General features: G+C 35.8%; 2 protein-coding genes across 2 annotated transcripts; both read right to left on the reverse strand.

Moving 5' to 3' along the window:
- Nucleotides 1–23,264: 23,264 nt before the first annotated feature.
- Nucleotides 23,265–23,743, reverse strand: LOC129742324 (uncharacterized). The gene has a single exon (XM_055734217.1). It carries the CDS (start codon nucleotides 23,741–23,743, stop codon nucleotides 23,321–23,323), a length of 423 nt encoding a protein of 140 aa, XP_055590192.1. The 3' UTR covers nucleotides 23,265–23,320.
- LOC129742282 (sodium-coupled monocarboxylate transporter 1-like) lies at nucleotides 23,265–42,772 on the reverse strand. Its single transcript, XM_055734165.1, has 4 exons — nucleotides 42,192–42,772; nucleotides 25,535–25,902; nucleotides 25,161–25,474; nucleotides 23,265–25,095 (listed from the first exon to the last, which is right to left on the reverse strand). Exons 1-4 carry the CDS (start codon nucleotides 42,195–42,197, stop codon nucleotides 24,314–24,316), a joined length of 1,470 nt encoding a protein of 489 aa, XP_055590140.1. The 5' UTR covers nucleotides 42,198–42,772; the 3' UTR covers nucleotides 23,265–24,313.
- Nucleotides 42,773–71,268: the final 28,496 nt, after the last annotated feature.

A 71,268-nucleotide genomic window follows, 5' to 3' on the forward strand; every position in this document is an offset into this window, starting at 1 on the left:
CAATGCCCGACATCCAGTGCTGGGGTAAAATCACTCATACAGCATATTTAGTACAGTCAATGACGACCGCTTGATTGTTCACACAATGCACCAACTGGAACAATTATCCAATTGTGGTCCCATCTTATCACATCCGGAATCACTACTAGAATATGAAAATAAAAAGCCAACTCTTGAAAGTAGTTATTTGAACAAAATTGCCCGGTGTTGACGCACTTTCGTTTCGTTGACAATGTTAGCCAAGAACTAATCGCTTATCACTGCTTAGAAGCTTCTTATCGGTACCTGCAATAATCGCCAACGGACTTTTTCGTTGAAGTCTCCAAGCGTTAGCAGAAAACGAACCGTACGTTCGCCGACACCCGAAAACTATTGACGCAACGATCCGACTAGGGCGTCTGAACAATCCGTTCTTTACTAGCCTAGGGCAAACCGATGACTGTGGACACCGGAGAAGGTCCACCTAGGATGCCCTATCCACTGCTGTTCCACCACCACTTGGCACTTGGGCTCACCAAAACGAGAAATAAACGGAAACTAATCTATCTGAGACGCTACCACAACAGCCGACAAGAGACCACAAGGTTTGACCCGAACGACGATGTCCGTTGGGTTGGAAGTCGGAATGATTTTTTTTTCTTCTCTCTACTTTTTGAGCTTTTTCAAACAACAAGGCCCCATGCAGTCCCGGACCGATCCAAAACCGACCGACCGACCAGCCAACTCACGAAAGGTACACGGAGGTCTGATTTGCATCCAGCTGACTGAGCAAAAAGCTATCGACGCCTTGGGTTTTAACAATGGTGTACAGTAAAAACAGCAGCAGCAGCGCTCTGGCACCACAAACTAAACGTACATACATATGTTCCTATACACGAGTTCACCTGGCTTAGACTCTAGCCAGCCAGCCAGCCAGCCAGCCAGTGACGACGCATTCTAGTAGGGCGTGGTGAAGTTTTGTGAACCGTTGGGAAGATAGTTGCGCCTCGTTCGAATACGATACAGAAACCTTAGCTTGAACGATCCATACGGTGAATGTGCTTTTTCAGTAACAGTTACTGTTCAAATAGGTGACCCATATTCATTTTATCACAGAGAACAGAGTTCGGCTAGATGTCGTTAAAAACAAACCTAACGAAGATTTGTTTATTTTTGTTAAATATGCACGCTAAGGTAAAAATCACTTTCAAGCATTTATTAACAACTTGTCTGAACGTTTTTGAATGATTATTTGGTATTTAACATCCATCGCACGAACTTATGAAATTAAATTAAATAATAGAAAAGTTTTATTATGTATACAAACGGCAAAGTTTTATATAGTTTACTTAGTAACTTGATCTACAGTTAAAAACCTATCGATCCAACGTTTTAAAGGAATGGCTGTAAAATCTTTATCTTTTGTTTGCATTTTACTGTGCGAGCTTTATGCAACTTGACGAACTTTAATTATCAACAAGAAAAACACAAATTTTCCCCATATATTTTACAGAGGTATTGATAACACAGGTCTACCAAATTAACTTTTCCGAGATGCACATACATAGTTCAAGACCTTGTTATGGCTAATATGGAGGCGTCTTTGGATTTTTCTTCTGTTGGCTCTCGTTTTCCAGATGAAAGTTTTAACTTTGGAAGCAAAATAGAAATTCTTGAAAAAAAAAAATTTTAGACCTAAAATAAATTACCTGAAATCCTTTGAAACTACAACATCTAGGAAAAATAAAGAACCTTAATTGATTAGAGGATAGAAAATTGATTCAAAATTAGAATTGTTTCATAAAAGTGTGTTGGTTTATCAGCTACTAATGATATATTCTCTAGAAACTGATGAATTTTAATTCAGAACACCAGACACTTAAAAATCTGTTTTGAATCGTAGGAAACAAAAATGATAGTTGCTGTGTAAGTTTTAAATAGTATTCAAAAACAACTATTGAATGATTGATTGAATGATTCTATGATTTGAGCTGATAAAAACACTCATTTGAGCTTCAGGATTCAAATCATTCAAACTCTAGCCAACTATTTTCTATAAATGATTCCTACAATAACATTTTATGAGAGTAAAATGTAAAACTAGTTAATAAATTGAAATAAGCGAGAAAATTGGAGAGTGTGAAACGCAAATTTTTATGTAAAAAACAATTTTCAACCACGTGGCGACAAAATTTCAAATCATTATCAGGGATGCCAATTAGATGAAAATTACATATTTCCTTAAAAATCATGTGCCACAATTCGATTTACATTACTTTGGGATTATGAATTCCTCTAAAAAAAATGGTATCTAGTGTAATGATACCAGGTTGGCTGGTTTTATTTACGAGCTTACGCGGATTTTCAAAGAAAAAAAAAAGAAAAGCGAGGTTTAGGGGTGGTCTGGGTTTGGAGGAAAAAAGCTCGGTTTTTACCCGGATATACCCACAATTTTGGCGAAATTTGGTTTTTAATTTGAAAATATTTGAATTCCAATGCGCGGATTTTGCTAAGATTTCTGGTTAAAATGACCGGGTTTGTTCGGCCTGAATACGTTCTGGAAAGGTTAATCATGTGACATTTTGGATTTTATTACTGTCTTAAATATATCCTAAAACCCTCTTTGTTCACATCCATTTTATTTTATTTATTTACATAGTATTTCGTCTCACGACATAACTTGACGAACATAATTCCTAAAATTCACTCGGTCCATGGCAACCGTTCTCCAATTTCTCGGGCACCCCACGTTCGCCAGATCACGCTCCACTTGGTCTAACCATCTTGCTCGTTGCGCCCCCGCTCGTCTTGTTCCTACCGGATTCGTAGCGAACACCTGTTTTGCAGGACAGTCGTCCGGCATTCTCGCAACATGTCCCGCCCAGCGTATCCGGCCAGCTTTCACCACCTTCTGGATACTGGGTTCGCCGTAGAGTCGCGCGAGCTCGTGGTTCATCCTTCGCCTCCACACTCCGTTCTCCTGTACGCCGCCAAAGATGGTTCTTAACACTCGTCGCTCGAATACCCCGAGTGTACGCAGGTCCTCCTCGAGCAATATCCATGTCTCGTGCCCGTAGAGAACAACCGGTCTAATAAGCGTCATATACAGGTACTTCGTGCGAGGGCTAAGTCTTCTCGACCGCAGTTGCTTGTGGAGTCCATAGTAGGCACGACTTCCGCTGATAATTCGCCTCCGGATCTCACGGCTGGTGTCATTTTCTGCGGTCACCAGTGAGCCGAGATAGACAAAGTCTTCGACTATCTCCAGCTCGTCGCCGTCGATCGTGACCTTGTTATTACTGGACAAGCGGGTTCGGTCGGTCTCGGATCCACAGGCCAGCATGTACTTCGTCTTGGACGTATTAATCATCAACCCAATCCTTCCTGCTTCGCGTTTCAGTTTGCGGTAGATCTCCTCCACCGCCGCAGATGATCTGCCGACTATATCAATGTCATCGGCAAAGCAGATAAGTTGACTGGATCTGTTGAAAATCGTGCCCCGCATTTCGCCCACCGCTCGTCGAATAACACCTTCTAGCGCCACGTTGAACATCATGCAGGATAGACCATCACCTTGTCGAAGCCCCCTGCGCGATTCGAATGAACTCGACAATTCACCCGAAATCCGCACACAGCACTGCGTTCCATCCATCGTCGCCTTGATCAGTCTGATTAGCTTCCCGGAAAAGCCGTTCTCGTCCATGATTTTCCATAGCTCGTTACGGTCGATCGTGTCGTATGCGGCTTTGAAGTCGATGAATAGATGATGCGTAGGGACTTGGTGTTCACGGCATTTTTGGAGGATTTGCCGTAATGTGAATATCTGGTCCGTCGTAGACCGTCCCTCCATGAAGCCGGCCTGATGACTTCCCACGAATCTGTTTGCTTGTGGCGTGAGGCGGCGGAGTAGGATTCGGGACAGCACTTTCTAGGCGGCATTGAGGACAGTGATCGCTCGGTAGTTCTCACAGTCCAATTTGTCGCCCTTCTTGTAGATGGGGCATATTACCCCTTCCTTCCACTCCTCCGGTAGCTGTTCTATGTCCCAGATCCGGATTATCAACCGGTGTAGGCAATCGGCCAACCTGTCCGGGCCCATTTTGATGAGTTCAGCTGCGATGCCATCCTTCCCAGCCGACTTGTTTCTATTCAGCTGGCGAATGGCTTCCTTAACTTCACTCGTCGTTGGGAGTGGCTCCTCTTCGTTGTTGGCTACGCCGGCGATGTACCTTCCCCCACCGTCTTGATCTCCTGCATGTGCGCCGTTCAGGTGTTCATCGAAGTGCTGCTTCCACCTTTTGATCACTTCACGATTGTCCGTCAGGATACCCCCGTCCTTATCCCGGCACATTTCGGCTTGCGGCACGAAGCCTTTGCGGGATGCGTTGAGTTTCTGGTAGAACTTTCGTGTTTCTTGGGAACGATGCAGCTGCTCCAGCTCCTCGAGCTCCTCCTCCTCCAGGCGGCGCTTTTTCTCCTGGAAAAGTCGAACTCGCTGCCTCTTCCGCTGTCGGTGATTTTCCACATTTCGACGGGTGCTTCTTTGCACTACTGCCGCCCGCGCGGCATTCTCTTCGTCCATCACCCTCCTACACTCCTCGTCGAACCAGTCGTTCCGTCGAGATCGCTCCACATAACCGATGACTGTTGATGGCTGTTTTGATGGTATCCCAACAGTCCTCGAGAGGGGCTTCGTCAAGCTCGCCCTCTGCCGGCAGCGCTGCTTCGACCGATTGCGCGTAGTCTACCGCGACCTCAGGTTGCTTCAGTCGCGCGATATTTAACCGAGGCGGGCGCCGGTTTCGCGTGTTGTTCACTACGGAGAGTTTTGGGCGCATCTTCACCATCACCAGATAATGGTCCGACTCGATGTTGGCGCCCCGACAGGATCTGACGTCGATGATGTCTGAGAAGTGCCGGCTGTCGATCAAAACGTGGTCGATCTGTGATTGAGTTTGGTACGGTGATCTCCAGGTGTACTTGTGTGGGAGGCGGTGCTGAAAAAAGGTACTACGTACGGCCATTTGTTTGGAGGCGGCAAAATCAATGAGTCTGAGGCCGTTTTCGTTGGTCAGCTGGTGCGCGCTGAACCTTCCAATTGTCGGTTTAAATTCCTCCTCCTGGCCGACCTGAGCATTGAAATCCCCGATGACGATCTTGATATCATGTTTTGGGCGACGGTCGTATTCACGCTCCAGCTGCGCGTAGAATTCGTCTTTGTCGTCACCGGTACTTCCGAGGTGAGGGCTGTGCACGTTGATGATGCTGATGTTGAAGAACCGGCCCTTGATTCTCAACCGGCACATTCGTGAGTTGATCGGCCACCACCCGATCACGCGCTTTTGCATCTTTCCCATCACTATAAAAGCTGTTCCAAGCTCGTGTGTGTTGCCGCAGCTCTGGTAGATGGCACGACCATCTGGATACGTTCGTACCGTGGAGCCCTTCCAGCATACCTCCTGCAGCGCTACGATGTCGAATTTGCGGCTCTTCAATTCGTTGGAGAGCACGTGGGTACTGCCCACAAAATTAAGAGATCGGCAGTTCCATGTTCCAAGTTTCCAATCGCTAGTCCCTTTTCGTCGCGTGGGTCTTTGCCGATTTCCATCCGAAATTTGTTGTTCGTTATTCGTTGCTTATGTTTTTTAGTAGTCACAGGCTCGCAAGGCCCGCAGCTAACCCCACTATCTCGCAGGAGGACCGTCGTGATGTTGCTGTTTTGGGTCCCGAACACCACCAGGACGTTGTTGCACTCCGCACGCCGCCCCTAACATGGAGAACAGAGGCGTGCGAAGCCCCCTAACTCATTCTGCATGCGACCAAAGCATCCACCGGGGTTGGGTACCCGATCTCCGCTAAGGTTGCTCGCACCCCAGCTAGCACCACGGGGAGGTAGAGAATCGGAGTTGCAGACAAGAGGTGATATGACCACTACCCGAAGGTTGGGTGTATGGGGTCTCGAGTTGCACATTGTCTACTTCACTAGCCTTGTTCACATCCAATCGAACTCCAATTCCAATCGAAAATATATATCTCTCTAAAAATTATCTTAATTATGATTTTGGTTGCGTCTTAGGAAGTTGAGCATTAGTTGCAAAAGACTGAAAGCAGTTTTTCAAAAAACAACTGGCACCCCTGTAGGGTATCGCTGCAGTTCGTTTAGTTTTCGTATACTTAGAAATCAGCACCATCTAGTGGCTATATGCTGAGTAAAATTTGAACGAAATACTAACGTTTATGAATTCAAATTCTTGCACACGTTTTCGGCTCATTTTTGTTCTGGGAGAGAACTCTGTTCTCTGTGATTATATTCCATGAAACTAGTGAACCTGTATATAAGAGAAGTGACATATGAAACACAAAATTCCAATCGAGCAAAAGAACTGTCAAAATCGATTCCACTGATCCGAGTATTTTGTCGCAGAGCTTTTACCTTTCTTATTGAAAACTCAACCAAGGAAGGTATTGCGATTGTTGTTATAGTTCAAACAGATAATTTTTTAGCTGGTCATATGAATTTATGATTAGGTCATTATTTTTTAATGCTTTGGTGATTCATGTTTCTAGTCAGAAAGCTAACTGATTATTAACGAAATTCAAGTCATTCATACCGTTTATCGCGATCCTTCGGGCATCGAGTTCAATGTTGTTTTGTTGGATTGAAGGAGCGTTCACTTTAGAGCTTGAACATTGAGCCAGAAAACAGTGCTGGGAATTTTTTTGTCCAATATTTCGGCTATGTTGCCACATATTTCATTCTAAGAGGGATCAGATGTCGCTTCTCTTATATAAAGGTTCACTACATGAAACCTAGCTCTAAACCCATAACCATAAGTTATTCATTAACAGAACCATACTGACGGTTAAATCTAGGGCAGTTGTCGGAAACCTGTGGCTCTTTAAGTTAATTCGTGAAAATTTTGAAAATCTTGAGATTTTCCAAAATAAACAGATGCAACATAAGTTTTACTTCAGGTCAGATAAATATTTTTTCAGGAGAGAAGTAGGCTATGGTTTGTTGGTATCGCACGTGTTTTTTCGTTCCGTCGCGGTGAAAGTTAAATTTTTGAAGTTTATGTAGTTTCTTATTGTGAAATTGTGATTTTTTCTTGAATAAGTGGATAATGCATAGTGATCAATAATTGCATGTTTAATGGATTGTGCCCGACCCGATTCTCCGTTGAGAACCTCGTGACATCGTTGAATGATTCGCTACAAGAGGAAACACGCATGCTACTTCAACAATTGGTGAGTTCGTTCCATTATCCTACTCATTCATTTGTTGTGAACTGGTGTTGCAATCAAGGAATTTCTACCTGACAATTTTCAGCAAACTACAAAATCTGAAAATTCTGAAATACCGCTTATTAAGTTATTAAGAGATTGCAATCAACCGCAATTTGTGGTGAGGGCAGAGCAGTTTGTATTTCTATTTCAACCTACTTTTACAATCAGGAAGTACAATCACTGATAAGATGATATAACACTGCATTTCCATCAACCAAAGGTTCGTGTCTTAACTGCTTAGTAAGTAATTAATACACTGGAAGTGATGGCGCTAGCATTCAAAAATTACTCCACGTGTTCTAATGGCACGTATAAACATATATAGAAATTTCATTATCTACCAAGCATTTTTAGCCGGTTCAATTTTTCTGCGTGCAAAAGTATAAGTTGCTATGGTGCTCAATTTGTGTTATGTCCCGATGGTTGAAATGTGCTAGATTCATTCAGCTTTGAAATTTGAGGAACAAAATTGGAAACGTGCCTTCATATGAAAATCAATTTATCATATTTAAAAAAAACCATTCTAATTAGTAGGATAGTAAAATTTAAAAATAATTTCATAATATAATTGAAATTGAAGTTTAACAGTTTTTGAGAATAAACTTAAGAAAATGAATAAAAATTATAGATTAAAAGACTTTCAAGCAAAAATGATCTTCATCTTCTTGACGCAGTCCTTTAAAAAGGGATTTCTGGTGAACGATTTAGTCTAGGACTCTTATTATAGAATATACTTTTTAGATCATCTGAAATTTCTTCATATTTCCTTTTCGAATATGATTTTCAAAAGACTCTTCTTCAATAAGAATGGAATTGTTTATTTTTTTATTTGTTTATTTGAATTAAAATCATCTGACATAGGTGTCTTAATGATCTACTTAATGAGGCTTATTCTGCGACGCGAGTGACGTGACTCACGAAATTTCACTTCTTCGTCCTGACTCCAGAAAATGCTTCAGCCTAGAAGTTAGTGTATCGATGAGTTCTGAAGACCAATATCAGCTCATCCGAACGAAAATTTCGAGACTAGAGAGGCGATATAAGCCAGCAAAACGATATGAAAATTAGTGAGTCACATCACTCGCGTCGCAGAATAAGCTCCAATATTATTAGCATTACATAATACTTTTCTTAATTTCTTAATTGGTCACTTAAATAAGATTCAATACGGCGTTTAAAAGTTGAAGTAGAAACATTGAAGTCGAAGACAGACTGCGTAGGTACATTATCGCCTGTCGGAACACCTGTTTGTTGATGAGCATCTTATTTTTCAGGTACAATCTGGATTTTCTGTTGATGAGAGAATAAAGAGATTTAGTGTATTTATTACATTTAGATTGCACATCTTCATTGTGATTTTTAACAGTAAGATTCCGATCAAATGCGAGCCCCAAGTACTTCACGTGATCAGAACATTCTAATGAAACCCCATAAGCCATAAAATGATTTTCATTAGGTTTTTAAAAATCAGCTCATGGCTTTTGGGGAAATAAAATAAGTTGAGTTTTTTAAAGCTTTAGGAAAGTTTTCCACATTTTCAAGTAATTCAAAAAGGAATTTAAATTTTGTTCCAATCTACTGCGTAAATTCCAACCTTTGGTTGAGAGCAAAGTATCGTCAGTAAACAACCTTCTACGTTTTCCTTCTGGTACATCAGGAAGGTCAGAAGTAAAATATTGTATAAAATTGGCTCAAGTGTACAGCCCCTGAGGGACACCAGCTGTAATGGGTGAGCATGAGCAAGTCAAATAATTTTGAATCACTTTTGAAAGATATATAGGAAAATAAAAACGAGCTTATTTAGCTACTAATCCTTTGTGCCAAACACTGTCAAAAGCTTTTCCAATATCTAGAAGAGCAAAATCAGTTGAATAACCTTCAGATTTGCCAGCGTTAATCATATTGGTTACACTCAAAAGTTGATGTGTAGTAGAATTTCCATGACGAAAACCAAATTGTTTATCAGGGAAAATAGAATTCCAATTAATGTGGATTTTCATCCTATTCGAAATAACTCTCTCAAATAATTTACTTACAGAAGGAAACAAACTAATTGGTCGATAACTTAAAGGCTCCGTAGCACTTTTTCCAGGTTTCAAAATTGGAATAACTTGAGTATTTTTCCATTTATTGGGGAAAATAATCCAAGTAAAAACATTTATTGAAGATTTTAACCGAAAAATTTGAAGTGCTTTCAAGCAACAAAGTTTTAACATGAATGTAAACAATCCCATCTTCCCCTGGAGCTTTCATATTTTTAATTTTTTTTGAAAATCAACTTAAGTTCATCAATATTTGTCTCGCGCTTGGCAAGCGGTGAGAAAGCTTATTAGTGCCGATCTGGCATAGAATATTATGCCGATAATTCCACTTCCAAGAAGTTCATTGTTGGAGCAGTGTCTGATTTGTGAGTGCACGATCGAATGTGCATGAAATATCAAGTAACGTAAACGTTATTTAGCAATTTTCAGATGTGCTTCTTTTAAAACTGTATTCCTTGAAAATTAAAATTAATTATGCTTTAAAAAATTCCCAAGTAACATTGCAATAAAATTCTAAAATCGACAGGCACTAGGCAGCTGTTACTAATTCCGTTGTCGATCAGCGTGGCGTTAGTGATAAAAGCTAAATGGCTTCAGCATTGTACAGCAACAGCAGCTAGTTGGTATGACAAACAAAAACGGCACAGGTATTGGTACCTAGCTATTTACTTACTAATAACTTGGGCTGCACATTTTTGTTCCATTCGCTGTTCGATTCGATCAATCCGGTAGCCGGTGCCCGATTTGTGTGCGCTTCAATTGTCACGTAGATGCTATCGAACCGAAGCTAAACAATCGGCAAGAAAGCAAACCAGATTCCAAATGCACTAAAGTTGCCCTGACGCTATCGAAAGAAAGCATTCGAAAACTTAGTTCTAAAGTTCAACGTCTAAAAATATTTTTGAACAAAAATTATGTTTCATGTGACCAAATACTTTGACAAACTAGATTCCAGACTAGAATTGTTCAAATTGATCTTAAACGCTAGTCACCTGAACAAGAAAAATCCTTGACATTGGCCTTCCCGGTGGGTAACTAGCCAAAAGTCCTTTCTAATATCTATAACTACAGGCTATTTAGCCCAACGACACCATTAGCAGCTACCGAAAAAGCACACAGTCACGGTTAAAAAAGGTTCATGAATCGAATCGATTACAGCAGCTCGGAACAATCCATCGATCGATCCAAGCTGCGAAATGCGGGTGTAAATATTACCGTGAACCTACCTCAAGGTGAGGCAACACGTGCGACTCCATCTGTCAACACAACGTCACCATATTCGATGGAAGGTTTTTGGAGGCACGTATTTTGATGGCTTTAATAAGTGTAGACTGTGGCCGGCCAAATTTCTTATTTTTGCAGATCGATTCGCACGTTTCGACTTTATTTGGCGCTTCTTCAAGGTTCCAAGGGAAGCAGCATTGTCTATATCATGCGAGCGTATTGTAATTTTATCGTTCGGTCACGTGCAACAAGTGATTGATATTGTTAATTCTTCATTAGCTTCTTCTCCGCTAATCCAATCGATCTATTCAGCCCTGATTCAAATGTCAATTGGATAAGCACCCCAATCGATCTGGCGTTTGACCACGAGATTAGATAAGCCTCAATGGGTTTATTGCTGCAGGTTTAAACCCCAACTTAGCGCCGAGAAATGAACACAACAAACAACCCAATCATAAGTAGGTGAATAGATAGGAAATAGTCGGCCGAAGCCCAACCGATTGGACCCACTCAAATTTTCAGTCGGCCATATCTAATCAACCGGACTGCGTCACTGCTTCCGGACTCCCTAATTGTACCATTCGAACCGGTTGGTAGACGAATGAAAACAAAACAAAACAAAACAAAACAACAATCCAAAACATAGACATCGTGGCCAGGATTGTTTTTTCCAGCTGATAAAGACTATCACTAATCAACTAACATCTAGTCTGAGGGTCGACGGCCAGTTCGATTTTCACTTACCAGAAACAACAACGACGCAACCGGCTTATTTATCATTGGGTACGATTGGCAGATACCAGGCGGCGGCCTGCGGTGATTCATTGACTATTCGCAAACATTCTGACGTGGAATACCATCGGAACAGTTGTCCCATGACAAATAGTGTTCAAATATTATGCAGTTCTGGAAATATCTTTATGAGTTTTGCCTATCGCTAGCGAACTCTGAATAGCTTTTGAAAACATTTTTTGCGAAAACGTAACTATTTTTCAGAAACTCTTTAAAAACAAAAAGAAATTAATCATGATTTATTAACAATTGATAAATAAAAATTCTTCTAAAAATTTTAGATTTATTTTTGCTCACTTTGTAGCTTTCCTGATTTTAAGTTAGCTTTTCCCTTGGAGCAAAATAAAAAAATTTGAATCATCCAATAGGATGAAAATCTTATAAAATTAAAGTCTTTGGATTTAAAATTCATTTTTACTAAAAACAACTTTATCTTGAATTTAGTGGAGGAAGATGTACCATAATGAGCCTCCCTTTTTTCTAAAAAAAAAAGCACACATTTAAAAAAAACAATGTATGTGTCCTAACACTTGTATATTATTTATTGAAGTCTTTCACTATTTGGTCATTGAGTATTAATATTAATAATTGAGTAAGGTTATTTGAGAGTAACACACTTGTTTTAAAAATGATACAAAAACCTCAAAAACTGACCCTAGGTTCAGAACTCTGCGTAAATTTCTCAAAATTTTCTCACCGTTTTGAACCGTTTAAAACCGTTTAAAATGAGGTTAAACTTATTTCGAAGGTTCTGGACACTTGTTATCAAAATCATAACTGTAGGGGAGAATGAGGATACTTGATTCCTGGGGATACTTGATTCCTTAGCTATATCTCGAAACTGGAATGTCTTACAAAGATCAAATGTTCTAGAAAAATGTGCCAAAATGAGCAAAATAACAATGCTTGTAGTTTACAAAATTTTAACAAAATAATTGTTTGAGTAATTGAACTTTGTTTGAAAATTTTCACAAAATGTAACTTGAAGATCTTTTTTCATCACTTTAAAATGTTCCTTACATGGGAAAATTATGAAAAAAATATTTGTTCCAATGTATCAATCGTTCGAGCGTAAAATGAACTTCATAATGCCATATTTTCAAAGCAATGGAAAACTCTCAACTTTTTTCAGAAAAAGTTTTCTAAAATATTGATTATCGGTACAATTGATCCCCTAGATTTGGGTACAATTGATCCCCCTTCGAAACGGCATATTCTTCTTCTGAATTGATCGTTATGATTGCTGATTACGAAATTACTAATATTTATCCAAAAACTAATATTTATCAGAAATTTGTCTGAAGAAAAGAGCAAAAATAATTATTTTTCTCTTAATTATAAAAAATAGCGCCTGTAAGTATGCAATGTTATTCGCGTTGAGACAAAGTTATAGAATTTTCTTCTTATGTCTGCTATAAATTGTGAAATAAGAACAAACATGACCAAAATAGTCAATTAAAATTCTATGTTGGGGTTTTGTTTGATTTTTATACAAGGATTAGGGCTTCCTGAATAAAAGATCAAGTCTCCTTCAATAGGGGATCAAGTCTCCCCTAACTTCAGAAAAATCGCATTTTTTTTACTCCCACGAAAATGCATCTTGTTCATCAACGGGTTCAAGTATCGTTCTAATTTTTGGAGCAAAGAAACTTGAAGTTACAAGCTGTCAGAAAATGTCAAAGACGGCGAGTTGCTAAATTTTTCCAAAAAGATATGGTGAAAAAAAGAAAAGGGGATCAAGTATCCCCACTCTCCCCTACCTATTTCTATTTTCGGATTCTGTATTATGTTCAGGATTCTTTATTTTCAGTTGGAATCATCATCAGAAAATACTAAAGAAAAGCTGTTAAGAAATCCTGGTTCAAATTTGATTTTGCATATTAAATTCTGAATTTGAATATTCGGTTAAGATTCCGAATTTACTTTCTAAATTCAGTTCGTAAATGAGTTTTACAACCAAGATAAAAAAAATATCAAGAAATTATTTTCTTGAGGATACAAGTCGCAGGAAATCGCAAACTATATGGGGTAACGGACTTATTTTGGACCGGGTACATATTTTGGACCACCTTGCAGCTTTTTTCCAATATTTCTTCAAAAAATCAAGTTAATCAAGAAAATTTTGAACTGCTATAGTTAAAGCTACTTCTTGTGATTTTAATCATATCTAACATTTCATTTAAATAAGCTGATAAGGGAGAAAAATTGAAATAAAGTTAATATGTTTCACAGTTGGACCAAATCAAGGCCATTTCAGGAAGACGTTCCATTATTGAAGTCAACTTTCAAGAGGTTTTCTGCATAGCTGTGATGAATTTAACAACTACAAACATATTCACAGCTTTAATAAAACACTTAAAAACTAGTTTGCAAGCTCGAAGAACCAAAAAAACCTGTTTTAATAGCAATAAGACCAATGTCGAAAATAGGTCCTACTTCATTGCTTAGGAACTTATTTTGGACCACCCAACATAACCTGAGTATTAAACTTGCTGATGAATGTCCATGAACGTAATAAAACGTTGATGGGGATAGGAAAAGAATTATGTACACTTTTTCAATCGCTTATTATAAATAACATTTGGAATTTTGGTATTATGTTATTAAATCAACTCGCTAAAGCTCAAACTCGCCAAACCGACGGGGTTCACTTCAATCGACATACAACTAAGCCAATCATGTTTTCAACTTATATTTTGTGTACTATTCTTTAAAGCACGTTAATCTTACAATCTACATTAATAGCAACTGGTTTTTAAGCAGCTGTCAAAAGCTACAGGTTAATAAAGCTTAAAAACATGAAAAAAAAACTGGACATGCTCTAAATTTTTAGTGCGTGTTCCTTAGGTCATTATTTTTTTATGCTTCATGAAAAATTATTGACAGTTTGGTTAAAAAATTACACCCATACAGAGATTTTCGAGAGAAAAAACTTGGTTAGGCAGAAGAGACGAAATATTAACACCGTCTAAAGGAGAGGTTTGGAAAAAACGACAAATATCCAACGAGTTTGATTTTGGTAACAGTTGAAATATCTCAATTAATATTAAAACAATTTTAACAAAAAATAAATTCAACAAAAGCTGAATATGTTTAAAAACTTGGGACAAAAATGTTGAAATGTGTTAAAATAACAAGCGAAAAAGTACTAAAAAAAATGGTGCAAAAATTTACTCCAAAGATTTTTTTTCATGCAACAAAAGCAATTTTAAAGATAAAATTGAATTTTGATGAAAAAAAAAATTGGCTTTAAGAAAGTTAAAAGATAGCATAATTCTCGCACATTTTTAACATTTCAAATCTAATTTTTCTACAGAACTGAAGCCAAACCAAATCCACTGAGGTTTTGGAAGTCAAAATGCATCAATTGATTTCACGGAGTTGATGATGTCAGACTTATCATTGGGTTGCCTGAAGAAGATTTTGTTCTGAAAATTGATCCTAAAGGTAAGCAAACTGGCCTGTATTTAGCACTGCAGAACAAATTTCGTCAAAATTGCAGTGCTGTCAGAATTTTCAAAACATTCGAAGCACAGCATGTAAAGGAGGAGTTTTTCTGTTTATATTTACTCTATTCTTATCGAACAAAAAAAAACTTGACTACGAGAATATAAAAAAAAAACAAAATGAACTGAATTATTCGCATAATTGCGCATCAATCACTGTTGTAAATATAGAAAAATTAAAAAAAAAAAACCTTATTCAATTTAATGGTGGTCCGAAATAGATCCAGAGGGTGGTCCAAAATAGAAACCTGGCGGTCCAAAATACCGACCAGAGTAATGATTGAAGAAACGCGTTTTTAGGCTTAAATCTTGTTACATTGCAACAAACGACGATGTTTCGATATAAAAAGCCTTCTTCTTCGTAATGAACGAATAAATAAGTCAAAAATTGTAACATGTACTTTTTTATTTCAGAAAATAGCATAGCCATGTGGCCCGCGACCAACCCATGTTCTAAGAATTGAACGTTTTTCTTGATCTGCGTCAGGGGTGCCAGGTGGTTTCATCAAAAATCAGGACATCGCGAAGCTAAAAATCAGGATTTTTCAGGACACCTCTTCATGATTCATGAAAATATTAAGGATTTCTGCCTAAATTGCATAAAGATAGGCGCAATACAGGTGCTCTAGACGCCTTGATTTATGCAACAACAGTAAGCAGCTTCTTGGCTGGCCTGTAGTTCATATCGAAAAACACCATTTAAATATCATCGCTGAACCGAAGATTACCATCTGTTGAATGGGTTTATCTACTTCATAACCTATTTATTCGATTTTCTTATAGTTTAGCTACAAATTCGATTATATTTGGGAAGTTTTTATGAAAATCAGGACAAATCAGGACATTTTAGGGACCAATTTAAGAAAATCAGGACAAATCGAGAGTTTTTGAAAAATCAGGACGGTCTCTCGAAAATCAGGACAAATCCTGATAAATCAGGACACCTGGCACCTCTGATCTGCGTATACCATTTAGATAAATGTATCCAGGGCCGGATTAAGCCACCGGGGGCCCGGGGCAATTTTTCTCGGGGGGGCCTATGATTCGATTTTTTTGTCAAATGCTATCCCAGAACCGTGTAAAACCGTGTAAAAGAACTGGAGATGAATTCAGAATACTATCTTCAAATAGTCATGTTGTCTGCGTTGAGGATAGTTCTGGTATCTTGAAATTAAAATTATAAGATTTAAGAGAAAAAAAACTTTAAATCAGGTTAAATTCAGAACCAAAATTCAGTGTCTCAAATCTAAATCATGATTTCAAATCAAGTTTTAAAAAAGAGATTCAAAGTAACCATCAATGCCAAAGCAGAAATTGCACTAAATGTGAATTTCAATATTACATCTTTGAATAATAAAAAAAAACCATTTCATGGGATGTTTATGAATATGATACTCATTTGATAATTTTTTTTATTAAATTGTTACTCTAAATGTGACAAAAATTTCATTCGATGCCCTCAAAGCCAAATGGGTATGAGTGCAAAACTTATCGGATGAAAAAAATTTAGAATAAAGAGTGATTCGGTCAAAATTTGATCAATATCAACTTGACGTTTTTCTTTCAATTTTGCATTTAAAAAACCCCTCATTTTGAAGGTGTCTGTGTGTAGAATGTTGCTCCTATTTTGATTTTGGAATTCACTCTTCAGCTGTCAAAATGCCGTCCAAGGAAAAAGAGCAGCGTATCAATATTTTGCTCGCGCATCGCGAAAATTCGAGGTACTCGCTCACAAAGCTGGCAAAATCGCTAAAAGTTGCCAAATCATCCTTTACAAATGCAATTGAAGTTTTTGGGGAACGTTTGTCGACAGCCAGGAAGTCTGGATCGGGGGGAAATCGAAAACCGGAAGCCGCTGAGACGACAAAGAGAGTGGCCGGTAGTTTCAAGCGAAAACCCTAACCTCTCTCTCCGAGTTGCCGCAAATCAGCTGAGTGTATCGTCTTCAACCGTGCATCGAGCAAAAAAACGAGCCGGACTATCGACTTACAAGAAGGAAGTGACTCCAAATCGCGATGATAAACAAAATACGACGGCCAAAGCGCGATCCCGGAGGCTGTACACGACGATGCTGACGAAGTTTGACTGCGTGGTAATGGACGACGAAACCTACGTCAAAGCCGACTACAGATCTGCAAATATTTTCAAGCACATGAAACTGTCAAAGTTCTCGAAGAAATATCTGGTTTGGCAAGTCATCTGTACCAGTGGCTTGAAAAGCAGCACTTTCATAGCTTCCGTGACTGTCAACCAAGAAATTTACGTGAAAGAGTGTTTGAATAAACGTCTGCTGCCTTTCCTGAAGAAACACGGTTGTTCCGTACTGTTTTGGCCGGATTTGGCATCTTGCCATTACGGTACAAATGCCATGGAGTGGTACGCCGCCAACAACGTGCAGGTGGTTCCCAAGGACAAGAACCCTCCCAATACGCCAGAGCTCCGTCCAATTGAGAAATACTGGGCTATTGTCAAGCGGAACCTAAAGAAGACCAAAAAACTGCTAAGGACGAGCAGCAGTTCAAGGCAAACTGGCTTTCTGCGGCGAAGAAGGTGGACAAGGTGGCTGTACAAAATCTGAAGGCAGGGGTTAAGCGTAAGGCCCGGCAATTCAGATTTGGAAAAGCGCAAGTCTAACTGAATATTTTTTCTGAATTTTATACTAATTAAACTTGAAAAAGAAATTTAATTCGATTTTTTAAATAAACGATTTCACCGATTTACACGCGTTTTCCCTTGACCAAATTTTGACCGTATCATCCTTTAGAGATTAAATATTTAAAACACAGAATCAGTTTTAAATGAAAAAAATCAGATAAGGAATCCAAATGATTTTAGTACCTTAAACAGAGATCTTGAGTTCTCAAAATTCAGTAGCTAAAGGAACAACACAATACTTGAAAATCTGAATGAATTGAATCTGGATAAAGATAAGATTAAATACATAGAAATATTCATGTTAAGAAAATCACTCAATGATATTGGCAACTCAACTATAAGATCGTTTTTATGATAATTTGAGAATGATCATTTGTAAAATAATATACTGAATTCAGGATATTTACTTCAGTAGCTGATAAAATTTTGGGTTAAATAAGTTGAAAATGTTCCAATACGAATTTTAAGTCAAACGCAGAATTTTTTTTTTTTTTGCTTTTTTTAGAGACTTAACGCAGAATTTGTGATGGAAAGTCAATAAAGAAACTCTTTACTGTCGATCGGTCCAATTTAAGAAACTACAGTTTTTTAAGAGTTTATTTTCAAAAATAGGAAGAAAAATCGGTTGAGAATTTATAAACCAACGGAAAATTCAATAAAACCTATTGATTGAAAAGTGAAAATTTATAATAAAATTCTGAAATGTTTATCATAAAGCTTATCTGTTCTCTCTTAGCACTGTGAGCTAACATGTATCGACAAAAAAAGAAAATTGGAGGTGTTTTGCCTCATATTCTTCTTTTTTTCGAATTTGGTTTACAATATTTTTGTCCAGATTTTGAGTTGGAAACTTTGAAATTCAATACCAAAATTTTGATAATCTCAGCAACTTTTTCACTACTTACTCTAGGGGGGCCCCTTAACTTGAAAAAAAAATCTATATAATTTCTATATTTCCTTGAATATATCTGAATCTACACTAACTAAATTCAAAACCAACATCTGAAAATCTCTTTCAATTTATATGAGTTGAAGGTGTATTAAAGTGTATGAAAACTAATTTCGAGAAAACACGCTTTTAAATTGATGTGTTAAGTCATTTTCCATACAAACTTAAGAGTATGCTTATATAATTTTGAAAATCTGAAAAAAAAACTCAATATAATTTGAAACATCGAAATTGTTTGGCATTATTTACTCAAAATCATTGTCAAGCATTAACAAGAAGGTATATTTATAAAAATAATACCAAACCAAATATATCTTGTTCTGAATTTATGTACATCAATAAAAACAAACGAGACACAATTTAAAGTTGGGTTGTAGAATTCAACTGAAACCGGTTTGGTACTGACAAATCTTTCAGAAGAATTTCTTTTCTTCGTTGAAAAAAAAATATTCTTTTGAATGTGAAAAGCTTGTGATTGTTATTTTTTTTTCTAAAATTCTATTCTGCGGTTTTTTTATTTGTCTATATACTTTTTTTGAGGAGAACGGTATACTTGAAAACTTTGGAAAACTGGCGGTCATTTTTTTGATATTTGGAGACCATAAAATTGACTTCATGTCCATTTTAGTCACGCGGTTTGACATTTCTGGGATGAATGAACCGAGGAGGCTTTAATTGCGTGGAAATAATTGACGTGCTTAGATCAGTTGAGAGGGATAATTCATTTCATATTGCGTAATATTTCTAATATTTTTCAAATCGAGCAAAATTTATAAAAAAAAATGCAAGTTATCAAAATGACTTATTAAGATGAATCTAACTATATTTAGGTTGCCAGAATTTTTTTCAGTACGTTATGTATTTTATTTTAAAACCTGGCTAAATCCGGCCATATGATTTTAAAATTGTCGATCAAAAATCTGGGTAATATCCGGGCAAATTAGGTCAATATCCATGAACTACTTAACAAAAATTAAGATAAAAATGAAAAAAAAAAATCCATCAAAACTTATCAGATGATTTTAAACCATATTTTTAGCTTCCACCAAACTCTTCATGATTTTTTCTATAAAACTAGCTTTAAAAATCTCGATTTACAAAAAAAAAATGTTTTCGTTTTTGTTCGATTTGTCAAAAAAAGGTAAATAAATCCGGGTAATTTTTCAATTAAGTCCGGTTGTCCGACTTTTCCAAAATTGTGTATGGGAGAGTGGGAAACTTCTTTATTATAAAAGATAACAAAAAAAATAAAAAAATAGTATGCTTTGCTACATTTTTAAGGCATCATAAGACATTTTTATTAATATTTAATAAATTATTTTTCCCAAATTGTGAATGTTTTAAAAATGCAATATTTTTTGGATTTTGAAAAATGGTGGGGAATCGTGGGCCACCAAATCCAAATTGACCAAACAACATTCAAAGTTTATGAGTTGAACCAAAATTGTAAATTTTAAAATTCATTTCGTTATTTCAAAGTAATTTCAGATGATGTATTTAAAAATTAAGTTGTGTATGATCGAATAGTTTCGAAAACCTGGCTCGCGAACGTTTCGGTTAAATTCCTTATATAGGATGGACAAAATGTTTTTCATAACTCTACATTTAGCATAAGAAAACTTAACAGTTAGGAAAAACTTATTTTAAGTTCTGAATTTGTATAAAAACAAAAAAATATCGATGGTCTAAGATGTGTGGCACACGAAGAAAAAAACGTCTGCATTCCTCACAACAAGCTACATATTTCGTATGATTAAAGAGTGTCTTACTTAAGGTGCTCATCATACCCCTACAATACCTTCCTTTTACCAAACAAATTTTTATAGGTTTCAATATTATATTTTCTAATGGAAAAAACACAAATTTTGATATCTTTATTTTAGCTTTTAGAAATATATAAAAAATAAATGGGCAAATTTTAATCGGGTTTCCGAAATAAGCAATTAATTTCTAACATTTTTATTGAGGTTTTTTTTAATTGCAATTACCTTTATTTGCCTACTTCATTGCTCGCTTACTGGGTAAGCTTAGCGAATAAATTTAAGAAATATATGTATATAACAAGAGAGGTGTCTACATGAAAATCTGCCCACCCACAAATATCAAGACTAGCCGAAGAGTCGAATGAATGCGCCTGAGATGTAGGCAACGAGCAAATCGACGAACTTCAAACCACACATACGAGCTCTACATAGCTAACCCTTTACTCTCTAGAGTAAATAAAATAACTAAAAAATTGAACCCTCAGTAATACTTTTTAAACGGACTCTGTAATTAATAACTATAAGTTTATTTTTCGAGAATTCTCTTACATAAAATAATTATTAAATTACGTACTAAGTATTGTCGATTGCAACAATTGTTTCAGAAAAGTGCAGTATTTGTAACTGCTTGAAAAGGAAAACTTTGTTTTATTTTTTTAGTGCAATTCATAAGCTTGCAAATAAGCCAATCCAATCTGCAATAACTTGTTAGACAGCTAAGTTATGGTCAAAACAAATTTGCATATTTTTTAACGGTTGGACTAAATTGGTGAAAATCATCAGAAAATGATGAACATTTCGCTAAAGTTCTAAAGAAGTCAGTGTTCAAAAATATTTCAACTAAATATCCATAAAGCAAGTTCAACTACATAGCTTCCAAATCAGCTTACCAGATTAACAATACGTTGTTTAATAGCAGAGATATGCGTGAAATAAAAATGTATGTTTTAGAAGGCTGATCCCAATCTTTTGGCCGTTACACCATACTACGGGTTGATCCCAAACTTTTGGGCGATAACTTAAGTAGCTTTTTTGTATATTTTAATTACTACATTGCTAATTTTTGCACAAAATTAAACAAATTTATTTTAATGAGTATTGAGAAAGGATTCGAATGCATCTCGAATTTGGTCCACCCCATCCTGAGATGATCGGGTTTGAATTTTAAGTTCGGTTGTTGAAAAAATGTCTCAACTAGCTAAATTTAAGTAATATAAACTCAATATTAACATTTTTTTCAAATACATACGAAAAACGTTTTGCTCACGATTGCTTGAATGAGATAAAATAAATCCAATATGTAATAAGATGGCTACAATTGCCATGTTTTTGAGCGGGTGATCCCAGACTTTTGGCCGGCAGTGTATATCAAGGTAAAACTATCATTTTCCTCAATCTGATCCATTTCTCCGATTTAGAGTGTGTAATTTTTCATTGGCTTCGAGATTTCCCGGGGATTTTTTAATGTTTCCCGGGAAGGACACTCTAATGGTGATGAAGATGCTTTGAATCTGCGCTTTTGGTGATGTTGACCAGCTTTGGAAGGTTAAACAAAATGTTGGAAGATGGAGTGAGAAAATTATACCCAACCGATAAGTATGTTCTGGATGAAAACATCTCTGTAAACCTGGAATAAGCCAGAAATCTTTACAAGTGTTAGAAAACACCAAGCACAAAACCTCTTTAAGTGAGAGTGTAATAACTTTAAAGTCGTTTTTCTGACTACACCAAGGAAATTAGAGAGAAAAAACACTTATGTTTTAAAGCTTTTTTACCATATCGATAATGGGTTTCCAAAGAAGAATTATCCATTTTTCCATATTGAAACTCTCGAGAAAACTTCGAACTGATGCATCGACTGGATTCTCATAAATCAGTGTCTTTATAACATTTGAGTTATGCTTGTAAGTGTAGCACTCTTGCGTAGAGCGAAATAATGAGCTATCTCATATCGTTCCGCAATTTGTTAAATAAAAAACGATTAAAACTTCATTTCCCAAGTAATAAGCACTAAAATCTAGCACCAATTCAGCTCCAACATCAGCGATAGAGCTTGATTCTGTGTATCATATGAGTTCTGTGAGCCAGGTTTGCTTATGTGCTTTTGCCTAATGCCACTGTATTTAGTGCTTACATGGTGCAAAAAAGCATTAAAACAAGCTTGTGTGACGCCAATTTAATGCTTGGAAAAAAATATTCTGTTATTCTGATTTAGAACTATGTTGCATTTCAAAAGCATTGTGCAAAGCTGATAAAATGCTGGTTGCATTTCAAAAGAGTGGTATAATTCTAATATGATGCAACATAGCACTCGAAGGGCTGTTGTAATGCAAAATTGCACTTGATGTGTTGATAAGGTGTAACTTAGCACTTGAATGCTGATATAAAGCTATAAAAATGCAAAGCTTTAGTATGTACTTATGGTTACTTAGGTTGTTAACTAATGATCGAAAATAAAATGTTTATGAAATAAACCTATATCGAGACTGTCAAAAACTACTCATAAATTTAGAAAAAATTTGAATTTTTTTTTTAATTCCGTGGAAAATTTTCAATTTTTCCGGTGAGGTGCCGATATTCTCGGTTTTTTCCGGTTTCTCGGTGACGCGATGAAATTCCAAAGTTTTTCCAGATGTTCCCGGTTTTCCTGGTTTACTAGCAACCCTGAGAAGAGAGGAATGTTAATCTCAATTTCAAGAATGAGCGCGGTGTTGGTGCCCTTGAAATTGACATACATAACTCACTTCTAACTAAATAACTATTTCGCAGATACTCGTATCATCTGACGGTCTTCAAAAAAAATGTGTTAAATTACGTCTAGATAAAGGAAACCAAACTTATAAAGCAATCGGTTCGTTTGAAGAAAAAATAGAGCAAAAAAGTGGATTTTGCAACTTCGCTAGAACAAATGGTGTCAAATTTTTATACAAACTTGAACTTCTGGCAGGCAACGGAACGTTTAAGCTCCCAAGAAGGGTTGAATATCGGAACATACCCCTGATCTTGGATCACACTAATTACATTTAACGAATTTTTCGGCTTGATGATGAAAGGCAATAACTTAAAATTTCTTAAAAAACAATAACTTTATTAATCGGTAACTTAAATCTACGAGTTGTTCTGTCAGCTTTTGTCGGAAATTTTCCCGGCCACTGTTGCATCGGTCCCTGGGGTGGCCAGCTGTGCCTTGGGCTGTGCTTTGCCCCCCAGATCGAATGATCCCATCCGCTTGCCACCGAACAGTGACCGGGAGCTGAGCCACCGCACCGCCGGGTGCAACATTTTGGTATTGCACGGATCCGCATTGGTCCAGGTGGCCAAACTAAAAACTAAACCTACGGCTACTGTCAATATGGTGCCGAATACTCCGTAGTACATGTAGGAGATGGAGTACATCTGATATAGGAACGAATCTTCTTGCGAGGCTGATAGATTTGTACTTAGTTGTAGGGCGGCTGACGTTGTCGTGTTGGCGATAAAGGAAAGATCCGCAGGACAGCCTTGGACGGAAGTCGACAAGAGTTCACCGCCCGTTGTGACGTACATCCAGGCTTCATTTTGCTCATCTTGCCCAAAAGGAGACGGTGAACTTTTTCGCTCCTAATATTTGTGAGGAGATTTTAAATGAGCATTTCATCATCTGCTGCTGAGAGAGCCAAGAGAAATTTTTTCTCTAACGAATGATCACTCTTCTACTGTCAGAGCACTGTTGGTTTGTGACTCTGAAAATACCTCATCAGCGCTACGTGTGATCAGTGAAATGAATTGCTCAGTGAAGGCAAGGGCATAGTTTTACTATTCTCATCGCTCCTTAGAGAAAAAGAAATGCAAATCGCATATGAAATTTGATCGTTTCACCAAATCACGTGGACAGCTTTAATGTGGGATTGAACCGTCCTCTTTCTATATGAAACTATGGAACATTGGCCCCAGCAAGTGCTGAAATAAACCACAATCGAAGCGTCTCTGTTCGGTCGTTGATTTCTCAGCCAGTAACTGAGAAGCTGATGAACATTTCTCCCTTCGAGAATGAAATTGGGTGACTGCGTTTTTGAAATGCTCTGCAACAAAACGTGGACTGCTTGATCAGTTTCAATGTGAGAAAGCATGTTTCTCTTAGGCGTTTAACAAGCAGATGAGAAAAAGTGAGCAAAAATCAAGAGAATCGAAGAAGCCTGCGTACATCATTCGTCCAATCACGATCCACAGGGTTAATATGTGGGACACAGCCATGCCCAAAGCGGCCCCCTTCCAGTTGGCAAACGGAACAAACATTGCCAGTATGAAGACTCCGAGAAGGGGACCCGAGGTTGCCGATATTACTAACACCGAGGATTCGATAACTCCGGAAAATAATCCTACCAGGAATGCCATTCCCATTATGAGGACGGCGTAGAAAGATCCAACCACTTTTATCACCGTAAGCTGGAAACTGTCGGATGTTTTCCAACCGGGAATCAACGATAGGAAATCTTCCCAGGTCACCGTTGCCAGTGAGTTTATATTCGAGATATTCAGTGTCAGGGCACCGTTGAACAGTGTGCCCACAAACAAGCCCCAGGCTCCGGGTGCACTGGAGAAATAGTCTACAACAAAAAATGGCAGGATTTGATCAATTTTGGAGATCAGCCCCACCTTCAGAGGATCACAATTGTAATACACGGCATAGATTCCCATGCCCACCAGCCAAGGAAGGGAAAAGAGGACTGCCACCAGTGGAATGTTTATCAACATTGTTTTCCGAATTTTGGCCAACGATGGCATGCTTAAGTAACGCTGCACAAAGTTCTGCTGACACCCGAGAAGGCTGAGAGACATAAACAATTCTCCCAACCAAGCCGATGTGGTCGTCACACGGATATGAAGATCTGCCGCAAAGTTGAAGAAATTCATGCGACCTGTGGATAAGCGAATGAAAATTGTTTGAAATTATTACAAGGAACCAATCTGACCACCAACTCACCATTTTCAACTCCTATTTCGATGACCCGCTTGAAACCACCGTCGGTGATCACGGTACAGTAGATCACGATGCCCACCAACATCCCGGTCATGCTGAGGCTCTGGATGACATCCGCCGCAACGGCCGCCTTCATACCGCCTAGCGCATTGAAGAAAATGCTGATCAATGTGATGCAGAGCAGCGACGCCCAGTACGGAACCCCGATAATGGAGTTCAACGCCACCGTCGGGGTGTAAATGGTGACACCCAAGCTGAGTAGCGTGCGCATAATGTAGGTCCCGGACGCGAGACACCGTACCAGACGGCTATCGAACCTGAAAATAAAATTAATTAAAAAGTGCTTGATGATCGAATTAAAAGTAAAACAAACTCACCTCAGCTCCAGGTACTGATAGACGGAAGTGATGCCCAGATCGAAGTACACCGGAATAAAGACGAAGCACACGATCGGGTAGGCCGTCATCATGCCGTACAGCGTTTCCCACATCCCGGTGCCCCGGTAGAAGAACTCGCTCGGGTATCCCAGCACCGAAATGACGCCCAGCGTCCCTCGGGTGATCGACAACATCATGGCCAGCGTCGAAATGTGACCGGCCCCGAAGACGTAGTCCTGCTTGGTTTTGACCTTCCGGCTGCATAGTCGCTTTCGAATCGGTATCAGGGCCGAGATCACCACGAACCCTACGAAGGTCAAATAGTTCCACAAATTGTCGACGGTCGTTTCCTGTTCCAGCTGCCTTTGCTATTATTGTAGTGTAAATGTAGAAAAACGACAGAAAGGAAGAGAAAGCTGAGTCTTAATGAGTATGCTAGAGCAACGTTTAAATTGAAAGATAATTGTCTTAATATAGTGCGCGACTGCCATAATTCCAGAAGCATGATTTTAATTAATACCGTAGGAATTGTGACTGAAACAAAGTCACTATTTCATTATGTTTGCAAGTTTCGTAAGCGAGAATGAATTTTTAAATCTTAAAATGTGATCAATTAAAATTTATAAACATGTATACATCCAAATATGAAGCGATTTTGGATTTCATATCTCACTAAACCTTTTCTGTGATTTAAAAATTATAACTTCTGTACACTCATACCTCGATAGACGACCTGCATACGTTCCAGAAAACTTGGACGTATAACAAAATACCGTATGACCCATTCCATTAGACTGAGTCGATTTGGGGTCACTTTTTAATTTCTCTAACCCTGGGGTCCAGGTTTGTATGGGAAAATTTAATATTTTGTACTGAAAAATCAACTCCATTTTTTTTCCTACTGTGGACCAGAACCTGCTTATAGTTTTTGTGCGAATTTATAAATTCTCTAAAGAAAATCCGCTGAACAACTTTGTCGAAGATCATAACTTTGCATCTTATTAGGCAAAAAGTTATTAGCTGTTTAACAGGGGGTTGCCCTTTGGCATTGAAAAATAATAAATTCAATTGACATCACTGCTGAGTGCTGGGTGCCTAGTGAGGGATTGCATGAATACTAACGGATCTATTTTGAACCACTTTGGGAAGTGGCTTTTTCGGAAATTTTCTGAAATAAAAAAAGTTAATGTTACATTTTTTACTGCTTTATCCGTTCATTACGAAGATCAAGGCTTTTTTTATCGAAACATATCCACGGTGTATTTATAGAAGATGTTTAAAGAAAAAAACAGTAACTCTATTTTTTTCAGAAATGAAAAATTTAGCTTTTCCTGAATCATTTTCAGGCAAAATGAAAATATTTGGTCGGTGAGCTCCCATACGATTTGTTTTTATAAAGATTTGTGGTCCATATTTGCAATGGAATAATATTTTTTTTTTTAAAAAAGAGTTTTTTTTTCATTCAAGTTTTTGTCATTCTGAACCAATAAAAAATGTCAATGTCTGGAAAGAAAAGTGATATGGATTTTCTGAAAAACTTATTTTTATTTGAAAATTTTATTTGAAATTTATTAATTTGAATATCCTTGTTATAATCGGTGTTTTAAAAATGTAACATGAATTTATATTCTTATGTGTACATCTTGGAAAAAATCGGTTTAAATGAAATTTTAAGATACATTTATAAAATAAGTCCAACAGCCTTTGATTGGTTTTCAATGAAATATTAAAAATCTTTTTTAAACTTGTTCTTTGAAATAATTCTACAATATTTGTATGCTAGGATGCATATGGATACGCACTTTAGAAAAAAACCCAATTTTATTGATACCAGTCATTTATGGCATTTTTTATATTTGTTTACCTCAGATAAATTTTTTACATATTTAAGCAAACCTGTTTTTAATAGAATTGAAAATATAAATTTTTTTTAAAGATAAAGTACCTGCACTGAAATACGTTCATCTTCTGATACATGAAAACAATTTCAATTTTTTTTTTTTTTGCATAATGAAGATGAATACGTTTTCTATCAATCATTTGAACTTCATTTTTGCTTAAGAATTGTAGTACTGTTGGTATTTTTGAATTTATAATCAACAAAACGATTTTTTTCAGGAGATATATCAATATCATCGACGATTTCGACCATATTTATGCATTTTAAAGTTTTTAGTTTTTATGGATTTCTATTTAAACCAATGATTTCTTGAGGTTTTACCATGATTGGTAAAAAATTGTAGAAGTTATGATTGTTTTACTGTTACATTTATCCTTCATTAATGTTCTAATCTATATATATAAAACAGGGAGAGAGACAGACCATACAGAAATGTGCGAACACGCAAAACTCTTCACTGGATCATCCGATTTGCATGCGATTTTTTTTTTGTTGTGTTCGTCTTCACGCGAAGAATAACACAACGGAGAGATAATTTCGAAAATGTTTTTGTGGAATTTAAAAATTAATTTTTAGTTTTTATTCGTATCAAATAAAAGTCATGGCACCCAATTTCCATTTTTTTCCATTCGAATCACCCAGAGTAGGAAGGCGCCAAAAGCAATCAAGGCTTACTGATGTGCATCCATCTCTCTATAGGAAGTTTTGGCGCCCATTTTCGTTGCAAGTGTACTTTTCACGTGGCACCAGTAAAATGGATACTTGGATGTAATTGTTCACCTTCCGTATGGGGTGAAAAAAAAGAACGCAGTAAGCCGGCATGGAGTAGATATACCTATTTTCGAAAATTGTCATTTTTACTTCAGCATCACGGCAACTTTAACATTTTTTAAGCTAATTTACCCAAAGCTAGCCGGATTGCCCGGTTTTACCCGGACTTGACCGGGTAATTGATAAAACAAAATTTAAAGGGCCCAGTCAAGTCGTCCATCCCGAAACCCGAAAAACCCGAATTTTCCGGATTTAGTCATTTCATTTGCCAAATAAAAAGAAATCTCTTATTAAGTTAATTTTTTTTAAAATTTTGCGTTCTAAAACGAAATTTTTTGAGCAATTTTTAACATAATAATCATGCACGGTTTCTGGATGCTTAAAATACGATTCAAAATTTCTGATTTGTTTCGAAGAAAAAAAAATTATTAAAGTGCTTTTCGTTTTATTTTATTTTTTTAGTAGTTTCTGAATTTAGCCCAAATTTGCTTGGTATTGCCCGGATTTTGGATTGATAATTTTGAAAACAAATTCCCGGATATTGTTAGGTTTTTAGATAGAATAAATTTGCCTGACCAGGATATGCGCGGGAAAAATTCGGATCTCTTTTATTTACTCCGTTATTTTGTTTTGTTTATTTTCCGGTTAAATGAAAGACTGTCATATTATTCAAGAAAAATAATATTCTACGTATGACTGTGGAAGTTTTGACATATCCAAAACAACTGTACAGATAACAATGAAATATTCCATTACAGAATCTTCTGTTCATATTTATGGTATAACACCAAGAGAACGTCTAATTTTTAATAAATAGAATAAGACGACCATAAATTAATTTACTTGGTTTTTGTAAACATCAAGAATGTAATGAGTTAGTTCGAGAATAGAATGATATTAACTTTGTAATTCTATGTGAATTTCATCAGAAAACCAAGGAAATGTTAGATACTATCCACTTTTTCCTTTCATACTAAGGTGCTAAAAAACTAAACAAAATTAAGGATATAAAAAGGATTGACTTTGTAAAAATAAAATTCATAATTTGATCCAACACTCAGTATCAGAAATCAAAAACAGATAATTGGTTCAATAACATCTACAAATACAAGAAGCTTGGAAAATAAAAATTTTAGTCTCGACGAAAATATGATTCAAGATCCAAAACAGAGATATTGAAAACTGAATTAGATTTACAAAGACTTTTTTGAATTTCATTTCTGATTTTGAATACAAGATCTCAAAGTAAAAAAAGATTTCATAATCGTTTGATTTGAAATTGCTGTGAATAAAAATTCCATGTACATACACATATATTGAATGTTCTAATTTTCTTTGTTCAGTGCTTAAGCATCCATTTCTCGATAAATATGATAATGTTAAAGTCGGTATAAAAAAGATGATTTTAAAAATTAAGAGGAGATTATCTAATACAGAGAACATATCAAACGCATGATAGATAACGAAAAACAGAATGGTATATGAAATTTTTTTGATATTTATATATTTGCAGCATAAAAAAATTTCAGCATAAAGCGAAATTTCATACCATGAAAAGTGTTGTGCCATTTCTACAAATTTGGTACCTATATGATAAAGAAAATTTCAAACATGGTTTTGGTGAAAAAGGAAAGACAGTTGATCAAAACTGCTTAAAATGACGACACATTTCAACAAAACACTTTTCGGCACTTATCTTGGGGTTAATAGAAATTGAACATATCGATGTCAAGGATCCTCTGATAATGAAAAAAATGTTAAACGGAAGAAAAATGAATTTTTATCTTTATCCCAGAAGATATTCGCTTTCCACTTTTGTTGGAAATCAATCTTCTTCGAAAATTTTTGCCCCTGGAGGTAGGCACTATCATAATATGACAGAAGTATTACGAAAATAGTGAAAAAACTGTGTCGATTCTCTCCGTTTGAAGGTAACAGTCCAGTTACATGAGCGTAAGTTATTATTTACTTATTTTCTGCTTATTTACATGTTCATTATTTTTGCGAAATTCAAAGGCTTAACGAAGTTAGCCGGGTCAGCTAGTAATTAATAAAGATGAACTGAAATGTGCAGTACAATAACTTAAATAAGTAAGAGATGAACAAAGATTATTTGTATTTCACTTTTGCCAACAACTCTGCTGATTTTTGAAAATTTAAGATCGACAAAAAATGGAAAATGTACATATCATTTTCATATCACATATCACATATAGACGAGATTCATCCATTAAAAATTCTTGAAACTATAAAATTCAATTTAAAACAAATAACAAATTGGTTACTATAATCTGTGCTATAATTATATAGTGGGTTGGAAACTGTAGAAGCAAAGATTATTTAACGTTATTTAATATAAATGCTCTTTGAATAAATTGGAAGAATCACAATGTACAGCAGGGATACAAAAATAATAAAAATGAAACGTTTAATGAAACTCCAGGCATATAATAAATCATTGTATCAAAAGGAAGTAACATGCAAAATTTGAGCTAGATTGACCTGCTCTAGCGATTTGCATTGAGTCTGAAGTGCGAATGGGATTTTGAGACATTTCACTCAGGAGAATTATAAAAACTGAATTCTCATAAAAAATTGTTTGAACTGATCGTTTAATTTTGAATATTCATAATTTTTCTAAGCTTAAATAAGACAAACGTTTCTACTCCAGATCTGATTTACTGATTTTCTTAATCATTGAGCAATTTTTAATAAAAATTTCCTCCAGTGTTGCCCCAATCAGAAAATTTAAAGATAATGGATTCAAATGGTATCATATTATTCCTGATAGATTCAGTAATTTCAGATAATTTGACCCTCTCAGACTGCTGACAGATTTTTAAATTTTAGGAGTAGACAACAATTTTATTTGTTTTAATAACTGTGTAACAAGTTAGAAATAATTTTGAATTTTTTGAAAGTCTTTGATGACATTTTAAAGTTACCAGTTGAACTCCAAAATATTGAATGTAAAAACTAATAGAATTAGCACCTCTGAAACTATAAAACACTCGAAGTGTATATATTATTTGAAGTTTTCAAATCGAAAATTTTAATAAAAAAAATTGTCACCGAGCAAATATTTTAATTTTTTGTGAAAATGAACCGGGAAAAGCTCTACTTTCTTCCCATGCACAAATGAGCGTTAATGTTTTTTTCTTCTTTAAGTCCTTCTACGAAACACACCGTGTATCATTTCTATCTCATGTATTGACTGAGATATTTAAGATATATTAAACTCAGTTACATATTTGCCGATTGGTTTTCTTTTTTTTCCAACCCCTCCACAGTGCGGCAGGACCTATAAAAGCTTGGCCAAAACGCCTTTTGATAAATTTCGAAAATTCATCATAAATTTATGCTTTTCAGAAACTGGACATTACACCGATCACTAATGTGTTAAACATATCTTAAATTCGATTTTTCATACAATTTTCTACGAAGTTGGGGTTTGCTGTTGCATTTTATCGCAAAAACAACAAAAAAATTCAATAACCACTAAAATTTTATTTCTTAAAAAAAATAAAGAAAATAAAAAGCATGATGGATGTGTTCAGAATTATATGAAATTTATTTATTTGAGATTGAAGAATTGAAAAAAAGTAACGTATAACGTTAAAAAATTACGAATTTTGATCATATTCGGACAAATGGAAAACATGTTGCCCCATGCGACTTTACTCTCATTCCTACTCAAATATTTAAATGGAAGTCTAAACTATTCAACAAAACAAAAACTATTTGCCACTTTTTGCCAATTCAAAAGTTATTTTCTTTTTAGTGAAACATATTTTCGTACTTTTGGGATAGCTTTTGATGTTTTTGCCAGAAAAACTCGAACTCTGCCAACCCCTTCAATCGAATTTGAAATTCAGCTCATTTAATTTTTTTATGAAAATTTATTTTCCTCTTAATGATTTCGATCTTTTAAATGTTTTTTTTATCTACAGATAAGCAGATGAATTTTTTTGGAATATAAACTTTCTCTAACCTTCTCAATTCAAATACTTTTCGGTCAGATGCTCAGTATCCGGTAACTAACTTCATTTGAAATTCAACATTTTTAATATAAAATGTCTCTACAACATTCGTTCAAAAAGAAAAAAGTTTTACTCAAAAATAAAATAGAAATTATTTTCGCACTGAATGTTTGGATATTAAAAAACAATGCAACCATGTTTTATTACTGTAATATTAAGCAACAGCCTACTTGATTCATAAGCTGCTGATTTAAGGTTCCAAAATGAGTTTATGGCTTTCTTATCTGAACATATTTGTTCTGTTATTGAGCTCTGACATCGTACACGTGTTTATTTGTTTGGTTTGAAGAAAGTTTGGTTGATTTTTTCTGAAGTTTTTTTCCCGAATTTTGGTTCAAAATGTTCCGGAGACGAAACTTTTTCGAAATGCTCAATGAGAGCAGTCATTAGGCCTGAAATAATACAATAATCAGCGCTCTACTTAAATAAGTTTGGACAAAGCTATCAATGAAGGTAAATATGAAATTCTCAATTATTATTATATAAGAAAAATCCCAACAATACACACTAGACTGCCCCCAAATTTGTATGGGAAATTTCAAGCTTGTGAAATGTTACGCGCTGCAGGCTTAAATTTATTCTACGTCTAGTACAAGGTCTCATGCCAAATTTGGGCCAGATCGGATCACTGGAAGGGGTCGCTCAACGAGCCTAAAGTTTGTATGGGATTTTGAGACATTTTGTTCGAGAGGAACATGAAAAATCAGTTTTTCATAAATAACTTTTGTGCCCTTCGGGCGATTTCTTTCAAAAACAGTTTTTCTTAAAGCCTAAACTATGAAAAATATTTCATTCGAAGGCTGCAATTCGATTCGAGTTTAGATAAAAAAAAGTTATTGATACTCATCACTATTCATGAGAGACACTGCTTCAAACATTTTGAAGCAGCATTAATAGTGATGAATATCACCCTGAAAAAAGTTACCCCGTTTTGAAAGTCTAATAACTTTATGATCATACGTTAAATTGAAATGTAGTCTTTGGATGAAATATTTGTCATGTTTAGGCTTTAAGAAAAACTGTGTTTGAAAGAAATCGCGCGAAGGGGACAAAAGTTTTTCATGAAATACTGGATTTTCATGTTCCTCCCGAACAAAATGTCTCAAAATCCCATACACACTTTAGGCTCGTTGAGCGACCCCTTCCAGTGATCGGATCTGGCCCAAATTTGGCATGAGACCTTGTACTAGGCCTAGGATCAATTCAAGCCTACAGCGCATAACTTTTTCAAATGTCGGGTCATTTGAGGCACTCTAATACACACTCACTGATTCTTCAGGAGGAAGACCTTCAGTAAATTTTTAAGATTCTTCAGATCGTTCAAAATGTAGAAAAATTACTGGATTGCGTAAGTCTGTACTAACACAGCAGCTTGCCATCGCGACAGAAATGTATTTGCGTTCACAAGGAAAAACAGCAGAAGCCAACCTTGTGAAGGAAATATTTCTTCCAACTACTTCCAACATCTTCTCGAGCAAATTAATCTTTGGAGCAATGTCGTCTTGGAGAAATCAAGCTCTACACTCCTACTGAAGCTTTGGCCTTAATGTTGGATCTGGATTTATCCAGACATCAATATCAAGTATTAATGTATCGATTTGTATCCTTCGTACAAAAAAAAAATCAGCAGAAAAAAAACTATGTTGTCTTTTCGCTCAGAAATGTAGAAATTTTGTACAATATCTATAAAATCTCCTTCTTCCAGATCAGAGATGGGTCTCAAACTAGCGTTAAAAGAACATGCATTTCACTCTTGACACATTTGTATCAATTTGCATTATGAAGTCAAGAGTTGTGCAGATATTTAGGTAACATTTGTATGGGAGCTCCTCATTCATGTGAGGGGAGGGATCTCAAAACATCATTTAACTTTTTAACAGTCCTAAAAGCCCTTACATGAACATTTTCACGCCGATCGACTGAGTAGCTTCAAAGTTGAAAAGGAAAATCAGCTAAACGAAGTTATCTAGATCAATCTAGATAATTTTTTAGATGAAAAGTTCACAAAAACGACTTCAATTCTTAGAAACAGAAGATTAATAGACTCTGCCTAAAACTTGTTATTTTTTATTGTTGACATATAAGGTTTTATGGTAAACCAGTCTGCGCTATCTGATCCAACTGCAGCTTTTCGTTATAACACTCGTATCCACTTTCGAATGACTATTAGTATTTTATCATATTTCACTAACTTCCCCCAAATTTTTACTAAAATTAATTATATCAAAATTGGGGCAGAATGCCTGGAAAACCACGTGTTTTAGGCTCAAATTTTGAATGCTGTTAACTTTTGAGAAAAACCAAATGTCGAAACAAAATGTCTTTCTTTTTATTTGCTGACTCCCAAATTACGATAAGAATGCATAGTCATTGTGTGAATGGATTAAACCGACCCTTGGTCATCCCTCATGAGCGTGTACGTTGGGCAGTCAGTCAGTCAGTCGGCGATCTAGAGAGCGAGTCAAGTGGTGTGTGCATTCCCCTAGTAGTTCGTGATCCGGTGATTCAAAGTGTTGTTTCCGAGCTACGGAGCTCCGGACAGGTCTGCACATTGGCGACCGTGACAGGTGTTTCTCTTTGACTTGCTAGAGCGGTTTGTGAAAGTCGAGGTTGGAGAAACGAAAAGCGGACCGAAAAGAAAAACACGTTTTCTAAGATTCACGTATAAATAATGATAGTCAAACTCGCTTTAAAATCAAACGGATTACAAGTTACCCATTGTTAAACATACTGAGTAAAACAAATACCCATTGGGTAGGAGCATTTGTAGCAGAAAAAAACCTACACCGTTGGTTTCTATTTCAGTCAAATGAAAAAAAAAAAAAAAAAAGAAACCGTTATTTCGAATGTGGGAAATAAGTGATTTTACGAATGAGCAGATTATGAAATATTGCCAAAATTGTGATGATGAACATGATATATTAAGCGAATTGAAAGGACAGCTTGATCATGTGGTTCACAATTTCAAGCGAGTTGAGAGGACAGCTTGAAATTGAAAGGCAAGTTGAGAGAACAGCCTGAACATATCGATAAGAATTCAAGCGAGTTGAGAGGACAGCTTGGAATTCAAAGGCGAGTTGAGAGGACAGCCTGAAAATATCGATCAAAATTCAAGCGAGTTGAGAGGACCGCTGTGAATACAAAGGCGAGTTGAGAGGACAGCCTGAAAATATCGATAAGGATTCAAGCGAGTTGAGAGGACAGCTTGGAATTCAAAGGCGAGTTGAGAGGACAGCCTGAAAATATCGATCAAATTCAAGCGAGTTGAGAGGACAGCTTTGAATACAAAGGCGAGTTGAGAGGACAGCCTGAAAATATCGATCAAAATTCTAGCGAGTTGTGAGGACAGCTTAGAATACATAGGCGAGTTGAGAGGACAGCCTGAACATATCGATAAGAATTCAAGCAAGTTGAGAGAACAGCTTGGAATCGAAAGGCGACTTGAGAGGACAGCCTGAACATATCGATAAAAATTCATGCGAGTTGATAAGGCAGCTTGGATTTCAAAGAACAGTTGAGAGGTCAGCCTTAAAGTATCGATGAGAATTTCAAGCGAGTTGAGAGGACAGCTTGAAATTCAAAGGTGAGTTGGGAGGAAAGCTCGAGGGTACTGATATGAATTCCAAGCGAGTTGAAGGAAAGCTTGGAATTAAATGACGAGTTGAGAGAATAGCCTAAACACATAATCGAATTTCAAATGATGAAAGAACCATCTATGAAGCATTTCGAGAGAACTGTTCAGATGAATTGTTTACAGTTCTGGTTGAGAGGACAGCTTGAGGGGTCAACTTAGAACTTAGAAAAGAAGAAACATGTTATTTATATTTATAACATGTATATTTATAAGACTATCGAGAAAGAATTTAGTTCTGGAACAATGTTATTGAGAAGAAAATACGAGATAATTTGATTATTTGATTTGTTTACAATTCATACTGATATTTTGAACTGGTGGAGATAGCTTGTCTGGAGGGTTAATCAATGAATGTAAGAGACTGCACCTTGAGTTAAGAGCTGGTCAGCGTGGGGCATACCAGATGTTTTCTGAAATAACAGAAGTTCATCATTCGTATATTATCTTCATATAAACTTTACGCAATTACATCGGAGTTTCTTGACCATGCAGTGCAAAATGAAAACTGAAAAAACCTTGGAAAATATGAGGCATTGATTAACTCAGTTCAACTCGGAGATGAAATGTGTAATCGTTAAATTATAACACCGTATAGATTATGTCAACCGTGTATCAAATTCATAGAATGACGTTCCATAAGCAAAACATAAAAAAGCGACTAGCCTAAAAACCACTGCGATTCAACTTGTCTTTTGTTTCTTGATAAGGGACACTTTTTTGTGATCCAGTACAAATCTGAAATACATGGATGGAGTACAAATTCAAATATAATGTGGTTCAACATATTAGTTTATGTTTACGATTTTTGAGCACCGTCAGTTGTTGTTATCTTTTTAAGTTGATATTTTTCGGTGATTGTTGAGTCAAATAATAACAATTTCTTAACATTAGATTATGGAAAATATTAAAAAGACGATTTCGACAAACGAAGTTTGAAATAAAGGTGGCAATGAAACATAGCATGGGCTGCGCATTTGTATATTATTTATGCTTTGCATTAGTTAATTGGCCTCGTAAGTTCATAGAACTTTACATCAGCTTAATGATAGAATTCATGTAAGAAGTTCATCAGACATTTTTCGAGAACAAAATCGAACATGTTCAAAATTGAAAGTTGATAAATATTGTGTTAATCATAGCTCCTCTTAACTACTCAGCCTATTTCTGTATAGAAAACTCAAACTGTGTGTATTATGGCGTTTCCCTGGTTCTTTTTCCTTGAAAACTTTGCTTTTGTAATTCTATTGTTATTTTGTTTGGGATAGGAGGGGGATGTGTGAATGGATTAAACCGACCCTTGGTCATCCCTCATGAGCGTGTACGTTGGGCAGTCAGTCAGTCAGTCGGCGATCTAGAGAGCGAGTCAAGTGGTGTGTGCATTCCCCTAGTAGTTCGTGATCCGGTGATTCAAAGTGTTGTTTCCGAGCTACGGAGCTCCGGACAGGTCTGCACAGTCATAACAAATTTCGTCCTTGTTGGAGTTAAAAAGGTGCACCAATATTTGACTCGAAAAAATTATCTGCCGCCATGTTTGCCGCGATATCACCCAAGAAATTGAATTTCGTTGCCTACCTGGAGGCGTTTTACCTATAAGGATATAAAAAAGTGAATTTTGATCAGCAAAATTTTCGTTAAATTAAACAATAATAAATGATTTTTTGCCAAAGTATCGTTAGTTTGCAAAAATAAGATGAACATGTAATAAAAAATTTGATATTTGTATTACTATATTCCGTATAACCATTGTTCCATTTCTCACCACCCATCCGGTATGGTGCGTTCTGTCTACTAGTTTTGGCGTTCTACCCCGTGACTTGTTTTCTGGCTGTTTAAGATTTTCACAAAAATGTTACCAAAATCGTGTTTTTAACATATTATTTCTTTTTGATAAGATGGAAATGTGATCACTAAATCGTCGTGAACTTTCAATTTGGTTCATAGATGATGGGTATCGCTGTAAATAGCGATTATGCTCAACTGGTGCGTCTTGTACAGTTCTTCCCTACCTATTAATTGTGTAGTGAAGTCTTTACGTCGACACATATCGGCTTAAAAATGATTCCATACGAGTAAATGAACTACTTTCAAAAGTGTTGCACATGACATAGCTTAGCTTAGCTTGATTGACTACTCACACCACCTGATTCAAAATACTATTCTCCTATTTTGCACAGAATGATCCTCATTGAAATGGTTTTTCTATTTAAAATTGTGAATTGTTTTTTATTGTTTAAAAATAGATCCATTTCGAACACCATGATCGCAGGCGTGGCTCAGTAGAAAGAATTCCACATCGTCAATGGTTGCTACTCCGTGATTGACCGAGACTATCAATTTTGCGAATGCTCAAGAATGCTTGGGATTAGCAACTCATTCTCAAGGCACAAAATTGATACTCACTCTTTGACCATCAATAACGGCGCTGGTCACGTCCTAGTAGTCAATATATAGATAGGAAAATAGAGAAAGGGATGAAAGAAAGATATTTGTGCTTTAGGACCGAAGTCACCTCTGTATCCTAGCAAGTATTTTTTTTTTTTGAGTGTGGATTGAATGAAATGATCAGGAACACAAAATTGCATCTGTAATCGCCTACACACAACAATAAACACATTTCTCGCGAACGCAAACGATTTCTGGCGAAAGCAGCAAATGTTATTCGCAATCACAGAACTTCATCGAACTTGTGCAAATGTGGTGCAGTCTATGGCTCGCTTGGAACAAAACGTTACCCTTGTCGATGAGCAATCCAAAAGGGAATTGTACTAAGTTATGTTTAACGGTTATTAAAATAACATCTGGCGTTACACTTTTAAAAGTTCTACATGTACTGGTATGCAGGTCGCGGTAATAAAATTCAGCAAACATTGGATAATACAACTGAATGGGCCACATTTCATACGGTGTATGAAAAAGGTTGGTTTTTATGTAATTTCTCACCTTTGCAGGGATGTACTATTTCATTGATTATGAAAATTAATCAAGCGGAAATGGATCTCATGCTGATTTTGGGAAGAATGGGATCGTATAATTGCCATAATACATAATTGGAATAATTTCTAGAAAATTGACATGGCTTAACAACGCATCTTTAAACTTATCTTATCTTAGAATTCTTTAATCTCCAATAATGTGCTTTTAATCCATCAGATGCGAAGTATTTACATGTTTGTCATTTTAATTGCCGATTGAGTGCATTTTATTCCGACTGAAAAATCGAAACAATATTCGATCCAATAAAAGAGATGTGCGTTTTCGTATGGATTTGAAGCACACAGGACAAAAAAAAATATGTTAAAAATTTTTGCTCAGAACTTGAGATGCCCGCTTTACAACTTCTAATACAGATTTTTGAATAGTTAATCCAAATGTACAAAAGTATTTTCAAAGTTCTAAATCAAATCCCTGAAAAAGTATTTGAAGCAATTGAATCTGAATAATTTATAAAATTTCATCAAACGAAATTATTGTGATAGTCACCTCAGCTTGGCCTCCACATTCGGTGAAGACAATGAATGTATATTCAACTGCTCAATTATCTTATTTTTCAGCACTCCTACAATTGCACCCTGCCGAAAGTTGATAAGTTATCTTCGACCACCCCGAGTCCACCGACAACATCGATTGAATAGGTCACTTAGCCTGCATTTATCATTATTTTGATGACTTCACGCCGCATTATTGTTATCATTTGCTTCTGATTATATTATTGTTTACCGAAAGGTGTTAAACTAGAAATTCCGCAAATCGCAGAGATCCATCATTTGCCCGGGGTTAACAGAGCCTAGGAATGGTGTCCAATCGATACACCTTCTGCGAGGTTCCTTCAACAAAAAAAAATGTAGCACAATCAAAATCAGTGTTCCACAATGATGAATGTTATCATTCCATCACACTCGCGACCACCAAGAGGTTAAAAGGAAGCCCAACACTTAATTAATGACACACGCCACAATAATAGTGCGGCACGATAAAGCCACTGAAAATACTCGTCCGGTGTCTTGTAGGAACGCGCCTGAGGCATCCAAAATGCGGCAAAGAACTGTGTTCTGCTCTGTTATGGGATGATAAGAAGCACGCCGCACGTGTGCTTTGCCAATTTGACCAGCTTAAACAGCATATACCTACATCTATTAGCACCTTTAAAGGTGAAGCCCGGCCAGAGATTTATTTTTGAAAATATCGGGGAATTTTCGACCCAAATTTCCCAAATTGTATATTCGCACGACGATTTTATCCACTTCAATTGTATTCTGGTTAATGATGCTCAGCGTGGAATTTTTTTTATTCCAAAATTAAATAAAATAAATTTAAGCTTCTCGAGAAGCTTCTAGGAATGTTTAAACTTGTTCACATCTTTAGTAAAACCCTATGATCCGGGTGTTCATTTGAAAGAAGAATAGAATAGATTGCAACCAAGTTATCCAAAGAGTTTTGAATCAATCTATGACTAAAATCCATCTTAAAAGCAATTTCCCAGATTTTGAAATATGCTATACCTTTTGATGACAGAAACATTGCGTCCTCTTTAAACGGCCACAGTTTACCAAGTCCCAAAGTCCTAAAAAGGTTTGCAACTGTTTACAAAAAAGGTAAAGTTTTAAAACATATATAAGTTTTGATTCAGTTTGGCAAAACCAAGTTCAGAATAAAAAATTTAAAAAAACATAAAATCAGGATAAACAGAAATTCTCAGAAAAAAATTCTGGATAGGAATGGATATCAAATTCTGGATATGAATTCAAAATTCGAATTCAGAATCAGAATTCTTAATTAATCGGCGAAAGTGATGTTCTTTTTAGTAGGAACATCTTAAGATTATGAAGTTTAATAGATGGATAAAAAGTTAGAAGGAATGAAAAGTGGTGGAAATGAACGGATAGAATTTATTTAGAAGCATTATCATCACATCCCAAATTTTTGTTCATCACTGGCCAACTACTATGAAGTGAACACATTTTGAAAACTTTAGCATGGAAAAACATTTTTAAGATGTGGGGCCTTCAAGTTTTTTTACAACACGTGTTCTAGTATCGCATGCCTTGATGCAAAAATAGCTTAATTTCTATCACACACTGCTGAAATAGAAACAGTGTTGTAAAAAAATTCAACGCCTAAAGATCTTGATAACATTTTTGCATGGTAAAATTTTCAACATGTACTTCAGGGTCCGAGTTAAAATTTCTATTTCTTTTTCCCAACACGAGTGAACTTGCTCTTAGTAGGCCAACTTTCTATACATCACTAAAATTTCATAATCATAAAATATCCCTACTAAAAAGGACATCACTTTTCACCGATAAGGCCGATAAATTAAGTAACGAATCAGACATCAGAATTCAGAATCAGAATTCAGAATCAGATTTCAGAATCAGATTTCAGAATCAGAATTCAGAATCAGAATTCAGAATCAGAATTCAGAATCAGAATTCAGAATCAGAATTCAGAATACGAATTCAGAATCAGAATTCAGAATCAGAATTCAGAATCAGAATTCAGAATCAGAATTCAGAATCAGAATTCAGAATCAGAATTCAGAATCAGAATTCAGAATCAGAATTCAGAATCAGAATTCAGAATCAGAATTCAGAATCAGAATTCAGAATCAGAATTCAGAATCAGAATTCAGAATCAGAATTCAGAATCAGAATTCAGAATCAAAATTCAGAATCAGAATTCAGAATCAGAATTCAGAATTCAGAATTCAGAATCAGAATTCAGAATCAGAATTCAGTCACTTTTAATGACACCGAGCGATCGTTCAGCTTATACAGGCACTTAGTTGCTAAATTTTTTACAAGAAGTTAGAATACTAAAATATCGAAAAGGCACCTAGGTCGGAATTTTCGTCGGAATTCGCTTCTGCTAGACATCTATTTGAAAATTAAAATAGGAATTTAGACAACTGTTTCCAACAGTAGCAGCCGAAGTGAATCACTCGTTTATTTTAATGTTGTTTCTTTGCCATGGAGACTGATGAACGTAATCAGTGGAAAACAAAATTGCTCAACTGTACTTTGATTGAGCTTATTAGCTGCAATCGTGAATCCAACCGCCAAATGTTTGATTTTGTTACCGTCGATTTTTTGGATAAAAAAAAATCCATCGGATAATCCACGTTTAATAAGATTCTTGTCGATGAGAAGTCGGAAAAATCCCATGCACAGATTCACAACGCCAAATATTTTCGCTGGGCATCTCGCGTTTCTTCTGATAATATTTATCAAACATTGCATAAGCGAGCAGCCCAAAATAGGTAGCACTCGGCTGCCCGGCTAGTGTTAATGAATTTATACAACAGTTCATAATTACCAGCATTTTACAAATGAGCGTCACGCGTCAGCCAAGCTTTTCACTTTCTTCTGGGTCAGTTGTCACATTTATTTAGGAACACATCGAACAAACAAAAGGTCGCTCTAGCTTTAGGTTAAGACGATGTTCTAAACCACCTCTGGCCAATTCCCGAAGGCGACTAACGGTCTTCCCACGGCAGATATCTGCTATCGGTTTCACCTAATCCAGCAATCGTGTGCCAGGGACCGTGTTTTGCCAAACGATGAACAACATCCGATAACGGACCCAAACGGCTTCCAGGGTTCCTCGTGGAGCTGATGTCAAGTATCTAACATCCGAGAAATCAACACGCGCGCGCAATATGTCTCCAGTCACCAGCGCGAAACGATAATTGATGTGTTTAGTGGAATGTCGTCACCAAATACATCGGGATACAGTCTGGACTACCCGGGACGTTATTTTCCGGAACTCGTTCAAAACCATACACCATACCCGGTATGAACGCTAACCCGCAAAACAAAATGTCACTTCAAAAATTCCTCTTTTTTGCACCGCAAACAAATTCGCGACAAAATTCCGGCAGGGACTGAGCCATTCGGGAGATCGTCCCCATTCTTTAGAGCCAATATAGTTCCTAGCCGAGGCTTAATCAGGTGCCGCGAAAACAGTCTCGGGCCGCCAAATCGCAGCTGTTGTTGGTTGTTGTGTGCCACGATAAGTCGGAAGAACGCTTCCCCAGGCGTCGCGGCGACTCCGATAAAGCTTTCGGGAAACGAAGCGCGACACTTGTCGCCTGATTAAACCTACAAGACTACGTCAGCGATGGACTTTTCTCGCTCGCTTCGCTTCCACTTACTTTAGGGATGTTAGGTCAAGTTTGCGCGCCTCATATTTAGACACATAGATACATATGGTTCCCATCAGATTTCGACGGCGTCATGTAGCACAGCAGCCGTGACGCGTCGGACAGATCCGAATGATTTGACTAAACGGTTCCGGCTGCCGCGGGCATTCCGAGCCGTTTGTTGCTCTAACTGTAGTTTGACATCTACAATGTGGAATCGCAATGCGTCACCAGACATTGATTGAATCTATGGGAAAAGGACACATTGAAATATCAATGACTTGAAAGATCGACAGCACTCAAAGGATGTCATTGAGGTTGATCACCCCAGCGGAAGATTTCAATCCGTGACGCCAGGTAAATTTTTGACGTTTTGTAGTTAGGAGAAAATGTATGGCCGTTCCCAAAAGCCTTCCAAAAGCTTCCTAACTAATCAAAATTATTCTATGAAGAATTATCACGGAAGAATCCACGGATTTAAAACGAAGCTTATGGATACCGTAAATTTTCTCCATACATGGCGACCGTCAAAAATTTATTTCGATGCGTTTCAATATTATCTCAACACCAGTTATTTGTGAGCCAATTATCAGGAGACAAAACAAACGATTTTATATAGGCTGGCCACCGATTCAAGATACGTTTTAGTACCTTGACCACCTTTCAACTAATTTTAAATATTTTCTTATACAGTATGACTAAGCTTGCCAGATTGGCCGGTTGTATCCGGGTTTGCCGGATATTGAATATAAAATATTGAAAAAGTCCGGTCCGGCCTGACTGCCCGGACTTCGTTGAAAAAAGCCCGGATTCTACCCGGATTTTTTCACCTTATAGTAGGCTTCCCAGATACTTTCAGAAAAAGCGGGACATTTCACGAAAAAAAAGCGGGACTCAGCCGAAAAAAGCGGGACATTTGAGAAATTGGTAAAAAAAAGCTTAATTGTATAGCCAAACGTATACGTATACTATCAACCAAAGTTGTTCATAAAAAGTACCCTTACGTTTATTCACACAGATTGATTTTGCCCCGTTTTTTTTTTCTTACATGACTCTTATTTACACGGGTTTTTGACATTAGCATGTCCACGGTTCTCGCGAATAAATAATTGATTTGGAAGAATATATTTCAAGTACTACATGTAAACAGTGAATTTAATACCGCGTATAAAACCTTTGTGTGGTCGAAATATATTTGAATATTTGAAAATTCAAGACAACTTCCATCATTGTACACTTTGGACAATTGAGTCTAAAAAGGGTGGTGTATGATATAAGGCAATTTAATTAAGATTCCGGCATAAAATTAAGATCCTTAACAGTAGGGAACAGCATTTTTTGTACTAATGTTTCGATAACTGAAAGATTTCGGCGTGCTGAATTCGAATCATTCATTCGTTCGATTATGTCTATCAGCTCTAGACAATCTAAACAGTCTGTTTTAGTGATATGGTAAAATCGATGATTGATAACTGATGAACCAACAAACCATTTTGAAAACAAAAAAATTTAATTATAATCTATTGATTATCTTCCATCCAATCAATGTTTCAGATTTTGCTTCAATATTCTGGATTCAGAGATACATCGCTTTGAAAACAAATTAATTCTACAATTATGAGATAAATCGAAAGATAACATGACACCTATTTTGACACTGCTGAAAATATGTCTTCTTGTACTTGATATTAAAGATTTGAACTCTTTTAAGAACTTTGTCGAAGACTGCAAAATTATTTGACGATGATTATAATTTTAATGGCATGTGCGGCGGAATGAAAACTAGAGAGAATTTATTTTATAGGATTTGAAAGAAAGGTGGATAGACAGGCATTAGTGCACCAATAGAAGAAAGCTTGATAGGTGTTGAAATTTTAGGCTAGAGGGCATGTTGATGAAAAGCTCCCATGAATTGCTCCCGTCTTTGCTCTGCACTAGCTAACTATACATGAGAAACCCAGAAAGAGAATTCCCATGTATAGCGAGCCCAGTGGTTTGAGAGCGTGTTTTCACGCACACTTCAAACGAGCAAAAACGTAGCAACCCATGGGCCTACTGAGCTTTCCTTATGCGAGAACACAGAGTGCCTCCAGCTACGGGTGGATGCATATTGAGGAAAAGTAGGCAAGGGGTACCAAAAGTTTCTCATTGGTGGGGGGTGGAGACAGAGCGCTTTTTGACAGCGAATTGTTCGCCTACCATGCCTACGATTACGATTGCCTGTCACAAGATGGACGATTCCGTGCATTTGTATAAGAACACACCTGAAGCTTTACACGCCTTGCGAGAACAGTTCTAGCGACGTTGCCATCTTAACAAAATTATTTGACTTATGGTTTGAGGAATATCAAAGATTCAATTTGGATTAAAATTTCGTCAAAATTCCCGTATTTTGCAGAATTGGAAAAAATAAACAATAAGAAAACTTCTAAAACATTTTTTCTCAGAATTCAAAATGACTCTTAGTCTTGGGGAAAGTTGATCTTTGATTTAAAACCTTTAATTTACAAATCTTTATAATCTGTTACGTATTTGAAAGATTTTCTGTATAGGACCCAAAGCTTTATTTTTTAAAGTGTAAGTCAGTTAACTTTGTAAACATTTTCCAAGAAAAAAAGCGGGACATTTTGAGGAAAAAGCGGGACGGCGGGACATTCAACAAAAAAGAGGGACATGTCCCGCTTTTGCGGGATGGATGACAACCCTACCTTATAGGTCAAACGATTTTCTAGCAAGTTAATAATTATGAGCGGTTTTATGAAAGCTTTTAATACGATTTAAAATCTAGAGATAGTTTTTGATGAAAAAAAAATATTTTTTTAATTTTTATTCTTGATTTTGATTTTTTTCTAAATCTTGGATAGTTTTTCGGACCTGTTTCTGATTATCGTGATCCGGGTAAGATTTTTAAATATTTTTCAAATATTTTTTCTGTTAAGATGAAAGTGGCAAGTTTCATACTTATAAAACCAGTACTGGACTCCTATGAACTATGAACGTAAGGCATGGTTGCAGAAATTTATTAGACTACATTAATTTTCATTTAAAAAGCGATTTCGATGTTGAGAATTTGATGCTTTGGGGTAACATTGATCAGTCTCTATTTTGTAGGGTTTTTACGAGTTTCCTTGAACATAATTAAAGGATACAAAACACCTTTATAATGTTTGAAAATGCTAGTTTACCAATTGCTAAGGCAGTTCGGAACAAAATCAAAAGATATAAAATTAATCATGAAACTCTACAAAATTGAAGATAACACTTTCGGTTGCTCAAAGATACAAAATTTGTAAGTCCAGTGAATTCTGAGATATACAATGCTAAATTTTGGTGTTTCTCGGTTCAGATTTCTTCGCGGTCCAAAAAAACAACATCGCGGTTCTTGATGTGCTAAGGCCGAACAACAATTAAAATCGAAAGATGGACTATGATGCTTAAAAAATGTCCCTATTTTTTAAATATCAAAAGCGTACCTCAAAATACAACAAAAACTACACCAAAACTATACATTTTCTAAGGATAAAAGTTGAACTCTCACATATATCAACCTGTTGTTTGTAAACGATTGGATTTCATCGGGAAAGGTGTTTGTTTGCGAGCCTTTGAAAAAATAGGCATTTAAAGATTTTGAGATCATATTTTTACAAACATTTGAAATTTTCAAAAACAAACCGAGTTTTTCCCAATTTGAAACTCAACTTATAGGTTCTTAGACCAAACCCACCGGGCGTTGCTATTTCGGTTGGTATTTTAGATGTTTTGATTGGTTGCGTTTTTATCTACTTTCTGATTTTCGCACCCTTTGTTGCCATCCAAGTTGGTATTTGTGTTTGTTTATTTTCTGATAGCAACGACCGGCTGCGTTGCTACCGAGTTGCTACATAAACGCATCCTGTAACAACCTACTGCTCGAATGCTATTTCTCGAATCAAGTTAGCGACTGTTGGTGCGATGATTGGTTGATAGATATGTTGCTGAATGTACTCGATTCGTGGTTTAGCAACCATTGGTGGGCATGGTCTTAAACGTAGAAAAAAGTTTTGAAATATTTAAACTTTAGACCTAATCATGGATGTGGAAAAATGTCATGTTGATCAAAGTTACCCCGGTGATAAATGCTATCCCGTTTTACGGTACCATTTAGAACAGGGATTCTCTTCTGGATCGTGAATTCTTCTAACATAGTTTGATTTTATATCAATTTTAATGCGTTGGCAAATATTGGATCAAGAAAATTTAGAATTCATATCAAGCTTAAATAAATACTGTATGAGATTACAGTGAAAGAGTTGAACATATTAACATAAGCAGAACATTTATAATTTATTCGACAAAAAAAGGCTTTTAAAATAACAAAGTGAAGGGAAATAAATTTTCATAAAATTATCAGGCGTTTTCATGACCTTTTTCCAGATTTAGCTAATTCTTTCCAAAATCCAGAAGTATAAGGTTAAATTCAACTTAAATTAATGTAGCCGAAAGTTTTAATCTTCAAAAATTATGCTCCTGACAACTGGTTAGATATGTCATTCCAAATTAGGAACTTTCAAAATTCATGACATCGAGTGAACGTGTCCTCATAATTTTATGCATCTGGCAAATTCAAAAATCTCATATTATGTCACATGTGATTCTTCAGTATTGTGCGTTTGATTGAATTAAGAACGAAATTCAATACATTGTAGATTATTCAATGCAAAAGCATGGAATACTAGAAAAAAAAACTATAGTTTATTCAAAATAAATCTGTAATAATTTGATTTTGTAGCCTTCATAGAAAATGCGTGACAATTAATAAAGCAACAGTATATTTAAACTGGCAAGATCAGTTCAAGGATACTTTTAAAGTTACTGAAACTCAGTTCCAAATTTGTGTGCTTTAGGTAAGTTTAGGCTGCAGGCATCACACTTGAAATTTTAAATGTGTACAAACACTCAAAGGTTTACATTTTTTAAACACACAGCTTATTTTTTCAAAAAAAAAAAACTACTTCTAGATGGAAAGGTCAATTTAGTTATTGATTATAAGTATTAAGCCTGTGTTTAAGTTTTCAAATAGATTTTCAGAGTTGAAATTTTCTCAATGCTGATTTGAGTTTGAAAAGCTATCAAATTTCAATTTGTAATTCTCAAATCTTAGTTTTGGCATTTTGTTTTTAAATATATTCACTTTTTAACTCTTTATTTAAGGTTTCCAAATATTTTTCTGTAATTATCCAGGCCGGGCAAATTCGGGCAGTTTTTTTTTAATTTAAACTCAAAACCAGGAAATATCTGGGCTAAATCTAGGTATTTTCCATAAAAAGACAAGAGAAAGGCTGAAAAACTGTAAAACTGTAAAACACACAAAATATAATTAGTGACATTCAAATCTTATCTCATAATTCCAAAAAATGCATACTATTTTATTTCACTAAAACAAGTTCTAAATTTGGAATTTCGAAAAAAATGTCAATAATCTGGAAGAAAAACCTTTTTCCTCCTGGCAATCGAACCAGAGCGAGCATTTCCCAATTTTTTTCTTTTAAAATCCGGGTAAGTACGGTTGAAACTTATCGATATCTAGATGTATGTATGTATGTATGTAGATAATCCACCATGGGTGCACGGATTCACCGCAGTTTCGCCAACGTATGCGTTAATTTGCATCCTTTAGATTTTTAGTTCGGCCAATCTTCAATGCAAATCATCACATACCCGACACCATGGCTTCGTGTGAACTGACATGAAATGAAAATGTTTCGTGTAGGTGTGTGTCTTACTTGTAGAACGAGCAAACTGTTTCGCAACCGTACAAAATTCATAACATATTTAGAGTTAAGAATCTACGACAGGTATTCCGCATACGTGTAGATACCTGCCCAGCTGGCAACTTTTTGCACGTTCTTATATAATATATTCAATCAATGACACATTTGTATGGTAAAATAATCTTACCTTTTTACCTGTCTTACCTCTAGACACTCTCAGCTTACCTGTAGCTGGGACCCACCTTGTTTAATTTCATAACCTGTTCACTTTCCGTCCGATCTAAAACAAACAATTTTTATATTACTATAAATCATCATCCCTCTATTCAATAAAACAAAAAAATGCTAGTAAACTACTGACTTATAATTTGAGTGCGTGTTTCTGTATGTGTGTGTTTTTAACTGGGTAAGAAATCGATAGATTGTTTTCAAATTTGCGATCCTTTTAATGTATGAAATGAAATCAATAACGGCACCAACGATGGTCATCATTCTTTAATCTTCTGAACTATTTTTTTTTTCTTACCTTGTTTCACCTACCTGATCCAACTATTTGTTTAAAAGATGAAATCGTGTTTAAAAGATACCAGACTGTAATAAAAATGTATTTAAAATATAAACCTAATGAAACAGATAAAAATACTATTTATGATATGAGACGAATGACTTATAAATCAATACAAAATAATGTTTAATATTCAAAACCTAGCAAGTTAAATCAGTTTTAAAAAATAAAGATAGAATCTACAATGCATATGTGTCAATTTTGTTGAGAAAAAAAATAAAATAAATTAGTAAAAAAGAATAAATAAAATGATTCAATACTGATATTTATAGCAAGTTTAGAGCAAGTTCACTGGTGTTGAAAAAAAGTGATAGAAACTTTGTCACTTTTAGCACATTTTGAAAATTTTGCCATGCAAAACCATTTTCAACATCTGTGTCCTTCAAGTTTTTTATCAAAACGTGTTGTAGTTTCGTATGCTGTGATGCAAAAATAGCAATTTCTACCACATACGGCTGAAATAGAAACAGTTCTGTAAAAAAATACAACGCCCAAAGATCTTGAAAACATTTTTGCATGGTAAAACCCTCAAAATGCCAAAACTTCTACCACTTTTTTTCAACACCAGTGAACTTGCTCTTACAGAAATTACGAATATATTCGAGGCTGTTTGTCATATACGTTTGAGTGAATAATGGCTGATTTTGAGAACACGCGCTCCAACCTTTCCGCGTTTCGTGATTTTCTATACATTTTTTGAAAAGCTGCCATTTTAAAATTTAGTCAATATAATTCACAGAACAAATAAAAAAAAACTTTTAGCAAATTTTATTTAAAGGTTTGAAGAATCGTTCACCGTTATTACCTGAAAAAGATAATTCTGTGTGTAAAACTCGAAAACTTAAGTAAAATCAGAGATTATTCTGATGTCACGGTATCAGAAAAATCAATCGAGATGCTTTTTTAGATGATTGTTATACCCAGTCAGATCTCTCATGCTGTTAGTAAAATAAGAATATGAACTAAAATAAATCGATGTAGGATAAAGGTCACCGAAAATTTCATTCATACAATTACCTGTAGGGAAAAAAAGTATTACCATCTTATTCAATAACTACATTCTTCCTGCATATTAATCTGAAATCAGTATTTGTTAGTAGCCACATAATATACAACGAAATATTTTCCAACATAGTTTCTTTAATCCAATTTCTGTTGAACTATAGCTTTTTGCATTAAAAATAAATGTAACTTTGTAAAAGTACCTGAAAATAATACCACAGATTTGAATATCAACTTTTAGTGCTCAAGCGAGAAATTTTCTCGCAGAAAATTGTGAAAGGTGATCCATGCGGCTTTGCTCGGTTCTGAAAATGTGAATTCGATAGATTACGATAATTATTTATATAAATATTCTAACAATGATGATTAAAATTATAAGAATTGAACCGCATTTTGAGATTTCATGCCATTTTTTGCTTTTATGAAAAATGTTTGAATTTCATTCAATAAGGCATTCTAAGACGAAACTATGATTTTTAAATATTAAGTTGAAATCAGTTGAATCAATTTTCATCAATTGATTTCCATCCATGTGAGTCATTTTTATATACAGCATAAAATCGGGAAAATGGATGGCATAAAATTAATCTAATATAAAATAGTCCTACCAATCCAAATATTCACCAGTAATTCACCTTTGGAGATAAGTTTCCACCTGTTATTGAACTCTCTACCTATAAACGGTTCAGAAGAATGGAAACTAAAAAAAAAACATTCTAACGACTGAGCACCCGACTGATGCAACGAGCCATAAGTATTCCACTCCTTTCGTAGCGCGTTAAGCGGGCCACAGACTACACAACATTTGTACAAATGCGATGAAATTCGATGAAATTTTGTCGCTGTAAACACGATTTGCATAGTGTATGGCACTGCTTGAATGAGCGCCCAAACGGTTGGAGTAAAATCGGTCGGGATCGAAATATTTTGTACCAACCACCCTCCCAGCCGGGGTGGAGATGGTTTTTTTTTTTGTTTCTCTTGCTGTTTTCGCCAGCAATCATTTGTGTTCGCGTGAAAAATGTTTGTATAGTGTGTGGGCGAACATAGATCAAACAATCGTCGTGGAATCATCGAATTTGTACAGGCCATTTGTGTAGTCTATGGCTCGCTTTAGATTTGATTCACATTCTCCCGAACCACATGTGAATCCACTGGCTCGTCACACGGCCGCTGTAACTAAAATATCGTTATTTGGTTGAAAGGAACTTTTCCCTCATATGATACCGAAATCGCTATAATGAGAGGAAGACGACAAGCGTGTTATCACAGTTAAGTTTAATGAAGAGGAAAAGAGAAATGTGAAAAAGGTATAGTTTTCTCCCGCTTTCGCTGCCGTAGTTCAGACACTCGTTGCAATCCTCACTCAACAGAATATACATAGAAAAAAGAGGGAAAGAAAGAAGAAATATTCTGGAAACTTCTCACCGGGATTCAGCTTTTGCCTCGCTCTGCTGCAATGCAACGCCTGCTTCGATGCTGGGTGCCTCAATTCGATTAACTCACCCACCAGATGAGGCACATATTCACAGAAAAAACAAAAAACAACCAGCCGGGACACGTTCAAACATGCAATGGCAGCTAAGAGTCCATTCTTTAATTGTCAAACAAAATTCACTAAAAATGGGTTTTTACATATTTTCACAACACCACCAATTATTATTACTTCAATGGTTGCACAATCCCGAACAACAACTTGATGGAGCAAACAAATGGCAAAATCAACGCGGTAGTTTTATTTCGTCACCATTTTTCCATGACCCACATAAAAGCGCTTGTTAATGGGAATATTCTTTCACTCTATAAATTCTTCGAGCACATTCTATTTACTGAATCACAATCTTCACAAATCCTAATCCACTTATTTGAACGAATTTCATATCATTTTCCCGACAAAGACCAACGAAAACCGCACTCGGAGGAGACGAGATGAGTGAACCGCACCGTTCGGCTGTTTGCCGGAGACCGAAACTTATCGATATCTAGATACATAAAAATTTTGGAAGTTTTTTTTCGAATTGGTACAATAATTCATACCTGGGTATATGATTTTGGAAATTTCAAGATTGCAGAAAAGGTGATTGCGAGTGCTTTAAATATAAACATAGGTAAATAAGGGTTACGTAGTTTAATGCGAAAAAGGTTTTCTAAGAACTATTTTTTGTAAATCGTAAACTTTGATTTTCCTGTTAGCTACAGCTCAACTTTTGTGTTCGATTGATTAAAAAATGCAGACGCGTTTTGGAAATAATAAAAAAAATGTTTTGAAAGCAACAGTTATTCTTTGCATATACGATTAATCATAAAATAAATCTTGATCTCTTGTTGATACTGCAGAAACAGTCAAAAGCAGAACATTGTAAAACTAGGCTTAAGAAATCCTCTTTTTTCATTTGGCCCTTCCCGCTTGTTCCTACAGGCGGATGCAATTTTATAATTTTCTTCTTGACCTATGAAAATTCATGTCCCAGGTCACAAGTCTCAATTATCAATTTAGTACGATTTTTTAAATATTTAATTCAAAAATATAAATAATAAGAGCCGCAGCTTTATACCCAAAGAGCTGAGCTGTATGCGGCTCGCAAGCCGCAGGTTGCCGACCTATGCCCAAGTGGGGCCAAAATGTCGAAGAAAATAAGCTTCATTATTTTCGTGCCAACTATGGTTAAAATTCCAACCATTTTTGGTTAGTGAAAGAGAATTTCAACATTGGTTGAAATTGCACTGTCAAAATTTGTTAAAAAAGAAACCATTTTTATTTGCAGCTCGAAAGCAAAAACCAGAAAATGGTTACTTATTTAATCATAAATGGTTAAAAAATGCACGTGTTTGAATTCCATATGGTTTGCGCATTGTTCAACATTATTAATATTGCAGTTTTTTCAAGAAACAAATTTCAAACTAAAATCTTTAACTAGGATGGAGTTTGCATAAATCCGATTGAATCGTATAAGTTTTATTTTTTACTTTTGAAAACTGGAATCATTTTTAAGTTTTTTTTTCTCAAAATTGAAACCTTTCTCAAAATTTTTTTCGTAAGTTCAAATCAGCATATCAGCAAATAAGCCAAACTTAGCTGGCCAGATTACCGGGTTTTACTCGGACTTACCGAATATTAAATAAAAAACAAAAATTGGGAAAGGTTGGCTTGGCCCGGTTGCCCAAATTTTGTTGAAAATCATTTAATTTAGTCCGGATTCATTTAAATCGAATAATTAAAATTGCATCATTATAATTTTAATTTTCGTCGGCCAAAAATAAAATTTTCAAGCTAGATTTGTCAATATAAACATGAATGATTTTTTGCGAGCCTGAAATACGATTAAAAATCTGATTATGTTTTTCGATTTAGAAAATAATGATTCAATTTTTTTTTCTCATTTCTATTGAATAGTTCTTGGATTTTTGTCTTGTTTTTCCCGGATTTTGGTTTGAAAATTTGAAAATAGAATGCACGAATTTTGCCAGGTTTTAAATAAATAGACCGGATTTGCCTGGCCCTGCTGATACGAGCGAGAGAACTTCTGGCAATCTTAAGCTGAGTTCACCAGATTTTGATGCAAATTCTAAGATTTCAACCATCGATGAAAGTAAGTTTCCTGTTTTGTTACTAAACGGTTCTTTATACAAATCCCAATAATCATTTGAAAGTTTTTCTTATGTATTTTCAAAAGTTTATAGTAAACACGAAAAACTATTTATGGAAAAGAGCTTAAAAATGAATAATGGAATAGTTTTTAAAAACATTATTTTCATTTTTTTTTATTCATGAATTGTTTGAGCAAATATGTCATATAAAAAATAGGTCACCAAAACCAATCAAATTTTTTTTTCTTGCTTTCCTTTAATATTAACTTTGATTCGCAATTTTGTATTTCAATTTCATTTTTAATTGGATAGTAAGATTTTAATTTGAGACTTTCAATTGTGGGTCTGAATAAAATCCGATTTTTGGTTATGAGTTCCACTGTTGAACTGTCTGTATCTCCATAGAATTTTAAAATAAATATTAATTATTCGTAGAAAACCATATCATTTGTCTGTTTCATTTTATCTTATGTGATAAAGAAGCTATGGAGCAATAAAAAAGTGGCCCAAAATACCCCACACTCCCCTAGTATTAAAATGCTCCACTGCTTAACCTGATAATTAAAGATTACCGTTTACTCAAGCATACCTAAAAAGTTAGCTGATTACCGTGGTAGCGTTGACAAAAGCATCGTGTGCCAATAATTACCTGTCATTACAATTTCTCCATCTATAGCTTTGAACGGCGATTCATTCATCTTAGAAAGTAAATAGTGATTCTATGACGCCCTGTTAATATAAACTTTCTGGCTAATTTGCCCATAATATGTATTGGAACGAAACTCGCTAATGGTTCAATAGTCCGCAAACTTTTGGTGAGCCAAGTGATTTTCTCGCTAAATATTCACAAACTTATGAACAAAAAAAATTCCGACATGTTTAAGAGACTGATTCCAGAAAATTATGGATCCTAAATTCTACTGGAATTATAGAAAAAAAGGGTTTTACGAATAACCTTTACGTTTAGTAAGCGATTCAATCAGCATCAGCATCAGCAAGAGATGCCTCAACGGAAAATAATAATAAGGTAAAATTCACCGAGATAAGAAGGTAAATGCTCGTGAAATCCAAAAAGGTAACTTTTACCTCGTCGAGGTGCAACTCACCTCACAACAAGGTAAAGTTAACCTGAATCGAGCTGACAAAAAAGGTAGAATTCACTTAGAAAAATGTAAAGGTATAAAAGGTTTTATGATTTGGTGACAAGCCAGAACATAACCTTTTTAGTAAGTAAATAAGAAACCGGTAGAATTTACCTTTCTGGTCAGTAAGCCCCAAAAAGGTAAAATTTACCTTTTGGCTATGTGAATGGAAAAATGGTAAAATTAACCTTTGTTCTAGGTGAATGAAAAAAGGTAAATTTACCGGGAATGATGGGTGCTTCTTGATAAATTTTATCTTTTTTTATTTCCGTGTAACACTGACCATCCCTGTTTAGATCAAACGAATTCCAACACAAGTTTTGGTATCTTATTTCTTAGATAATACCTACTACAAATGTACGTCAAGTTAGCTTTTTTGAGTAGTGTTTCCTTGATTAATTCAAAATACACATCTGGCTTTTATTTATTCAATTTACTTTTCTCTTGGCGCTGTTCCATTTTTCAGAGGTTTCAAAAGGTTTGTTTAACTGTTAACAACATAGGTGAGCCAACTCAAACAAAGAAATTTCAACAAAATCAAATCGTTTTAAGAACATCTTTTTACGTAAGCCACCTGTGCTATCATGCCACCCACCAAACTGACTTGAGTTGTATTCGGTCATTTTCATATTTAAGTATAATTTGATTTAATTTTTTCTTCGTAAAAGGCTTTTCTCATAATCAGTTTTTTTTAAATTACCCACAAAATTTGAAACTTTGGTTATTTTCGCATTTCTTTATATATAGATCCTATGACTTATTAAGTACGTCTCTTCTTGGAATTAAAACTAAAAAAAAAACAAATAAATATCGGCAAAACTTTTAGGACATGAATATTAAATCCCAAACAAGGCGTTGAAACTTTTGATTAATAGTGACTGCCTGCAGCGCTTTGGCCATTCATCAAAATGTTTCCTCCTTTCCGATCGCATCTCATCGCAGATTCATTCAGACTCGGGAAGAATGAATCGTTTGCCATTCATCGGGCCTCTGATATTAATACCTAGCGCTCTAGCGTACTATCACTCCCGCTAGAGTGGATTTCACAGTTTCGAAAATCGCTAATCAAACCGAATGGTTGACATAATGTCTTCTCCGGGCTCTGGAACAGGTGGTTTTCATTTGATTTATTTATAGCTCCTCAAGTTCAAGCGCCTGATTGAACGGGTTTAATCTTCTGTTTGCCTTGATAATGATCACCAATAGGATATTTAAAAAAAATTAAACAACTCCAAGCCATTCTTCCGATTGTCCGGTAGCAGATCTTTCAAGTGGACGATTTCATGGCACAATCTTCGCTCTTATCTACTAGGCATGATTCGAGGTGATAATTAATTTGAAAGCGACTGTTTTCTATTGATTTTTTTACAATCTGTGAAAAATCATAATACACAGTAGCTAAATGGCCTTTTGATCTTTCGAAATGAAATTTTGTTACCAGATTGATTCAACTAGAATAAATCATAGAGTACCAAGTCCCATTTAATCACAAGAAAATTCTCGGGTAGCTTATCCTGCTAAAAATCTCAAATACGATGCACGAGCTAACTCCATCAAGTATCTCGGAACAAAAATAAACCGCGTATCCAGTGAATCATACAATAGTCTCAGATTGTCTACCGTACTGTCATACTAAATAGTTTGTTGATCCAAGAATGAAGTGCGCTTATATTTCGAATTTCCCGCCCAGAGAATCATCTATTTGGTCAACCTATTGAAACAAACGTGCACACATTGAGTAATGGTAACATTAGGTTGATGAATCTTTTTTTGTTATCAGTTCTCACTAGAAATCGTATTATGAATGTGATATCCTAATACGACTTCTAATTGAGAATTGTGCTTAGACAGGAACTTAAATTTTCATTCATTCAACTGGAAACGAAATGAAAAAATAATATCTAAGACATTGAATCTTGACACTGTTCGTCAAAAAAAACGCTAATCCGCTAATCGCTAATTAGTCCGCTTACTTTGCATTAGCGGTTTAATTTTGCCGCTAAGTTTTGATTGATCTAGCGAATAAAAAAATTCTGCTATAATATGGTTCCGCTAATTGAATACCGCTATCTCCATTATATTTGTATCAATCTCTCGAATTATTAGTGATAGAATAAACTTCTTGTCATTAATCAAGTTAAGGTGACATTGAGCATCATTCTGATTGCTTAGTTGGATTCATTGAAGGAATGTGTACTTGAGTTAGAAGAAAGAAGTATTTAGTGTCATTTTTCTCTCTTTTAGCGCTTTTTTTTCTCAACATTTACAGAAGAAGATAACAATAAAAGGTGTTAAACAATTTAAAACTTAATCAGCATTTGTTTTAAAATGGTTGAGATATTTTCTTTTCACAAAGCAGCTTTCTAAAGATTTTACAGATCAGTTCATATGAAAATAAGATAAAGTCACCATAAAATGAATTCACATTGTTAAGTATTAAATAATTCATTGTAGCCTTCGTTTTAAATTCTAATAGAAATTGTATAAATATTCAGGTTTGAAAATGGTCCTGCAAGTTTGAAAAAGAGGAAAACGGATTAAAGATTTTAAATGAGAATAATGTAAAATAATGCAAAAAACAACAAAATTTAATAAATTGCATAAAAGATTGTTTGCAACGAAATCGCATACTACCTACTTTGTAGAAAACCGATAAATTGAGTAAATTTTCAATCAAAACTTGAATAAAAATATATAGTTCACACCTTCCACATTCTGTTTATTTGCTTTTGCAATTGTTCGAGAATTCGGTTATTTTTTATTTGTAGAACACAGAGAGGTGATAAATTTCCCATCTTTGGCAGTTTTGGTTTTGCTTATATAATTGTACTAGCTGACCCGTTGTGCTTTGCTACACCTTCCGGAAATAAATGTAATTTGTAAAAATTTATTAAAATTTAGATTTTAGAGAGCATTGTTTTAAATCAAACCTCATCATACTTCAGAACCAACAACTTCGAAATGAGAGCTGCAGCTGCAGTTCTGAATAGCAATTTAAAGATGGTATATATTATTTACTGATCTCTAAACTCGTTTTTCAAGATCTGAAATTTGTACTCTGTACCCAAAAAAACCTTTTTAAATATCGTCCCTTCTTTGAAAAGCTGTTTATCTTAAATTTACATGGGAGCTCTCCCATTTTTTTCAATTTTGTCCCCCACTGCTTGAAGAAGGTAGGCAAATTTAACCGGCTCGATACCCAAACAGCACTTATCATGGCAATGAAAAATATATTAAATTAGTTTTGTATTAAATACAGTGCAAATTTCTTTTTTTTTTAAATAAATTTACTACGGTAAACATATAAATATTTAAAAAAATATCAGTTGCATCACTAAATAAGTTCTCAGCGTTTTTTTTTATTTTTTCTTTGAAAGTCAAATTTTCAAAAATTTAGTTAAAAACAAATTTCTAAGTTTACATTTGTCCCGCATATTGGGGCAAGTGTCAATGCAAAGCTTATTTACAGATGCGTCAGAGTAATGGCTTTAAAATGGATTTAATACGAATTCCTGTTTTTTGTTTTATCAAGTTTCACTGATACCTCTGCAGTATTCCTGCAATATAAATTTATGTTTGTTACTCCACTTTTAACGAATGCTGTTCAAAGGGAATGACCTTCATTTACAAAGACATTTAAGAATTTTCAATATCCGCTGCAGTTTCAACATTCGGAATACCCCTTCTGGTCTTTCCAAAATATTGAATCATTTTGAAGATGAATTTCTTAAAAGTTCGACGTTTGCCCTTGCCCCACCGTGTAAGTTGACAGAGAGGAATATTGTTTTTAACACTTTAAGGGTAAACTAAAAATTTCTTTTAAAAATTTTGCGTCCAGTTGAATATCGGTTCTTAAGTCTCGCTTTTCAAAAACGAAGCGGATCAAAAGTCTCTTTTATGCAGCCATGTAACACAAAAACACTTTTCATGTTAAGTACGTACTTGAATTGGTATGTAAGCAAAAAGTACAATGGTTTTTTCAGAATTATTTAAAATAAAAAGCTCCCATTTTTATTTCTAAATTCGTTTCAGTTGTGTATTTGGGCCGAAGTAACAATTTCTAGAAGAAAACCTCATTTTTAATTTTTTTTTAACAGAAAAAGTTGAACGTTTGAACATGTTCTAATGTTCCTTGAATGAAAAGTCGAATGCTACCTACATTAACACGAACTAAATATGGAAGTATTTTAGCAAATCTTTCAATTGGTTTTGATTCGATTAATAAAATACCAATCCGTGTCACATCTAGGCGTCATTTATTACCACGTGCTGTGTACAAATCAAATAAGCAAGAAAAAAACACACCTAGGTTGCATATCGCCCCACGTGTTTGAGAAACAGGCGCCTTATAGTTAAATTTTCCAGCAATCAATGAACAGTGTGCTTTGGTTACCATCCTCTTGCGACGACGTTTGCTCGCCCATGGAGACGAAAAACAAACCCCTCAAAGAAAATATGCTTGGTTGAGAAATACGCGCCAAAATATTCCTACTGATCAGTATGCTATGCCTGGGTTACTATCCTTTTGCGACGTTGGCCGCGACGCCTCGACCATAGAGACGAAAAACAAACCGCCCAAAGGAAAAAAAAATCTCAAGAAAATGGATGTCATGACTTTAATTTGTTTCGAAAAACTACAAATTTTGTATGGAAGCCTCTCCTTCCTTAAGTCGGATGGAGTTTTGACTATTACAGAAACCATCCCCGGCCTCAAAAACCCTCAGATGCCAGTTTTGACGATGATCGGTTCAGTAGTTTCCGAGTCTATAGGGAACAGACAGACAGACAAACATTCATTTTTATATATATAGATTAAAATACTTAAACATTACATTACATTATTTATTCCCCCTTGAAGAGTTGGAAAAAACGAAGGAGGGAGGGCGTGACAAAAGAAGAATTTGTTATTCGTTTCGGGCTTAATGTTGATCAAGAGTTAGCGATTAGCGATTAGCGCTTTAAGCTTGAAGCGATAACTATTTCGGCACATTTAGCGAATTAAATTAACGATCGCTATCTTTGGATGAGCTAACGATTTAATTAGCGGCGCTAATTTTTCAGTTAGCGATGCCGAACACTGAATCTTGAAACTTCGACGTAAAAAAGTCCGGTAGCCGGTCGACAAACAAGGTCGTTTTTAGGTTGATTTTCCCTAAACTGGAAAGTATTGGTAAAACAACCAGCATAATTTCAGCATAACACTACAAGCGGCAAATAGGACTTGATATAGTACTTCACTCTACACAAAATCTTACTTTACGTGAAAAACCCCGTGAAGAATTTTTTTTTAACTATTTTGAGTGAAAAACAGCATCGCTGTGAAAATTTACTATGCCATACACAGAGATTTCAGGTGTCCTGATTTTTCAGGAGTTGTCCTGATTTTCGAGTGACCGTCCTGATTTTTCAAAAACTCTCGAACTGCCCAGATTTTTGAAGTTGGTCTATGAAATGTCCTGAATTGTCCAGATTTCTAAAAAGTCCAATTTCAATCGGATTTGTACACCTAGTGAAGAGCTTGTAAAATTTCAATGCCGGTCGGCGGTAATTCTAGTGTACTGTACTGTACAAAAGATTACATGATTGGAAAAGCACTGCTGGCATAAAATTTCGAGCTCACAAGCTAAATGTAGTCGAAATGGTCAAAATGGTCATAATTGTCAAAATTGTCAAAATTGTCAAAATTGTCAAAATTGTCAAAATTGTCAAAATTGTCAAAATTGTCAAAATTGTCAAAATTGTCAAAATTGTCAAAATTGTCAAAATTGTCAAAATTGTCAAAATTGTCAAAATTGTCAAAATTGTCAAAATTGTCAAAATTGTCAAAATTGACAAAATTGTCAAAATTGTCAAAATTGTCAAAATTTTCAAAATTGTCAAAATTGTAAAAATTGTCAAAATTGTCAATATTGTCAAAATTGTCAAAATTGTCAAAATTGTCAAAATTGTCAAAATTGTCAAAATTGTCAAAAGGTCTTCGATAAAGTTGTTTAGGATAGAATTTTCAGCACAAATGTGTATGTAATATTAAATCTATGGGTAGTAGTCATCATACGAGCTCACAGCTCTTTGAAACCATCTGCTCCTGTATCTGCCCAGAATGTGTTCGAAATGAAAGTTGACAACAACTTAAGCGTGAGGAAAACCCTTAGTATTACACGAAACCTCCGTAAAATGGGTATAAATTTTGAGCCTAATCTTGAAGAAAAGTTAGGCTCATATAACCGGCAATTAAAAGATTTCTTCGAAATCAAGAAGTTGGGTGATATGGGAGGAAACGAAAGCGTCAAAGAAGCACCTGTAGTATACTGCGTCGATGTAAAAGAAATTATTCAAAAGATTTGAGACTCGCAAAATATGACCGATGAAGAACTGATTTTTAAATTTAGAATGGACGGTGGAGGTGGTTCTTTTAAAATTACTTTGTCGGTGATTTCACTGGGACAGCACTCAGCAGTCCAAAGCTGAACGTTTCAAGGATAGCGGTGTTCGAAGGTATTTTAGAAATAGATATGAACAATAGGCTATACCAGGCATGTCAAACTGCGGGTTTGCGGGCCGCATGCGGCCCGCGGCCTTGTTCAATGCGGCCCGCGTAGCCCCGTCTTAAATTGTGACAAAAAAAAACCCCACTGATTTTAATGTAACATATCACTGCAAAAAACTAAAGTTAAATGTAACGTTTTCAACTTAATGCAATAAAAGTTCCAACATGTGCTTAACCCAGTTTCAGATATTATAAATTTTATCTGTTCCCGTGCCCGTGACTTGAAGCATCGCCAATTTTCGACATTTTTGGAAGACATTAGACATGAATTCGATTGTGTTTCCTACTACACAGACGTACGCTGGCTTTCTTGCTACGAGAGGAAATAATATTATTTTTTAAATGAAAGGTGAACCTGTTGAATATTTTCAAGCAGACGACTGGGTTCAGGATTTGGCATTTGCCGTTGATCTCACTGGCCACCTGCAAGATTTGAACTTAAAACTTCAAGGATAAGAAAAAAATATCATAGCTTCATGTGACGATGTAAAAAAATTTCAAGCGAAGTTACGGTTATGGATCAACCAAACTTCCAAAGAAAACATCATTTGGTAAATACGTACTTCCCCTAGAATCCTTACAAGATGCATACAAAAGCCTTTTTCGTGACTTTTATTCATACGAGCAAGAATTTTCGTTGTTTGTATCTCCATTTTCGTTTGCTGCTGAAAATGTTGCTGATAATTTGCAACTAGAGATGATAGAGCTGCGGTGCGATTCATTATTAAAAGCGAAATACATTGAAGTGGCTGTACCAAAATTTTACAGCTATTTGCCTGAACGCTGCGTTGAGTTACGGAAATTTGTTGCCAGAATTCTTGCCATGTTTGCAAGTATCTATCTATGTGAGCAGTTTTTTTCCATAATGAAAGCTACAAAAACTCCTCTTCGTTCGAGATTATCTGATAAAAATTTATGACCAATAATGAAAGTGTCAGTTACAAATAAGTCAGTAAGTCTGTTACTCAGAAAAGATGTCAAGCATCAGGACAATAGATGCATTATAATAAAATAATGTTAAATATTAAAAGCATTCCAAGTTTAATTATAACTATATTCCATTGTATTGAATCCAATCTCCGCGAAACTAATATGTTAAGTTTTCTAACTGATTTTGGCTGCGGCCCTCTACGTCATAGAAAATTTATAATGCGGCCCGCACACCTTAACGAGTTTGACATGCCTGGGCTATACTATAACCCTAACGTCAAATTATTCAATCAACTATTAGGCTTTTGATTCTTACTCTTGCCCCAAAACTGGAAGAAAATATGTGAATATTGCTCCAATTTGGAACGCGCTACAGTTGCAAGACATCGATGGATATGTTGCAGGAGATTTAAAAGTCATCAATATTATAACGGGCATAATGGCTCATTCGTCGGCACACCGTGCCCATATTGCGATGTCAGTAAGCAATATTTGATGACACGTAACGGAAACTTGAGGACTTTGGGGACAATCAAGAAAAAACGCACAGCAATGGAAAGAAGCCAACTGTAAATCTGCTAAGAGATTTTCATGCTGTGTTCACGAGCCACTCTTCAAAGGATCTGACGATCAGCTAATATTAACTGCCGCTCCCCCACCGTCTTTGCACTTAACTCTCGGAATCGTAAATGCTTTGTTTAAGTCAGTTGCAGCATCGAATCCAGAGCTAGCAGAATTGTGGACTGCAAAGGCAGGAGTGAGGCATCTCCAACAAACGTTTGGTTCCACAGGGAAAGCTTGCCATAATCTAATGGATTCAGTTCGGATTTAGCTCTCGTCCCATGCAGACACGTTTTGTATAAGCGGACACAAAATTCGAGATCTCTTTTGTTGAAGCGGGCTTTATTATTTTGTTCCGTCTCTTCGTACAAAAAAAGCGTAGTGAAAAGTCGTGCTAAGTGCGAGAGTGAGAAGGGCTATGGGCGACGACCCTGACGAGGGGGAGTCGTCATGGGCATTTGGCTCAAGCTATAATGCCCTTAACTTCCCGGAATTAACCACAACGAAGGAAAACAACAAACCAAAAAAGCGGCAGGCGAATCGTGAGCAGCAAAAAGAAGTAGATTTCATCAAGATGGCTCGAACAGATAACAACTACAACAATGGTCCAAGGTTTTTGGTTCTCTCAAGGACAGATCCCAACGAGACAATGCAAAACGTGTCCCCATTCTTTATTAAAAAAGCCATGGATGCAATTTCGCCCAATGTGACGATAAGCAGATTGCAAGAAGGAAAATTGCTCTTGAAAACGGTCGATGGTTCCCAAGCCAAAAAACTGATTAAGCAAACCCAACTCGGAGGTACCATCAACATCGCAATCAAAGAACATGAAACCCTCAACTGCACAAAAGGAACAATAAGCTGTTTCGACTTCAAATTCGTGAAGGATGACGAAATATTGGAAGAACTAAGGAGTGAAGGAGTTACTGCTATCGACAGAATAAAACGGAAAAACAAAGATGGAAATCTCGAAGAAACAAATGTTCTTATTTTGACATTCAACCGGTCAGTTCTTCCACAGTCTATCAATGTAGGATTCTACAACTGCCGAGTGCGACAGTATATACCATCGCCGATGAAGTGCACATGTTGCTTGAGATTCGGGCACAAGAAAGACCGTTGTAAGGGAAACCGGCTTTGCGGAACATGCGGTAACCTTTTCCATGGAGAAAAGTGTTTTCGAGAGCCGAAGTGTGTAAACTGCCAGGGAACCCACACCTCCTTTAGTCGCCAATGCCCAGTTTTCCAGGATGAATTTGAGATCCAGAGAATTCGGGCAACCGATCGAGTGAGTATGAGAGAGGCACGACGAAGACGTCGTCTCCAAGCACCAGCTGTTTTTGTTCCTCGACTGCAACGATCGTTTGCAGAAGCAACGCGCCAAAATGGAAATGAACCGACAGTACCCGAGAGAAGAAATGAACCAGTCCAACATACGACGTCACTTAAGCATTCATCCGAAACATCATCTACTCCAGCACCACCATGTACCCCAGCACCACCATCTACCCCAGCACCACCATCTACTTCAGCACCACCATCTAATCCAGCACCACCAGCACTACCATCTAGTACCACCATCAGCCCCCCGAGAGACGACAACTCAGGAAACACAACCAATGAACCAAGACACCCCCGTTCATTCGGTAGTGATTCACCAGACGCAGAAAATATTGAAAACGATCATACACCGGACACAGGTAACACAGAAAGAATTGAAATAGGACAATCAGAAAGAGAAATTAATTTACAACATCGTACAGGTAAGCAATTTGATGGCACATCTAGTTTAAGATTCTTATCACAGGCTATACAGAATTCCATACTTTTGGACCAAATTAGCGATAAAGATATCCAAGAATGAATATTTTTGATCAGATACAATTTTCGACGAATCAGCGCAACACTAAGATACTACAATTTTTACATTACTATCGTGGCTTGCATTTTGCAATGGAATACGAACGGTTTTTATAGCAAAATCAATGAACTGAAAAAACTGATTCAAGAACTTGACCCATTCGTTCTTAGCATTCAAGAAACGCACTTCAACCATTCTAAAACACCAACAATGAAACATTTTAAAATTTATTACTCTGTCGACGATATCCACCATCGATCATCCGGGGGAGTAGCATTGTTGATCAAAGAAAACTTTCACTCAATTCAGATTGACGTGAACACTGAGCTACAAGCAGTAGCTGCCAGAATATTTTACCCACTAGAATTAACAATTTGCAATCTTTATCTCCCTCCGGATAATACAGTGACAAAAGCTGAAATTCGAAACCTAATATCACAACTCCCTAGACCTTTCCTCGTAACCACAGATGCAAATGCTCACAGCAAATTTTGGGGTTGTTACAGAGACGACGCTCGGGGAAAACTTTTTGAGGAGCTCTTTGATGAATTAGATTTAAATTTGTTAAATGATGGATCGTTCACTCACTTTTCTGCAGCACATAACTCATACTCGGCAATCGACCTCTCGTTTGGTTCACCGTGTATCTCTTCTCATTTTAGCTGGAAAGTTTACCCAGATTTATGTTCAAGTGACCATTTTCCCATTTTGATTTCTCCTCTCAACCGCTGTTTGAATATCTCTAGGCGACCTCGATGGATAACATCTGCTGCAGATTGGATGTTATTTCAAAACACCATAGAGATTCCATCAACCCCTGATCCCTCTACTGACGTTTTAGACAAAGTTAAGTCTTTCACCACAGCTATTATCTCTGCAGCAAATGATTCTATCCCCAAAAGCTCTTCTACCCTAACGAAGTTCAAACCACCATGGTGGAATTCATCAATTGCGAAAGCAATCAAACAGCGAAGGAAAGCTTTAAAAACATTTAATAGAGTTGTTACACAAGAAAACGAACTATCATACAAGCTGGCAAAGGCCAGAGCACGCAAATTAATTCGGGTTGCCCAAAAGCAAAGCTGGCAAGAGTTTGTACCATCAATTTCCTTTCGAACGTCCCCTAAGGAAGTTTGGAGAAAAGTACAGAAGATCTCAGGAAAATTTTCGCCTCAATTTATAACGTCTCTAAAAATTAATGATTCCTTAATAACTGATACGCAAGGTATAGCTGATGAGATGGCAAAGCATTTTTCATTCTCATCCAGCACACAAAACTATAGTGAAACGTTCAGAAATTTTAAAAATCAAGAAGAAACCGAAAATGAATTTGATTATGATTCAATCAACAATGATGATCTAAACCAATCATTCACTATTGATGAACTAAAATACGCTCTTAAAAATTGCAAAGGTTCTTCTCCTGGACCTGATGAAATTCAGTATGATATGATCAAACACCTACCTCTAGATGCTCTTTATAACCTTCTAAGTATTTATAACGAACTTTGGGAGAGACACAGCTTTCCAAATGATTGGAGAGAATCAATAGTAATTCCTATCCGAAAAGCAAATAAAAATCCACTCAATCCAGCTAATCATCGTCCCATATCGCTCACATCTTGTCTATGCAAAGTTCTGGAAAGAATCGTGAATAGACGTCTGATTTGGTTTTTAGAAACACAAATTTTTTTTGCCACTAATCAGTCTGGTTTTCGGAAGCATAGAAGCACACTCGACAACCTCTCAACCCTAGAATCAGCTATTCAAAACGCATTTGTTAATGAAGGCCATTCCGTCTGCATATTCTTTGATATTGCAAAGGCATATGACATGACGTGGAGACATAACATAATCAAAACCTTAGCAAATTTAGGAGTTCGTGGACACATGCTAGCCTTTATTAACAACTTCCTTAGTCACAGAACGTTTAAAGTGAGTCTTGGAAATACCTATTCTTGTTCATACAACCTCGAAAACGGGGTTCCTCAGGGATCCGTTCTCAGCGTGACTTTATTCCTTATTGCAATAAATAGCTTACAAGAGTGCTCTGAAGACCAGGTATTACTCCTACAGTTTGCTGATGATATAGCAGCCTTTGTCCAAGATAAATCCATGGGAAACATTGAGCAGACATTCCAAAACCTTTTGAATCGAATGAGTGTATGGAGCGAGAAAGTAGGTTTCAAGTTTTCTGTTTCAAAAACAAAAGCCATCCACTTCTGCCGTAAAAATGGTTGTGCTGATCCAACGCTATACTTCAATAATCAACCAATTGAGTTTGTCGAGTCTCATAGATTCCTTGGTATGCTCTTCGACAAAAAATTAACATGGAACTCCCATATACGAAATCTCAAAGCAAAAGCTAATTCCTCTATTAAGTTAATCAGAACTTTAGCGAACACCAACTGGGGCTCTGATCGAAAAACCCTTTTGATTTTACTGAAAACTCTTGTTTTGTCAAAAATAGAATATGGTTCCATAATATACTGTACGGCAAGAGACACTCTATTAAAACAACTTGGGACAATTTATAATACTGGCATTCGATTGGCCACAGGCGCCTTTCGTACCAGTCCAGTAATAAGCCTTATGGTTGAATCTGGTATGATCCCTTTGAACTACAGGAGAAATATCGCAGCCTTATCATATGCTATACGTAGCTCATCTGTCCCACAACACCCATTTTCACAATTTAAAGAACAAACTCTTCAAAGAAGTCGAAAACCTATAAGATCAAAAAAATGTTTCCATGTAAACGTACAAATGCTTGCTCAAAAAGCTGAAATAGACCTAAATGAAGTCCAACTACGACAGTTTCACAAATATCCCCCTTGGACTGGACCCAAAATAAAAGTAGATTTTTCAATGCATTCCAATCACTCAAAAACCAATCGGATCATGCTACAACATGAGTTTAGAAAATCTACTAGCAAATATCAAGGATGGAATTTCTTATATACTGATGGATTAAAGTCGAATCAATTTGTGGGATATGCTGTGTATTGCCAACAAGAGTCTTTTAAATGTAGAATTCCGGGATGGTGCTCCATATTTACTGCAGAACTCTTAGCTCTAGAAAAAGCAGTTGAATTAGCTTTGTCTTCGAATTCACACCTATCGCTGATTTTATCGGACTCAATGAGTTGTTTGCAGGCACTGCAGGACACCTATTCAGATAACAACATCATTCAAAGAATCCATGATCTCATAAGATCCCCAGAAAATTCAGCTAAAGTCATTGTATTCTTTTGGGTACCTTCACATGTGGGCATCGAAGGTAACGAAATAGTTGATAACTTAGCCAAAAGCGCTATTAATGATCTCGAGACACCTATTTCACTCATGTTTTATGATATGCTGTCGAAAATAAAAATGAAGATACAGAAAGTATGGAGTGAAGAATGGTTGAATGTGCAAAATAATAAACTAAGAAACATCAAGTCAGTGACGAAGCCTTGGAACTCATCAAATCGTACTTCGAGAAAAGATTCGATCGTACTGACTAGAGTACGTATAGGCCATACAAGAATCACTCATAGCCATCTATTTAGAAGAGAACCTGTACCTTTGTGCGATATTTGTAATGAACAAATCTCAGTCGAACACCTATTATTCAAATGTTCAAAGTTTAATGATCAAAGACACAAATTAGGGATAAGAAATACTGACCTTGAAGACAACACATCTCGTAACGATGCTATAATCAAATTTTTAAAAGAAACAAGTTTATACCTAGAAATCTAAGAAGAACAATTGTAAACTAGAATATCAATAATCTTATGTATTAGGGGAGATAGGTGCAGATAGCCTAGTATTGAGCTGAGCACTTCCAAAACAAATAAATAAATAAATAAATCTAATGGATTCCTCAGATGACCTTCAAGGTCATTTTGATGTGCAAGAACATTTAAAGGTAAGTAAAATAGATAAATAACAAAAACAATTAAAACTGTAAAATTACCGATATCGCAGGCCCTGAAGCTGTTCCAGGAGTTTTACAAGGCATGCTTTAAAGAAAACTTAGATTCTAAGCACTAAGCACACTTCACTCGTTGATGAGTTTTATACAGTGTGGGAGAATCTTAAAATGCCAAACTCTTCCAAATTCCACATTCTTCGATTCCATGTAAAAGATTTTTGCGAATACATCGGAAAATCGCTGGGTGAGTGTTCATCATGATTTTTCAGAAACGTGGAAACGATATCAAACCCCCAATACATCGAAATTGTACTATGATCATCTCTTAAATGCTGTAGTGGACTACAACACAGTGGTCATCTGTGTTGATTTTTAATTTTGAATAAAAAATATCGTTTATTTTTATTGTTGAATCGAAGAAGGTAATCAAAAATTACTATTTTGAAGCCAATATTACGCTATTTACCTTGTTCAACTAAGCACATTTTAAGCACGAAAAAAATGGTTGAAAAACCCAAAAACGATTCCAACTACGCCTGGAAAGATATTCGCTTTTTATTGAAGCGGAATTGAAAAAAAAAACTTAAGAAACAAAATAACAATCAGTCTAATAAAGTTTTGGAAAATTTGCCAATATTTAACTTTCCAGGATCAACTCAAATCTTTTTCCAGTCTTCCACAAAGTTGTCGGGCATGAAATTTTCTATGAGGTCATTGAATCACCCAGTGATTGTCATAAAATATGTGTAGTCAGAAAAATCCATGGTCATAGAACATAAGGTCGAAAAACCCCATTGGAAATCTAATGCAAATTGACTTAAAATTTAAAATCGCTCTAATTTTCAGGATAGCTGCCTGAATACTATATCTTTCGAATGTCGAGTGCCATTTTGGTGGTCATTTTTTATTTTAAATAACGTATTTTGGCACACCGTGCCAAGTTTAGATTTCATAACAAGCATAGACACGATAGGTAATGGGTGCACTAGCTATCATTGTATACAGTTTCCCATGAGTAAAATTGGGGGCGCCTTTGAAAAAAAATTTTTTTTTTGTTTTTGATTATAGTCGTTTTACCATCTCTATGGCATTCGCGACTTTATATCAACGTTGCAGTTGGCGGACAGTTATTGAAAAACTTATCCGGTACAACTCTGTTCGATATTTACTCTTGGGCTCGAACTCGCGGACATCGGCTCAGGAGACAACGGGCTTGCCAACTGAGCTATATCACAAGCCCATAAAAAATGACCTTTGACAAAATGACAAACGTGTCCATAATGACAAAAACAAAAAATTGCCAAATAAAACGACAAAATTGCAAATTGCAAAGTTAAAGTTAATTTCGATTCCCAGTTCAGCTTTCGTCCGAACCGGTTTCAAAAACTAGAGCTTAAGCCCCATTTTAGACAGTTTATAATTACGAAGTTAAATCACTCAACATGGGGCTTGATTCGCACATCGTATGCTACGATAGCGATTGTAAGTCCCATCCTTCGCCCAATGCTATAACCGTAAGCACAGATTGCTCTGAGAAGGGGAAATCGACACGGGGACGCCAACGATGCTCACCATCTCATCTTTCAACATGCCGTTCGTGCTCAGGAAGCTTTTTCCCTTTCGTCATGACCAAATGACCAAAATGACAAAAATGACAAAAATTACAAAAGTTACAAAAATTGCTAAAATTACAAAAATTTTAAAAATTACAAAAATGACAAAATTGAATAAATTCGCAAAATTGACTATTCTGCCAAAATTGTCAAAATAGACAAAATTAACAAAACTGATCAAAATGGCAAAAGTGATAAAATTGAAAAAGTTGCTTGAATTGACAAAATTTACAAAATTGCCATCAGTGACAAAACTGGAAAAAATGAAAAGATGATAAAATTGTCAAAATTTGAAAAAAAAATTTACAAAAATGCCAAAATGCGCAAAAGTAAGAAAACTGGAAAGGATTAAAAAAGTTGACCAATTTGGAAAAAATGACAAATTGGACAAAATTAACATATTGAGGAAATAGACGTAATTGACAAAACTGACATAATTGTAAAAATTGTTTTATATTTTAATTTTATAGACGATGGAATTGCAGAGCCATTTGGGTGCTGGATTAGCATTAGAGTAAGTGACATGCACACATTATTTCACCCAACAATATTCTCTATACCCACGTTTCCTTCACTTCAGAGGTTACTCAGCTAACATTGTAAAATTTGAAACACTTGATTGAGCTTTTTTTTTTTTTCTTTTGAAATAATATTATATAATATAATATTTGGTTTGTTTTGAGATTACCCAGTGGTGAGACTTCAAGAAGAGTGTATTGAGATTATTCTTATTAAAAAAAAATAATAGAAATGGGATCATACAGGATATT

This window comes from Uranotaenia lowii, chromosome 1 (assembly GCF_029784155.1).
Source record: "Uranotaenia lowii strain MFRU-FL chromosome 1, ASM2978415v1, whole genome shotgun sequence".
Lineage (NCBI taxonomy): Eukaryota > Metazoa > Arthropoda > Insecta > Diptera > Culicidae > Uranotaenia > Uranotaenia lowii.

What these genes read in the sequence shown, in the direction of transcription:
- LOC129742324 (XM_055734217.1), bottom strand. Translation starts at nt 23,743, where the DNA reads ATGTACGTCACAACGGGCGGTGAACTCTTGTCGACTTCCGTCCAAGGC.
- LOC129742282 (XM_055734165.1), bottom strand. An exon ending in TATCAGTACCTGGAGCTGAG is followed by an intron (nt 25,475 to 25,534) that starts GTGAGTTTGTTT and finishes TTTTATTTTCAG; the next exon opens with GTTCGATAGCCGTCTGGTAC. An exon ending in CGAAATAGGAGTTGAAAATG is followed by an intron (nt 25,096 to 25,160) that starts GTGAGTTGGTGG and finishes GCTTATCCACAG; the next exon opens with GTCGCATGAATTTCTTCAAC.